The 72089-nt window shown below is 37.0% G+C and overlaps 3 protein-coding genes across 6 annotated transcripts; 1 reads left to right on the forward strand and 2 right to left on the reverse strand.

Moving 5' to 3' along the window:
• The first annotated feature begins 7200 nt into the window (after positions 1-7200).
• Positions 7201-11228, forward strand: LOC110915652 (probable L-type lectin-domain containing receptor kinase S.5). 2 transcript variants are annotated; one of them, XM_022160381.2, is made up of 3 exons: positions 7201-8585; positions 10137-11041; positions 11074-11228. In XM_022160381.2, exons 1-2 carry the CDS (start codon positions 7343-7345, stop codon positions 10955-10957), a joined length of 2064 nt encoding a protein of 687 aa, XP_022016073.1. In that variant the 5' UTR covers positions 7201-7342; the 3' UTR covers positions 10958-11041; positions 11074-11228. The 2 variants fall into 2 exon arrangements, with proteins under 2 accessions (XP_022016073.1, XP_035841008.1); XM_035985115.1 differs by having other exon boundaries at positions 10137-11028; positions 11061-11228.
• Positions 11229-20918: 9690 nt separating this feature from the next.
• LOC110915653 (auxin response factor 8) lies at positions 20919-28871 on the reverse strand. 3 transcript variants are annotated; one of them, XM_022160382.2, is made up of 15 exons: positions 28739-28871; positions 28488-28639; positions 28294-28406; positions 28098-28196; positions 27151-27207; positions 26898-27053; positions 25095-25179; positions 24641-24731; positions 24308-24472; positions 24100-24222; positions 23953-24028; positions 23726-23873; positions 22425-23245; positions 21710-21900; positions 20919-21326 (listed from the first exon to the last, which is right to left on the reverse strand). In XM_022160382.2, exons 2-15 carry the CDS (start codon positions 28528-28530, stop codon positions 21167-21169), a joined length of 2328 nt encoding a protein of 775 aa, XP_022016074.1. In that variant the 5' UTR covers positions 28531-28639; positions 28739-28871; the 3' UTR covers positions 20919-21166. The 3 variants fall into 3 exon arrangements, with proteins under 3 accessions (XP_022016074.1, XP_035841010.1, XP_035841009.1); XM_035985117.1 differs by lacking the exon at positions 28739-28871 and having other exon boundaries at positions 28294-28398; positions 28488-28730; XM_035985116.1 differs by lacking the exon at positions 28739-28871 and having other exon boundaries at positions 28488-28730.
• Positions 28872-32639: 3768 nt separating this feature from the next.
• Positions 32640-35875, reverse strand: LOC110920426. Its single transcript, XM_022164639.1, has 3 exons — positions 34274-35875; positions 33083-33547; positions 32640-32741 (listed from the first exon to the last, which is right to left on the reverse strand). Exons 1-3 carry the CDS (start codon positions 35873-35875, stop codon positions 32640-32642), a joined length of 2169 nt encoding a protein of 722 aa, XP_022020331.1.
• Positions 35876-72089: the final 36214 nt, after the last annotated feature.

Raw genomic sequence — 72089 nt, forward strand, 5'->3', positions numbered from 1 at the left:
TGATTTTTCAACTCGTTCGACGTATTGGAGTGCCACCCGATCGAATATGCTGTTCGACCAGGTGACATCCAGCTGAGGACTTACTACCGAAGTGTCTAACCGATCGGTTAAGCCGGCCGATCGAACGGCCCGTTCGATCGATCGACCTTAAAGGTAAGAACACTTCAATGTTCTCAAATACTACAACGAAAACTTCAAAAGGACAAGCCATCATACACAAACACATCCTACTCAAGGGAAGAAACAATCCACTCGAACAGTCCAACCGATCGAGCCTACCGGCCGATCGAACAGGCTGTCCGAACGGACTGTCTAACCGAACAAACAACCCGTTCGATCGAACCTACCATTCGATCGACCAGGATGTTCGACCCATCGTCACTCGTTTCCATTTTACACGTTACTCATCGTTATGCTATCGAACTATTCAGGCTAACCCTACTCTCAAGCGCTCCCATCAATCCATCAATCAGTCGTTGTGAGTATACTCGAACCCCTTTTGCTTTAGCACTTTTGGGTGTTACATACGTTACTTATCTAAATCACAATCGAACACACTACTCAACTATTTAAACGCTAACTGTTCTGCATGTATTACGTGACTAAATGAATGCTTGTTGTTATGTTTACACGTGGAATGCTGTCTACCTGCCTTAACGACGTAGTACTATAGTTTGGACTCAGCACCCGTTCACACGGGGGTTGTTAAGGACAATTACTTGCATGGATTACGGTGGTGATCATGTATTGCGAACTGTCTCGGACAGTCAACCCGCAGTCATTGGTATCGATAGGTCCATGTCGATAATTAACATGCTTTGTTTTCCTCTGTGTACGTGCTGGTTATGCGTAAACTATTTCGAACTGTATATGCTATTATCAAACTTGTATGCTCACCTTTACATTTTATGTATTGACTTTATTTTAACATATGTGACAGGCAATTAGGATGCTTATCTGCTAGGAAGGCGAGCTAGGAATAAGCGTCTAGAGCATAGTTGTCTGTAGATCTTGCAGATCGAGTCTCTAGAGGCATTTGAACAATATTTATATTTTATTTAAATCTGAGTTGTCGGAACAGTATATTTGACTAGATGCTTATCTATAATAACTTGTTTTATTATTTGGGATACGGTATGGGACGTATTATTTAAACTAAATAGTAATGATAGTTGTTGTGGAAACTTCTGGACAATTTGTTTCGCTCAGTGGCATGCCCCGATGATTCCGCCATCGGTTGGGGTGTCACAGCCTCGTGCAGTCAACCCACAGTCATTGGTATCGATAGATCCATGTCGATAATTAACATGCATCGTTTTCCTCTGTGTACGTGCTGGTTATGCGTAAACTATATCGAACTCTATTATGCTATTACCAAACTTGTATGCTCACCTTTACATTTTATGTATTGACTTTTACTTTAACGTATGTGACAGGTGTTTAAGATGCTTATCTACTAGGAAAGCGAGGCTAGAATAAAGCTCTAGAGCCCAACAAATAGTTGTCTGTAGTGGTCAAATTAAGGGTCTCTAGAAGCAGATAAACAATTGCTGTTTATTTAAATCTGAGTTGTCGGAACAGAATATTTGTCTGAATTTTGTCTGTAATAATTTAATTTACTGTTTGAGATACGGTATGGGACGTATTATTTAAATTGAATAGTAATGATAATTGTTATGGAAACTTCCGGACAATCTGTTTCGCTCAGTGCCATGCCCCGATGATTCCGCCATCGGTTGGGGTGTGACAAAAGAGTCAGATGTTTTCAAAACTGAAGCAAAGGGGAATGAGGAAATTTTAGATGAGTCTGCAACTGCTCCTCAAACGTCTGTTGTTGAGCCCACTGCTCTTGGTGATCACAGCACTACAACCACTGCTGTGAAACCCCCACCAACAAAACTTAAGAAGACCAAAAAAAATCCAAAAAGCCCACCGAAACCATGAAAACAGGTCCTCTGGAAGATGAGATCCCAGAGGTTAACCCCGTGACAACACAGATGTCACTACAAACCACTGTTGCTACTTCCTCACAACATGTGGAAAGATCTCAATCCATAAACCAAACTCCTCATGATTCCTCACAAAAGGAACATGTTGTATTCACAGGGACACCACAATATGATGTCATACCCTCATATGAGAGTATACTTAAAAGCCCTTCTCCCGTGGCAATGTCTCTTTCGACAGCAATCCCTTCATCTTCCATTCCACCAAAGTTTGTAACACTGCTTCAAGCTACTGACATTCAGAGTGATAGGAATCCCTCTCACGAACACTTTACTGAGAGTTTAACTTCAACAATAGCTATGTCTGAACCTTTTCAATTACCTAACCCAGAAATAGTTGAGGAGGCCACACCTCTTGAATTTCAGCAAATTCTTGATGGTTTTTCAAGTGGAGCAGCTACTACAAATGTCAAATCCACTGATTTACATTTGGACAGTAGTTTCATCAGTCAGACTCCCTTGAAGGCAACCACTGCTGTGTCTATCAAGGTATCCACTGGTGAGTTCAAGTTAACCACGGGTGAGATCACTAAGGTAACCACTGATGCAGAGGGAAGTCCCCAGAACCAAGAACAAGGGGCATCTGCTAATGAAAATTTGGAGATACCTCTCTTTCAAAAGCAGATACAACCACCTCTGGTGGGAATTCAGATGATCCTATTAAGTTAGGTGATGGATTAAAATACCAGGATTTGACGGACAGGATATCTAACTTGGAAACAACTGTTGCTGATATGAAAGATCAATTGAAGCAGTTGGTGGATGCTTTCAAAAGTCGACCTTCTCATCAGCAGTTATGCCAAGAGCTTTGGAATTCGGTACAACCCATTCTTGCAGCTCAAAGGGTACTGGCTAAGATTCAACTTAATTCCCATATGAAGCTAATTAGAGTCATGGTTGAAGCAAGATACAAAGACACACAGGCTGACATCAAGGGCATAAAAGAATGCATTACAAAGTTAACTGGTACTACCCCTACACCTGTGTTTGAAAAAGACGATGAAGATGATGCTGAAAAGAGGGAAAAGGATTCCATGAAAAACTTTGGCAAACCAACACCAAGGAATCAGCCAAAACAAAATCCAAAGCCTGCCAAGCAAACTTCTGCAAAATCTCTTGGAAAATTTGATACTGGTAAGAAAAAGGGAATTGATGCTTCCGTTAACAAACAGACAGATAAGGAGATTGAACGAAAACAGAAGAGGAAGCATACAAAAGAGGAAGATGAAGTACTTAACATTGGAACATCAAATAGTAGAAAATCACAGAAAGATAACGAATCACCACCAGAAAAACCAACCACTGCTGCGAAACTCAAAACCACAGCAGAACCTAAGAAGTCAGATTCTGATACACCTAAAACAAAACTCTCACCAGAAAAACCACCTGTCAAAAAGCAGAATACAAAATCCTCATCACCACTGCCAACCTCGACTGAAACAATTGTTGATGCAACAAATGTTTCAGCATATGTTAAGACAACAGCGGTTGAGACACCAGTTGTTTCAACAGTTGTTAGTCAATCCACTGATTCTACCCAATTTCAATTTCCATCACAATCAACCCTTACAGTCATGGCACCTTTTTCTTCCTTAACTCCTCCTTCTCCAAAATCTGTTTATACAAGAAAGAGAAAATTCATGGTGCATGAAGAAGAGAAGAAAGAAAAAGATATACCCGCACCAATTCCGTTATCAGCTACTCCGTTCATTCAAACTTCACCTAAACCATTCGTCCCACCTCCATCAACAAAGATCAAATCATTGGGAGTAACTTTCCCTCTGGAACTGCTTGTAGTTCAAGATGAAATGACTCAATTTTACACAGAGGATGATCCATCGAAAAGAACCTTCCCATCTCTTCAGGGATTTGAAACTCCAAAGAATATTTATGAATATCTGAAGCTAAAGGGCAAGCAAGCAGAAGATAAGGCAAATGAAGAGTGTAAAGGGCTAGGAGACATTAATTTATCAGCTCGCATGCAACATTGGCTTGGTGAAGTCAAGAAGTTAGAAGATTTTGCTAGAGACCTGAGTAAGAATATGTCAAATCTGTCACCAAATGCTGAGATAGAAAAGACATTAAGAAATGATTTCTTGAACATTATCATGGAAACGAAGCCCTACGAAGCCTACAGATCTGATTTGAAAGACTGGCCCCTTGAGGCTCTTAATGAGGAAGTTAATAGAATTGAAAAGATGAATAAAGATCCTCAAATGCCAAAATCTGCTCCCAACTGAAAACAATACAAAAAGGTTGAAGTGGATGAAGTGTTGAAGTATAAGAGAATGAAGGCGGAACTTGTAGCAGCTAAGGTTGGGACTGCTAGAAAAATTGGAAAATGGACTAAGCAGTCTATTGATCTAGCTTACAGTAGGTTAGAAGATTGAAGAAAGACAGATCCATCCCTTCCTAAAAAGCCAGTATACAAAGATGAAACGACTGTTATACGTCGGCAGACCGTTACATCTAAAAAGCTGTTCTCATCAGCAGATATATCCATTGCTGCCTTGAACCAAAGAAAAAGACAACAACTGATGGATAAGGAAGATGAAAATAGGTATGCTGAGTACAGAAAAGAGTCTATCAGAAATCAGTTATGATATGGATTAGATGATGCTTCGTTGCAATTACAAGGTCAAGTTGCTCAAACACTTCAGAAGTTGGCAAGCAGACCTCAATCGCCAAACTCCTCTCAAATAAAACTTCTCCCAAGAAACCAATCAGATCCAAAAATACTAATGTGGAAGTCTGACAAACAGACCCATGAATTGACTTTGATCAAGTCTGATGGTAGTGTTGAAAAGATATCAAGGGAGAATGCACTTGGTCTGAATCCAGTTGACCTCCAAGATCTTTTTAACCTTCAGCTTGATAGGGATGAAGATGATACTTATTCCTTGGATTTTGAGCTCCAATTCAAAGGGCAAATCCAGGAAATGTTGATGAGAGAATAAAGATTTGATGATTTCTAAAATCTGCTGATTCCTTGATTTAGTTTTGTTGAAAGTTGTTGAGGCAGATGATTGTGTTTTTGTAGTTAACGTTTCTTGAACTTTAAGTTGTATTCAAATTCTATGAAGTACGTATGTCTATAAACAGTTTATATTATCTTTTTGGGCAAACAGTTAAATTGTATGTAATTGATATATTAACCGATATTCTATGTTTATTTTTGTCTTTTACCTATAATAGATAAAACGTTTTGGTACAATATCTATGCACGTATCTATATGTTCTATTAATATGTGTTATGCAGGTTTGTCTAAGAAACGACTTGTGTTTGCAGCTCTCATTTTTAATGAGAGTACTAAATTCTTTGTTAATAACATTATTCTCTTAACATCTGTTTACTAACCTTTGTAATTTCTGTTGACTGACCTTTTTAATATAGGTTCACTAACATGCATATCTGTTTACTATCTATCCATATGGCAAGCTCTGTTGGAAATAATGGATAATATTTTTTAGGAAAGTCTGTTGGAAAGCAACAGAAGTTTTTAACAGTTAATAGATAACAGTAGTTTGCTATTAACATAATGGAATTGCTGTTGAATAAACCTATTGACCATTAGTGTATATCAATTTTATAAGTCTGCACTAATTATTTTTTTACTCTCTGTCAATATTGGCTATGCATTGTTTTCTAAGAAACGACCCGTGTTTGCACACGGGTGTTACCGCTAGTTTTCTATAATAGGATGATATTCGTATCTCATCTCATTATTTATATTTCTTTAAATAATATTTATATCAAAGTATTTATTATAACATTAACATACATAGTAGAATTTAATTACAATTCATTCGGCACAAGTTCGTAACTTACAATAGAATTTAATTACCTAGTGACAGGGTGACTTGGGTTCTCCAATAGAGACTCAAGTTCAATCCCCACTTGTGTCACTTTGGTGGATAAGACAATGATAGATAAAGCCTAACCTCCTTGCAGAGGTGTCAGGCTCTATCCTGAGCCCACCCAGGTTTTCGTCCCACTGTGTGTTAAACCAGAGAGTTCTGCTCTTGTGGTGGCACAACGCCTGTCAAGTGTCAGCCGACGGTATGGTTTCTTGGGGGAACGCTCAAGCCAAACTTTGAAGCTAGGGTGGGCCCGATTAAGACAACATAATCTGGTCGGAGTAAGGTAACAGACTCTTAAATTTGAGGAGTACGGTAACCTAATCCAAGAAAATCGCCGTTTAAAAAAAGAAAAAAGTTAATCACATCATCATAATGTAATTTCTTGTATTTATTGGGGGGAAAATACGACCTAGTTTTGAGCTCTTTTATGTTGGCTAGTATACTATAATCCTAGTAGAAATAAATTAACAATATGTATTGTTTTCCGAGACAAGTAAATAAATAATTCCCAAAAGAGATTGTTATTTTCCAATAAACAAACGTTGTTACAAATTAGAATCTGATGGGAGATTTTGTTATTTTATACAGGCTAATATTATTATATCAAATTTAAGATCGTATCTCTCTATTAAATAAGTTTCACTTTACCCTCCAGTTTGACCTTAACCAAACGTGATTTGACTTCAACTTTTAACAAGTCTCATTTCAAATAACCTGCTCATAAATTACTGACAGTTTTACTGCTTAACGTGTAGTGTTTATTGGAGAAAATTATTTTCCTAGAAGGAAGTACATTTAAAGAACATATTACTTTGAATATAATCCATTTCAACATATTACTTTGAATTTGATAAATAAAACAATTACGTACTAAGGGGAGGCGGGGTGGGAACAAAAGTTCCCGTGAGGTATTTCTTCCACGCGTGAATGTTACAAACATACCACCGTCACTCAAACACTTTAACACGTGAAACTTGGATTCCGTGATAAAATTAACGCGTTATGGCTATTTCATGATAATTGGTTGTGAGGGGGTGTAAGGGTTTATTATTGGGTGTTGTGAGTGATGACCATTATCACTAAAAAAGGTTGTGAATAATAGAATAATGGTTGCTGACATAACGAAACTTGATTGGATGTTGTGAGTAATGAAATTTTTGCAAGTGATAATCACCCCCTCCCACAAATAGTCACACTTTCTTTCTTTAACTAATTTTATACAGTTGAAAAGAATTTTAAAGAGAAGAACGCGTCCCTACCATTTTTAATTCATTTATATAATATTTTTTTTCTTTAATCAATAAGACGTAGGTTGTATCTATTATACAAAAATACAAAAAATATATATATCAAACACCACTAGCAATGGATCTTTCCTAGCACCAACCACCACCCCCATCACCTTCTTCCTCCTCAAAAACCTAAATTATTCCACCCACACACCATTTTCACCACCACCACCACCACTTGAGGAGATGGGACTAACCCTAACAACCACCACCGTGTTCTTCCTCAGCTTCTTTTTCTCCGCCGCCGCAAAGTTCCATACCTTCTACCGTCCCTACCACACCTTCAACAAATCCTTGGAGGATAAAGCCAACTCCGAGCTAGCCTTCCAAAATGACGCCAGGGTGAGCCAAGACGCCCTACAAGTCACCCCAGACACCGGCAACAACATGGCCGTATACGACCTCCACAACCAATCCGGCCGGATCATGTTCAAACGACGTTTCAAACTTTGGGATGGCGATTCCACCTCCAACTCCACCGTAGCCTCTTTCAACACCTCCTTTCTCGTCAACATGTTCCCCGTCAACGGCACTCCCGGTGAAGGCTTAGCCTTCTTAATCGCCCCGACCATCGACATCCCCGAAAACAGCTACGGCCAGTACCTCGGCCTCACGAACCAAACTCTAGACAGTCAAACAACAAACGGCGTCGTAGCTATCGAACTCGACACCGTAAAACAAGCCTTTGATATTGATAACAACCACATAGGTCTCAACATCAACTCCATCAGATCTGTCGTTTCCAAATCGCTAACACCCTTAAACATCACTCTCGCCCCTCCAACGGCGTCGTTTCATAACATTTGGATACAGTACAACGGAACTGAAAAGGTGATACGTGTTTATATAGCAGACCAGCCGGAAAAAACCTCACCCACACCTCCCATGCCGAAAACACCCATCATAGAACATGAGTTAGATCTTAGAAAAACCGTTAATAAAGACTCCTACATCGGGTTTGCTGCATCAACAGGGGATTCAGTCGAGTTAAACTGCGTGTTACAATGGAACATAACAGTTGAATACATCCCGGGGCCGAAAAGCCCGTTACCGACGATCTTGATCGCCGTTGGGGTTCCGTTGGTGTTGGGGCTGGTGGGGTTAGCGGGTTATTTGGGTTACCGGTTGTATAAGAAGCGGTTGGTGGACCGGTCGCAGTCGAATATATTGAGCCGGTTGAGGACGCTGCCTGGAATGCCGAAGGAGTTTAGGTTTCGGGAGCTGAAGAAGGCGACGAATAATTTTGATGAGAAGAGGAAGCTTGGACAGGGTGGATACGGTGTCGTTTACCGGGGGGTTTTGCCGGAGGAAAATGTTGAGGTGGCTGTCAAGTGGTTTTCGCGGGAGAGTTTGAAAGGGGAAGATGATTTTTTGGCCGAGCTTACGATTATTAATCGGTTACGGCATAAACATCTTGTTCGATTACTCGGTGAGTATTCGAGTTTTAAAATTCCAGTTATTGTTATAGCAAAAGTTATTGTTAGGGTCTGGAGACGGTGGAATGTGGAAAGAGAGAGAGCGTCACTTACTATGCACAAATCGGGTTTAAAGTTAAACAACCCTAAACGGGTTTTGATCAACAAAAAGTCCAAACTGGTTTTGGTTTTGGCGTTTTTTGACCTGATTATGGGGCCGTTTTGATCGTTTTTTACTCGTCCGGGTTTAAACCAGTTTCAAATGAGAGGATTACAAACCGGCCCCAAGCTAACGATTTCCTCTCCGTATTCGTTTCAAACGGGTTTGGATTGGATATGCACCTCTAGCACGACTCAAAAATTTTTCTTTTCAATTAAAACTTTCAAATTTAGTAAAATCTAGCGATGAATCTGGTGGTTAATGGTTAAATCTATTAATCCAGGGTTAATCAAACAAACATGAAAAAGTATACCCTTTCACAAAAGGGAATAAGTGGTGGGGTAGAAATTAGAAAAAAAAAAAAAAAAAATTAAGTTTTGTTCTTTTTAAGGAATTTTTTATTTTTTTTCTCATAGACCAAAAGTTTGTAACATGATCTGAAGTTGGTGATAATGATTCTGATGTCAATAAAGTTAAAAAGAAAACTTGGGGCCACTTGTTTTCACATTAGCAGCCTGTAGATCATGATGATGATGATTTATTTAGCTGTGTTTTCTTGGACACATTAACCTGTTTTGTGTTTTGTTTTTTTTTTGGTTTTCAATTCTATTTTAGTATTCAAAATATTTTTTTTTTGAATGGCTAGTATTCAAAATAAATAATGGCTTGTTTTAGCACGGATGGTCTAGCTCGATCGGCTTTGACTTAAATCTGTTCGGTTTAGGTGTGTTGGCTGGACAGTGTGGTTTAAATAGTTCAATCTCGATCGGCTTTGACTTAAATCTGCTCGGTTTAGATGTGTTCGACTGTTAAACCATCAGAACCTAACCGAATAAGCTTCTAATTTGTTAAACGATCGATTTGCTTTGGTTTAAACAGTTTTAAAGGTTTAATAACATTAAGCAACTATTTATTCAACTATATTGTTATCTTATTTATCAATTATCAATTAATATTTGTCACAATATACTGATGATGTTTATTGATTGTATCATCAAACATCTATTTTAAATATTTGTTGAGTATACAGTTATTTTCTATTTCAGTTTTTAAATGGAAAAAAAGTTGTTGAGATCTAGGAAATTACATAGAAACCTCGTTAGTGTGCAAAAAAATCTAGCATTAAATTCTCCAGCTTGAGTTTGACCTGAAATGGTCAAATATATTATATATCGTTATCATTATATCTGACTTTTAGTTATGACTTACGAAATGAGATATGATTTCATTTTCATGCTTGCAAGCTTTGAACATTAATTTGATAGACAGCTTGCACGTTTTATATATTTTCCTCGTGACAAATTAAATTTAATGTATAAATTCTGATTCATTTTTTATACATACAATTCTAATTTAAAACAATTGTTTATATTTTTTGAAAAATAACATTATTGAAACGCTGCAGGATGGTGTCACAAGAACGGAAAGCTCCTGTTGGTGTACGAGTATATGCGAAAAGGTAGTCTCGACATGCACCTATTCACCGTAACCGGCGAACCGCTGAGCTGGGCCCTTCGTCGCAAGATTCTAGCCGGTGTCGGCTCCGCCTTACACTACCTCCACTACGAGTACGACCAAAAAGTCGTTCACCGTGACATCAAGGCAAGCAACATAATGCTTGATTCCGATTTCAACGCCCGGCTCGGTGACTTTGGTCTCGCACGTGCCATCGACAACGAGAAAACAAGTTATGCAGAGGCCGAAGGCGTGCTTGGAACCGTTGGTTACATAGCCCCAGAATGCTTCCACACCGGAAAAGCGACTCAACATTCCGATATTTATGCGTTTGGCGCGTTACTAATCGAGGTCGTTTCTGGTCAACGCCCCGGGACAAAAGTCAACGGTTTCCAGTTTATGGTTGACTACGTATGGTCGTTGTATCGGGAAGGTCGTATATTAGAAGCGGTCGATAAACGCCTTGCGGATGATTATGACACAGAGGAAGCCACGCGGTTCTTGATGTTAGGGCTAGCTTGCTCGCACCCGATAGCCAACGAGAGGCCGAAAACACACACCATTGTGCAAATGCTAGCGGGGTCCGTGGCCGTACCACAGGTCCCACCTTTCAAACCGGCTTTTGTGTGGCCCGCAATGATGCCGATTGATGATCTTTCCCAAGCTACCTCAATCGACACAACCCCACTTTCGATTAGTCAATACGAGACCGATTGGAGTCCATTGAGTCGGGAAAATTACTCGGGCTACACGGATCGATCTATGGTTTAGTTTCTTTTGGCTCGACTATAACCTTTGGGAGGGTGCATTCTTTATGGTTCGTTTTTGTTGTCATTTTACAATTTTTTTTTTTTTTTTTTTTTTTTTTTTTTTTTTTTTTTTTTTTTGTCTCGTGATGATGCAGGAGAAAATTTTCTGCTTGTTATAATATTTGAATCATGTGTTTCATAGTTTATAACACTAAATTTGTTTGTTTGTAGACTGGGGACAAGTGATACTTTGTGTATAAATTTTATGGCCTAAAAGCTTTTCTTTTTTACAATGTAGACTGGGGACAAGTGATACTTGTGTATAAATTTTATGGGTAAAAGCTTTTCTTTTTTACAACAAAAAAAAATGATGTCGTTTGCTTATTGATTTTCTTTATATTTATTTGGCTATAATCGGATCTTTATCGTTGGATACACCATAGTTTCCAACTGTCCGATCACTTGTGAAAACAACATATATCTTATCGGGTAAGGCTTAGAAACTGTTATTGTACGAGACGGTTCAATCGAATTAACTAATTAACTATATAATACCATAAAAATACAATTTTACCTCAAAAAGTAGTTCAATATTAATGCTACATGATTCGATAATAAAATATCATTTTTTTCAACAAACTCTTATTAAACAAAAGTCTTTAATAGGTTTATGATATTAGAGTCTTGAATGGATCAAGTTCTCAATCACTTGATGAAATTCACCATCATCACTATTTTAAACTCAACATTTTAATATGGGATTAACCAGTAGACCGGTTGAACCGGTATTACCGGATATACCTGTGGTTTGAATACTATATCAGAACCCTATTTATACTGGGCTCAATCGTATCGAAACAATAAATGTCAGCAAGTTCAACCGGTATTACCAGCCGATTCGTGCCGATATTTAAAACATTGGTAAAAACACCGTATGTTCACATATAACGTGTTAGAAAATATACGGTTTCCACATGTGAAGATAGCCCTTGGTTGCCTAAATTCAATGTTTTTAAATCCGGTTTTATACCGTACCGGATTTGGCAAAGAAACAGTTTAACCGGGTGTATCGGGTAGTTCAACCGGGTGTACCGGATAGTTTAACTGGTTCTACCGGACGGTTTATAACAAATACAACTGGCCGGTTTGAACTTGTTTTTAAAAGATTAGGCTAAATTAAGAAAATGCTAACGCGTAAAAAACTTTATCAAGCATATCCGATGGTAATAAATTATTTCTTTACATATTCGGTTTGAAACGTTATGGCTCTTTTAATGCGCCGTTACAAATTAATGTGCCAAAACCCATAAGACCATTATTGATGGTTAATGCCTTCTGAGGGGATTTTTTTGCCATATCAGTATCATAACGCTCTTTCAAAACATGTTTAACAGTTAATGCTCTTTAATGCTCATTCAGTCATTACTTTCCAATTTTTTCTCCTCATTATGCCTCTCCCTCTCCATGCCCCTATAAAGCCCACGGGGATGGTGTTGAGGGAGTTATCAAGCCACTTCACATCCATATAATGCCTATTTGAAGAAACACCAAGTTAATCCGTAGGTTAACTTGTGGGATTTGTCTCGTCCAAATAAGGTTAATCTTCTTTCTTTCTCGATTGGATACTGCTTGATCCTACAAAACAACACAACACCGTGAAGCTCATTACAATGAGGAGGATTAGGGGGTTCTCCTTGTAACCACCATCCGGCGTGAGAATAAGAACTTGTTTTGAGGATAATAAGTGTGTGTATTAAGTGAGAGAGCAAGAAAGCGATCCTTAAATCTGGGGATCTAGAGCCGAAGAGAATGACAAAGAAAGTGAGCTGATGGGCCTTGGGCACGACGTCAACATCAAGGAATATCCCGTTTGTCTCTTTCAACACAGCCGTTAGTGTCTGCGTGCAAATGAGAAGACGGCGCACGCTGATTGGATCCACGTGGCCTGTCAGTTGTCCTTGTTGTCGGGCCTGTCATCAGCAAATTAATGGAGATCATGGAGCAGCGGTGCTCGATGATTGGTGACAAGTTTCTGTCCTTTTGTACTTTTTATCTCTTACACGATCTTTCATCGTACAGCTCTACTGGACACAGCTTGACGTGCACCCATTAGGCGCATGCTATGACGTTCGTGCTAGTTGTACTATGCCTTGTTGGAGAACCACACACAAGTACTTCTTTCCATAGTTGCATGCAATGATAACACATAAATACATGATGCAAGTATGCAGTTAGTGAAAGATAACAACCTTTATTTTAATGATTTTTGGATTACGGACCCTTTGTATTAAGGAAAATGACTAACTCAAGATGGTCAAAGAGAAAATCAAGTCCATCACATTAATCAATCAAAACCGTTTGAGTGATTGTCTCCCACATTATAGCCTTGCATATATTTGCAATTAAATGTATTCCTTAAAATTAGCTTTCTCTTCTTGTATTTATATGTCTTATTGTAATAGAAAAAGTATGGTTGATCAATTTCTTATATGGTATCAGAGCAGTTATCTCCACCGAGAAGCTCTTGATACTGCAACCATCATTTCTTTAGTCAACACTCCTAAACAAGTCTACCATTAGCAATGACTTCTCCTCCATTCCCACTTCAACATCCCGACCCTTCTCTTCTTCCGTAGATTTGAAAATCTCCTTTCTTCTTTCTATATTCCAGTAATATCTCTTACCATCACAATATTACTCCTCTCCACCACACACGACCATAACCATCAGAATAGAATACCTAACGCTACCTTCACTCTCATTGTCGTCGTAACTGTCTGTTCTCCTCAAACTCCACCACCCTCTGTCACCTACAATCCATTTTCCAACCATATGTTTCTAAAAAAAAGGTTAAAAGAAAACATCGACCTATATCACCATTACACATGGTTACATCTTCAAACACAACTTCTCTGTCAATATCAGTTAGGTTTTGCAAAACTTATAATCCTATCACTGCCGCAACCATCATTCTATCTTCTATCTATTATTGCATTCACCCTATAAAAAAAACTACAAAATATATCTTCTTTTGCTACATCTACTTCATCTCCGTTTACATCTTCAACTTCATCAACTTCTTCTCTTTCTTAAATACCACACTCATCCGCTGTTAACCAAGATTGGACTTATCCTACGGTCGTCCATCTTGTGGGAGCATATTAAGGAAAATGACTAACTCAAGATGGTCAAAGAGAAAATCAAGTCCATCACATTAATCAGTCAAAACCGTTTGAGTGATTGTCTCCCACATTATAGCCTTGCATATATTTGCAATTAAATGTATTCCTTAGAGTTAGCTTTCTCTTCTTGTATTTATATGTCTTATTGTAATAGAAAAAGTATGGTTGATCAATTTCTTATACTTTGAAGATCAAGAAGCACACTTTCAGGTTTTTCAAGAGCCGGTTCACAGAAAACATATTGGCAAGGCCTAAATTTATCAGTAACGGTTTCAACACCTTACTTCTGATGAATTAGAGTCTAAATCAACCTTTTTTCACAACTGGAGATAAAAAAAACGCGGTATGGGAGTGTGGAGTGGATAAGGCCACGAGGCCTGATGGTTTCAACTTTGCTTTTATAAAGAAATATTGGAGTATTCTGGAAGGGGATTCATCAACTTGAAGGCTGAATTCTATAACACTGGTGTGATTAACCGTGGATGTTCTTCGTCATTTATTTCACTTGTTCCTAAATATAAAGATCTGCTTTCTTTGGAGGAATTTCGTCCTATTAGCCTAATTGGATGCATTAACAAAGTGATCTCGAAAGTGCTTGCCAACTGTTTAAAGTTAGTAATTGGAAGAGTGGTGTTCGAAATGCAAACCACATTTTTCTCCGGTTTCAATATTGCCGAGGGGCCTCTAATAGTCAACGAGGTCCTTTCTTGGCTCAGAAGACAGAAAACTCACGCATTCTTGTTAAAGGTCGACATTGAGAAGGCTTTCGATAATTTAAGTTGGGATTTTCTTGACTCAATGTTATCGTAGATGAATGTTCCATCACTTTGGATGAAATGGACTCATGGCATATTGTGATCTGCGTGTGCATCTGTTCTAGTAAATGGTTCGCCAACTTGGGAATTTCAATGCTCGAAAGGGATGAGGCAAGGTGACCTGCTCTCACCTTTCCTCTTTGTTATAGCAATGGAGGCGGTCACGGTCATAATTAACAAAGCGGTCTCGATGGTGTTTGTACACAGGATTAATCTCTTTCATGATGGTCCTTGTATCTCGCATCTCCTATATGCGGATGATGCTTTGCTACTCGGGCAATAGTCAAAACCAGCTTTAGCAAACATCATGAGATTGTTTAGATGCTTCCACTTGGCATCTAGTTTGAAGATAAACTACAACAAATCTAGTTTATATGCCACGTGTGTCGGTCAACGTGAATTAGAAGACATGGCATGCTATCTTGGATGCAAACCAAGTTTGTTCCCCTTTCAATACCGTGGTCTAAATGTAGGTGGAGATATGAATAAATCTAATAACTGGAAACCAGTCACTGAAACTTTTCAGTCAAGATTAGCCCTATGGAAAGCCACCAAACTTTCCATGGGAGGGAAGGTAAATTTGATCAAAGCATTACTCGATAGTCTTCTGATCCACTATTTTTCTGTGTACAAGTCTCCAAAAAAGGTTTTAAAACACCTTGAATCCACCAGAAGAATGTTTTTGGGGGTGGTAATTTGGAAAATATGAAGATTAATTGGGTAGCATGGAAAAGGGTAGTATCTCCTAAAGCTTCTGGGGTCTTGGGTTGGGGTCTTTACAAAATACAAAGATGGTTCTTCTGTCAAAATGGTGGTGGATGGAAAGAATTGAAAAAGATAGCCTTTGGTTCCAAGTGATTTCTTCAATCAATCATAGCCGCATAATCTGACACTATCTCCTGTTTAAAGCTTCAGCCTATGGAAAGTTGTGAACAATAGTCAAGATTGGCAAGGAACTAGGGACCTTAATGTAAATATGCCTCAATTAATTAAATGCTCGGTTGGTGAGGGTAACGACATATGGTTTTGGATAGATACTTGAGCTTCCCATGTTCCGTTTAAAACGCTATTTCTGGCTCTCTTTGGGTTAAAAGTAGTTAAGGACTGTTAAGTACATGATTGTTATTTGGATAGGGATGGCTCTATCTCTTGGCATTGGCGTTGGATCCATGAGCCGGATAGACCGAAGGAGACAAAGGAACTTGGTGACATTATGAAGATTCTCTCTCAGGTCTGTATTTCATCATGCTGAAGTTATTTGTTTTGACAAGATTATTCGTGTGCCTCTTCCATCTAGCGAAATCTTAAAAGTTCATGGAGAGAAATCTTCTAAAGGACTGTAACTCATGACTTGCACCCAAGCCAAGAGATACCTACGAAAGAAATATGTAGCCTTCTTGGCACATATCGTAGAGGAGAAAGGAAAAAAGTAAGAGTATTCAAGACATTCCCATTGTTCAGGACTTTCCAGAGGTGTTTACTACATCTAAGAGCTCCCTTTGATCCAATAATAGTTAAACTGTTAAGCAATCACTGTGAGTATACTCGATCCCTTTTTGTTTTAAACTTTGGGATGCAACATGTATTCTATTAAACTATAAAACTTGATACTTTTGAATCTAAACTCTATCCTATGTGTATGTGAAACTTGTGATTCTTGATTCTTTGTGCTATGTGAACGTTTAATCCAGAGTGTGTAGTTCCGCCTTAACAATAGTAGCGCTATAGGATGATGCACCTCCCCATTATTCTCGGGGGTATTGTTAGGAGGATTCTAATTTTCCTTGAGTCTTGGGAAAACACCAAAGCATTGGGACACTTGGGCTATCACTTGGACTGCGAACACTAGCATGGCTAAAACTATTTTGTTATCATTTACATCATGGATATGAGTCTTTTGAATCTATTATGCTATATACTTAAACTTGTATACTCGCTGATACATTTTGTACTGGCTTTATTTTAATACATGTTGCAGGCTGATAGGATGCTGAATCATGGGAATCAAGCTAGGACTGATGCTTAGAAACTCACCTAGTTTAATCTAGAATTTTGAACAGTGTTTGTGATGTATTCGAGACTACTGTTTGTGCTTGATGTTTTAGACTATGTTATCATGAAACTTAATTAATTACTATTGGAATCATTAGTGTTATGGAAACTCATGAGCAATCTGAACGCTTAGTGCCGCACCCCGATGTTTCCGCCATCGGTTGGGGTGTGACATCAAACCTCAAGAAGTGTCTAGCTGAAGAAAATCTTCATGTGCCTCTTGAAGGCTTGCAAATAAACGAGACATTACACTTTGTGCAAAAGCCAGTAGAAATCATGGATCGAGAGACCCAGAAACTTCGACGCAATCGCATTCCCATAGTCAAGGTTAGAAGGAAAGGCAAACGCGGCGCCGAGTTCACTTGGGAACAAAAGTGATATGAAAGCTAAATATCCGCAACTATTTATTACGTCTACTACTTAATTTCAGGACGAAATTCCCTAAAGTAGGGGAGACTGTAACAACCCAAACTTTTGGTTGTTCCTATTTCACCGTTATTTCACTTTTAAACGCTTGTACTCCGAGATTAGATTAAGCCAATGGGTTAAACTATATTCTAAAACGCATTTTACATCGGTTATTTATCGCAGTTATCGCATTTAAACGCTTATTACTTAACGCTTCTCACAACGCAAACTCGAAACGCGGATTTATTTATATTAATTGTGTTATTTGTGTGTTTAATTGTTATGTGTGTTATATGTGCTTGTTATTCTCTTAAAACGCTCAAACGCCCGCTCTCGCAACTCGATTTATCGTATCAAAATGCAACACAACGTAACACTTAATATCTCACTAAAATACCTTAAGTACCCGAACTAACTAACAAAACCAAACGCATTAAATTAGCATCCAACACGCGAAACAAGGATCTTGTACTCAAGACTGGCCCCTTCGAACGAAGCCAGCAGCTTCGTACGAAGGAACTGCCTTCGTACGAAGGCAGCTAGCTTCGAACCAAGGTGCCAACCTTCCTCTATAAATACTCACCTCACTTCTCCATTTCATTCATCGCTGCCATTTCATCTAAAACGATGCCGAATTGCTGTCCAACTGATTTCAAGTAAGATTTACAGATTTTACGTGATTACACAACGTTTTCCACTACGATTTTCCACAAGATTCACTTCGATTTCATCAAAACTCTATTTTCACCCAAACTTCCTCTTTTACACCTAAACTTCTTCTTTTTACACAAATCTTCATCTTTTTCATCAAATCTTCTTGTTTTACAACGGATCTACACTTAACCGAGTGTATTGGGCCTAGCTACGGCTTCCCAAGTGAGAAATATGTAGATTTCACACTCACCAAGTGTTAGATCTAAGTAAAAACCCTTTTAAACTCGATTTTTACACAAAACCGGACCAAAACCGACACATGTTTTGTTCGCTGGATAGTGGAACGAGGTGGTGTCGAAACCGTCATGAAAAGGACTCGAAAACACATCCGATTTAGACGAAAACACAGTTCCGGACGCTCAAACACGCTAAACAGAAGCTTGTGCGAAGCCAGACTGGCTTGTATGAAGCCATGGCTTCGTACGAAGGCAACCTTCTTACATACCAGTCCAGTTTTTCTCACACGCGACTTGAACCAAGACCTCTCCGACTCTAAGTTTTATCAGTAGCTTAAGGCTGGAGGGATGCACACTCGATTTCCCGAAGAAAAACGCGAAGAACACTCAATTTTGGAGAACGAAAGCATCACTTGTGCAAAGACTCCCTTCGTACGAAGGCACGCCTTCGTACGAAGGCACTGGCTTCGTACAAAGCCCTGTTTCCCACTCAACACTTCGATTTCGACCGTTTCAGCACTTTGGAAGACTTACGCATTCTGTCCCCGTACGCAGGCTGATCCAGCGCTCCCTTCAATCCATTCCAGGTCGTGTTTACTTGCTAGACACGCACAGTGAGTATACTCGAACCCTTTTTCGCTTAACGCACTTTTGGGTGTTACATACGTTCTCTATCAAAATACACAACACTTAAACGCTTTATAAACGCTAAGCGCACTCGCATGATATACGTGATTAGTTGAATACTTGTTGCTATGTTACACAGTGATGACTTGCCCTACCGCCCTTAGCAAGATAGTACTATAGTTTGGACTCAGCACCTGATTAGTCAGGGGTTGTTAAGGATCACATACTTTACTTCACGTGCTCACTACGGTGAACATGTGCCGCGCATACTCTACTCCCATTCATGTGGTTAGCTTGTATCAGTGTGATAGTTACTTGATTCACCATTTTACGTGTTACATGTTGGTTATGCGTAAACACTTTTACTACTATACTTATGCAAACTTGTGTACTCACATTTACATTATTGTATTGACTTTATTTTAACGTATATGACAGGCTGATGGTTTGTTTACTGCAAATGGATAGGAAGTCTAGAAACCCACAATAAAAATCTAAGTTGTCGGATTGGATTTTGTTTGAGAGATTTGAACTCTGTGATGACTTCTGATGAAATATTTGTTTAATAGTATGGGATATTGAACTTGTTAAATATTGTCATTAAAATTAGTAGTTATGGATTCTGTTGAGCAATCTGGTTCGCTTAGTGCCGCACTCCGATGATTCCGTCATTGGTTGAGGTTTGAAAAATATGAATAATAAAGTTAATAACTGGAAACCAGTCATTGAAACTTTTCAGTCAAGATTAGCCCTATGGAAAGCCACCAAACTTTCCATGGGAGGGAGGGTACCTTTGATCAAAGCACTACTCGATAGTCTTCCTATCCACTATTTTCTTTGTACGAGGCTTCAAAAAAGGTTTTAAAACACCTTGAATCCAAAATACAAAATACAAACATGGCTCTTCTGTCAAAATGGCGGTGGAAGGCAAGAATTGAAAAAGATGGCCTTTGGTTCCAAGTGATTTCTTCAACCAATCATAGCCGCATAATCTGGCACCATCTCCCCTTTAAAGCTTCAGCCTATGGAACGTGGTGAACAATAGTTAAGATTGGCAAGGAACTAGAGGACCTAATGTAAATCTGGCTCAGTTAATTAAAGGCTCGGTTGGTGAGGGTAACGACATACGGTTCTGGATAGATACTTGGGCTGCCCATGTCCCGTTTAAAACACTATTTCCGGCTCTCTTTGGGTTGGAAGTAGTTAAGGACTGTTAAGTACATGATTGTTATTTGGATAGGGATGGCTCTATCTCTTGGCATTGGCGTTGGATGCATGAGCCGATTAGACCGGAGGAGACAAAGGAACTCAGTGACATTGTGGAGATTCTCTCTTAGGTTCGTATTTCATGTTGCAAAGATCGTTGGATGTGGGCTGCGGATAAAGATGGTTATTTTTCTGTTAAATCGGTTAAGCATGCTCTCAATCATCTCCAGCTGATAAGTGGCTACCTATGAAGGTGAATCTCTTTGGATGGCGGACTGGGGGGGGGGGGGGATACAGTTGAAACAGTGGAGCATCTCTTAACGTCTTCTTATGTGGCTGCGAGAATTTGGCAATGGGTTGTCTCCTGGTGTAATATTCCAAACATCATTGCATTCTCCGTCAAGGACTTATTCGAATACCACAACCATATAAAAGTGACGAAAGAAAAAGATAAAGCGGTGCAAACAGGTTATCTTAACAGCATGTTGGCGAATATGGGGAGCAAGAAACAATCTTATTTTTTCGGCTAAGCCGTGTGTACTGGAGAAAACCATTGAAAAAATCCAGTCCACTTCATTCCTTTGGGTGAAAAACCGCGCAAAAAAGATGGAGCTTGAATGGGATAATTGGGTTAAATTCAAAATCTAATAGTGTACTTGAAATATTCCTGGTGTATTAGGTACTATGTTGTGGCATGTATTTTTTGGTTATGGCTTTGGTATCTTGCTAGGCCTGCAAAAAAAATTGGTGAAATGAAATTGATTATGCTGTTCAACAAAAAAAAAAAAAAAAAAAGTGAAAGATAACAAAGAGGAAAACAATACATAAAGCACACAATAATGAATCAAAATTACAGTTCCACCATAGTCAACAATTCTTAGTCAACACTGGTTCCATACATATATTCTAAATTTTGAATAGTCACTTGTACTACTTGATTATTACCACAAGTATTCATCAACATAGCTAATCAAATAACTAACTGGGGTCGTCACACAAAACGAGACCAAAAGGAGTGAAAGTTGACCCGATAAAGAGTTGACTTTGTTGGTCAGAAGTCAAACGACCCCATTGATGGAGGAAGTCCAGAAAGGTCTCGTTGGACTTTCTCACCCGAGTTTTGGCCGAAGGATTCAACCTCGTGCTTCCCGAGTTGTTGCACATCCTCGGGAGAAAGTATCTTGATATACCAGACGCTATTTACAAACGCCCTGCACCAACCATAAACGATTTAAATGAAGTATCTAGATACCTGTAGGCCTGTAAATGAACCGAACGAACATGAACATATAATCGAACACATTTTTTTGTTTAATATTTATATAAATATAACTACTTATGTATTTAAATTGAAACAGAACATAAACGAACGAACAAAAAGCAAATGTAAATAAACGAATATAAATGAACAAACATAAACTAACGTTCACGAGCATAAATAAACGAACAAAACGTGTGTTCATGTTCGTTTGTTTATTAAATAAACGAACATCCCACAGAACAAGTTCACGAACACATCATGAACGTTCGGTTCGTTTACAGGCCTAGATACCTGTCTATCGATACTGAAATGGTGTATTTAAGTCAAACTTACTCCCAAGGGTCGTCTCCAAGGAGAAGAACGTCATTCTCCCTGTCGACGAATACAAGCTGCCAGCCTGATCTTTGCGGGTCTTCAAGCAGACCCTCGATCCCAAACATCTGACCCAGTTCGCGTCTCAGCTCGTGGTAGCTGTTGAACCGGCTGATGTCTAACGACCTCCCAACACACCCTGATTTGTATACCTGCAACCAAACATAAACACTCTCATGCCAACTTTTAACCCTAGGTTGACTTTGGCATAACACAAAGTAGGGGTGAGCAGAAAACCGATACCGAAAAAAACCGAACAGTCAAAAAAATAACCGAAAAAAAGCGAACTGAAATTTACGGTTCGGTTACGGTTTTGCATTTTATAAAAACCGAACCGAACCAAATAACCTAAAAAATCATTTTTTTAATGTTTGTTATATAACTTTGGAGAAACATAAAAATAGATTAGAAAGTTAGGTTTATGTGAAAAATATCAGTTACAGAAGGTTAAATATATAAAAAATGAATGTAAACATCTAATAAAGATTCGTAAATCTTGGATTGTATTTTTTTATTTTTGAATCTTACGTAATTTGTTCCAAAAACCAAACCATTGCTATAACCGAAAAAACCGAACCGAACGGTTTTAAAAAGCCGAAAACCGAACATTTCGGTTTTACCATAAAACCAAACCGAATTGAACCATGCACGCCCCTAACACAATGATTGTACGTACCTTCACAAATGTTCGGTTATGGTTAGGCTGCAACAGCTCGGAAGACTCTTGCATGTAGCCACCAAACGAAGAAGGTATAGTGGACAGATCGGTCTCGATTGATGGAAGAAGAAGCCCAGATGAGTCGACATTGATACCGCTAAATATGCCGTGATTTTGGGCTTCCAAACTTGACGATTCTTGGTCAACTGATGGCGAAGTTGAAGCTGTGTTGACTTGTGATTGACCAAACTTCGCTACCCATGATTGCTGATTTGATTGATGCTCTGGAACCGCTAGTTGAGCGGTTCTCGAGAAACTCGACAGGTTGCTAGTCCCTTCTGAGCATAACGCGGAACCCAACATGTTCTGCATAGTAGGGGCAATATTGGAAGAAAACTTTGGGCTCGACTCCATGAAATCTGTCTTCGGAAACGATTGTTGTTGGCCTTGCATCGGGTAAGTCTCGGGGTATACACTTTGGTGTTGACCATGTTGTTGACTTTCTTGGTGCATTGACCGCGGGAAATTGTCCAGCGTTTGGGTTTGACTTTGACCATGAACAAACAGCTGTGGAGTTGACTGTGTGCCCGAATGGTGAAGCTGTTGAAGGGGTTGCTGAAACTGCAACAATTGTTGTTTCAAAGCGTCTGCAGTTCCGACACTCTGCATACCGGCTGCTAGATACTGCTGATTAAGATTACTTTGGAGAAATGACGGATCTACCCTTTGCTGCATCCATGGAAGCATGCTACTTGATTGAAAATTTAGAGAATGGAGCGCTTGCTCTGCCGTTTCACCTCTCAACCATGCCATTCCGTTAACCGTATCATCTCTGCTGTCTGCAACCATAAACCAAAAATCATAAAAACAAAAAAAAATGAAAATTTAAATTTTGAAAAAGAAGAGTAAAGTACACGGATGGTCCCTGTGGTTACCAAAATTTTGAATTTGGTCCCTAGCTTTCCAAACGTACATGGATGGTCCATGTGGTTAACCAAAATTTTGGATTTGGTCCTTAGCGTTCCAAAAGTACATGGATGGTCCTTGTGGTTTGCACGCTGTAACACATTTAGTCCCCAACCAACAAATCTAAAGGTTTTAGCATGTCCAAGTTAGGGACTAAACGCGTTACAAAGTGCAAACCACAGGGACCATCCATGTACTTTTGGAAAAAAAATGGGGGACTAAATGTGTTACAAAGTGCAAACCACAGGGACCATACGTGTGCTTTTGAAAAGCTAGGGACTAATTCCAAAATTTTGGTAAACCACAGGGACCATCAGCGTACTTTACTCGAAAAGAGTTTTTTATCACGATACCTTGATAAGATGAAGCTCCCGGATACCACGGTCGTTTTAACCGAATGGGAAACAAAGATGGGTACATAGGAAACGTTGTCAAAGGTTCAATTTCCCATAATGATACTCGCGGTTGTCTCTCACCTGCAGTCGACTCATCCCAACCAACCTACAAATATAAAAAAAATAATCATAAATATGAGATACATATATACACATTTATACGTAAGTGAATTACGATGGTTTACCTTAACAGAACGCCAATGAGAATTAGGCCAACGGGCAGGATCTAAATCGCCAATGCCAGTAATTGTGCCCATGTATCTAAATATAAAGATATACGATCATTGAACACTAATTCAAAATTTTAATCACTTATAACCAGCCATAAATACCTGCGTACGCTTGACTCTTCAGTTTCAAACAGCATACGGAAACGCATCCCGACTGAAACCCGTGTGTGATACACAGCTTTGACGTATTTTGAAAGGGGGATGACAAACTCAGATGGACTAGCCCTGAATGCAGTTAAATTTGTAAAAAAAAAAAAAAAAAAAGTGAAAAAATATAACATTACGAATTTCTATATATTTTAGTAGCTACCTTGGATTATAGAATATTGTGAAACAACTATTAGTAGCGGCTGCATGAGCCGCAGCGGCAAGAAGGCCGATATGCATACTATCACTTGATAAAACAGATGATGGCATCACGGTTTGTGGACGATTCGCACGCCGGATTCCCAAAAGGAGCTGATTTTTCTCGTTCCTAATTATGATTACAAACAATATTAACTACAAAAACAATCTAAATCTTTGAATATAATGTTTTAAGAAGTTGCATGATATATGCAAACTATAAGTAAACGGGTCAAAAGTGCCACCACTAGAACTAGCAAATTACATGTGAATTTGCAATATTTAGTTGAAAAATTACCAAATAAATAGAACGGAATCTCCTGCAACGAGTCTTTTAGCACTAACAAACACGCTCCACCCGGTAGTAAGAAGATGGCGTTTGGGCTGCCCTGCATGTGAAGGAGAAAACATGTAACATCACCTCAAGAATATCAAATCTTTATATATTCGGTAATATTTTTTTATTATAAAATTCAACTTTCATTAAACGTTAGGAAAATTACATAAGAATGACAGGTAATGGGCAACAAGCTGCGCCGCAACCCCCTTTTGAATATCAAATCCAATTCTACCGAAAATAAAAAATATTGCTCGTATACATAATTTTACATATTATACAATTACTAAAGAGAGCTACCAAGAAAACAACAAAGTTCCATTTTTTAACTAATTCGTGTTCGCATATCCGCTTTCAAAACACATATCCAAACACCCCCTTAGTAATTTAACAAACTAAGGAGGTATGATCTTACCTCGAAAAATATGCCTAAACTTCCATTCAACATCGTGAAGATCCCTTGCAATAAGTTCTTGTGCAGGTGGCTGCTGAGAGAAATCCTGAAAAGATCAAACATAAAAGATAATGTTTGATTAGTGATGTAAGAATCGGTAGGCGCTAGTCGGTTGGTGAGGTACCGACTAGCGGTCATGGTTGTAAAAATCCCGACTAGTCTTCGATTAGTCGCCGATTAATCACTAATCGGAGGAGGTTCACCGATTAATCGCTAGGCGGTTAATGGCGGTCCTATTCTGGCCAAATTTTGTCTAGACGTCGGCCAAATTTCAACCAAACCTTATAAATTCCTTCCAATTACTTAAAAATGGGTTAACGAGGAGTTAAAACATGTCTACTTTAGAAAACTACATATAAAAATATGTGTGTGTGTATAACTAAAATTTACACAAAAAATCTCGATCCGATTAATCGCTGGTCGGTACCACACTGCCCGACTAGCGCCTAGCGATTCTTACAACACTGCTAGCGGTTAATCAGGATTAATTAAATTGGGATTTTTATATGTAATTTTTAGTTTCATATACACACACATTTTTATATGTAAGTTTTTGAAGTAGGCATGTTTTAACCCCTCGTGACCCATTTCATAAGCAATTGGAGGTAGCTTATAAAGGTTTGGTCGAAATTTGGCTAGAACTGGCCAGAAATTGGCCGGAAGAGGACCAACGTTGACCACAAGCGATTAATCAGCCATTACTCGGTGAACCTCCAATTAGTGATTAATCGGCGACTAATCAAAGCCTAGGCGGAATTTTTACAACAACCCGTCTAAGTAGAGGTGGCAATTTCAACCCATTTACTTACAAATGGGTAGATAGATTGAGCTTCGGTCCGAACAGGTCGAAATGATTATTAGCTAAAAGTAGAACGGCCCAAACGGGTTAGAGTTTGCCAGAAGTTAATTATTAATGTAAACTACTAGATTATTTTATTCAAAATTTGATATATTAGTCTTTTTAATCATAACTAAAGCCTTCATTATTTTCATTTACTTAAAAATAGGCTATGCAGTTAAAGCGGTCCAAAATCGAATAGCGGTCAAGGTCCGCTATATGATATATAGGTTATAGCGGTGGTATAGTGGTGATATAGCGGTAATTTTTTTACCATGCATAATTTATGTATTTTTATATATATATAAATATATCTTTGAAAAATATTAATAGTAATATCAAAATTCATAGTAATATCATTCCATTATCAAAAACCTGTTGCAAATCAAATACTAATAGTAACTTTGAAGTATTTAATTTAAGAATTAACACAATCAAACACCGTTACTGCTATAACCGCTATAGGCCACCGTTATAGCATCGCTATAGTACCGCTATAGCTATAGCGGTATTTAGCGCCGCTAATAGCGGAACCGCTACAGTCCACCGCTATTTGGACCGCTACACACCCTGAGGTCCGCTAACCGCTATAGCACCGCTATTGACTGCTTAGAAAATAGGTTAATTTGGGTTGAGTTTTAGTTCAAATAGGTCGAACAACTAGAAAAAATATAAATTAGCTAAAAGTGGAACGGGTCAAACGGGTTAACTTCGCCAAAAGTTTATTTATAATGTATGCTACCTAAATCGTATAATTCAAAGATTGAATTATCGTTGTTTTTTCTAATCACAACTAAAACCTTCGTTATTCTAATTTACTTACAAATGGGTCGATTTGGGTTGAGTTTAAATTCATACAGGCCGCACAAACCGGAAATGTCTTGCAGAGTTTAAAAGTGGAACGGGTCAAATGGTTAAAGTTTTACCAGTGGAGGAAAAACTTTCTCCGCAGCACGTCGAGGAACAGAGAAGCCGCCGTGCGTACTTGTGTCACTTGCGGTTAATGTCTTGCAGAAGTAGTTTGTTGGTTGTCTACTTGGAATACCCAACTCGACCGGAAGAAATGTATCCTTCTGCTCTTGCTGATAAGTTATTACACAAAAATAAACTTTAAGATTTTGAAATCCTCCTAATATACTACTAAACAAATCCATATTCCAACTTTGACTAAATGATTACCGGGGTCAATGGCTGTAATGTCATTTGTGCATACACTTCATCCGTTTCAACATCTGCCTGAAATAGCAAATATATATTAGAGGGTGTTTGGGGTTGAGTTTTGAAGGAGATTTTTAGATTATTGAGTTTTGAAATCGTAAATAATCAGTTTTGAGTGTTCGGGTGAAAAAATTAAAAAATTGATTATTTTCGTTTAGAAAGTTACAAAACGCAGTTTTCCAAAAGCAGCTCCCCCCCCCCCCCCTTACTGCAACAAAACGCAGTTTTCCAAAAATTGATTATTTGCGTTTAGAAAAGGATTTTCACTTGTTTATTTTTTTAAATATATATATTTGGCAAACACTCAAATAGTTGATTATCTGATTATTGTGATATCAAGCAACATAATCGAATCCAAACACCATCTTTCAACATCACGTTTTGTTACAGTTAATTATCTGATTCTGATTATTCAAAACGCATAGGGGGTGTTTGGGGTTGAGTTTTGAAAATAGATTATGCGTTTTAAATAATTAGAATCAGATAATTAGCTGTAACAAAACGTGCTGCAGAAAGATAGTGTTTGGATTTGATTATGTTGTTTGATATCACAATAATCAGATAATCAACATTGTTTGGATTTGATTATGTTGTTTGATATCACAATAATCAGATAATCAACTATTTGAGTGTTTGGCAAGTATATATATTTTAAAAAAATAAATAAGTGAAAACGTAAAAAATCAGTTTTTGGATTATCACGTTTTCCTGCAGCAAGGGGTGACCTACTTATGGATTATCACGTTTTGAACTCTACAAAACGTAAAAAATCACTTTTTATTAATTTTTTACCAAACACTCAGAATAGATTTTTTGCGATTTCAAAACACAATAATCAAATAATCAGGTTGAAAACGCAATCCCAAACACCCCCTTATAGTTACACACTCGATTAAAAAAAAACGTACATGCATTGTGACATTATGAAGTTGGCAAATCAATTGTGGAGGCAAACTCGGATAATTCGGAATGTGGGCATCAATTTCTTTATTCGTAGTCGCCGCAACCTGGTTCGTTCACATTTTTCAAACCATCAAAAACAAACTACAACATACATACATACCCAAAGGTTGTGATCAAAATAAAATAGCAAAAAGGACCTACCTGCTCGCTATGACCCTGTGGGAAATAGATCACACGACCACCTACAGTCGGAAGCGACACAAGAGGGCCTGCGCAAGCATGCCATAGCTCCGAATTCAAGCATTTCTTTTCTCCTTTCACAAACAAACAACAATCAATCAAGAACAATACGAAGTAAACAACATACAGTAATCAACTTAAAGTCAAAAACATACCTTCTTGAAGCTGCTGACCAGACCCAGAAGTTGAAAGCTTCATATTTTATTACAGAAAAACTGAACTTACCAAAACCTCAAGAAAGCCCTAACCCAGTTCAGAAAACCACTCCATGAAGTGAATGAAACTATAACTGTGGAGTAGAAGAGAGCTGTGAAGAAGAAAAAGAAAGGGGAAAGTGACGCATGGGGGAGATATATAAGGGATCGGAGCGAGCGGAGGAAGAAGAGCAGGGGGATCGGAGCCGTACCTGGAGATGAAGACCGTTGATTTGATTATAGAGATGACAGAAGGGCATGTGCCACCATCCTTCAGTGGTCGTTGTCAGAGTACGGACCTTCGGATTATAATATTATTATTACTATTATTCCTATTTTCCACACTTTGAAATATAATCATGCACTTTTAAATCACGCGACTACTCTTCTCACTTCTCACACCCCTATTTTTCCATTTTCATATTCTCAGGGTGTCCGGGGCGCTTTGCGGGGAGGGGTGCGGGATGTCAAGTCTCCGAGCAGGAATACCACCCTCATCAAATCGGGAAAGCTAAGCGGTGAGTGGAAGCGGTTTGTACTCACCGATTGAGAGAGAGGAGAGAGAAAGGAGGTGATTGGTTGTTAATGTGGGTCCACCCTTTTTCCACCAATCATATTTTTTTTCTTTTTTTTATAAAAAAATAATTGTGTGAGTGGAGTGATGCCAACGTTTGATTGCAAAATAGGAACTTAAGATGGGAGTTGACGTGGCGCGTGCTGATTGGGTGTGTGTAAGAGAGGTCACTCCCCTAAGAGAGGAGTGCCCCTCTCACCCTTAGGTGTATACGGATTATATAACTTTATAGAGTCCCGTATAAAATGTTGTTTCTGTGAAATAGATGTACTTAAATGTTTTTTTTTTATGTTTTACATGTATACAGGTCGTATAAATTATGCAAGCCGTATACAATTCTATACAAGCAATGTAATGTTATACGTAATGAGTTTTTTTTTTTGTGGGGTTTTATCACGATGGAATGGGCCTCATTAGGGACAGATGATCCTCTGGATACGGAAAGGGTTCGTGGTTATGCTTAGCTTTGTCAACCCTTAGATTCAAAAAACGTGACCTCTTTCTGTATGCCCCGATCAGTTGGAACTCGCAACCGGTTTTCCTGCTCCTGTTACGTCTGATCGTGGCTGTTGACTTGTGCTGGCCGCACAATCGCACGTAAGCCATATTTTTAACGGCTGGCCGCTTGGGGGTTTCTCGTATATCGTGCGTTTGGTGACTATGGCGTACCCATTTTGACGTTCGACTTATCTACACTACTCCACCAATTCATCCATGCTATCGAATTTCTAACGAAACACTTATATGGTTGTTCGATCGGACGGCTATCCGATCGGACGGTTGTCCGTTCAGACTTCCAAGATTGATAGCTCATCGATGTTGCAAAAATTCTGAGTTTGAAATTTAATGGTGACGTCTCGGTGCAGACTGAGGCAACAGTTACTTGTCATTTCACAGACATTCTGATCGGTCGGGAATCACCCCAGTCCAACCCGTTTGTCTGTTGGTGACGGTTTTAAGCCGGAATCCATCCCGTGATCGTCTTAATCAGTGAGCAACCCGTTCCTAAACCAACTATAGACCACCGATCGAGTCTACAGTCCGTTCCGGCACGTTTATCACCGAATTAAATCAGAAATTGAAGAAAGAAATGAAGAAACTCAAGTTTTAGTATGAAAACCCTTAGATTTAGTTTAGATTTAAGGTAAATACGTATGAAATACCTTAGATCCGGGCTAAATCTTGCTTAGAATGACATCACATGACAGTTGTACAAACCACCATGATGACATCACCCTCAAGAACTCAGATCTAAAAGATTTCACGGTGAAAAGTGTGATTTCAAGTGAGAATTACGTAGAGAATGATGTGTAGAGTAAGAAAGTACAAGAATCTAGCTTGAAACGTACCGAAATTGATGAGAAAATGAAGAAAAGCCGTGTGCGTGTGTTCTTGGTTGAGCAGAGCTGTCACATCACTTAGAATGGTGATGTGACAGCTTATTTATAGGTGAAGGAGGAGAAGAGAAGGGGTGGTTCGGCTTGGGTGGTCATCCGATCGGATGACCACTCTGGCCAATCCATCCTTCCGCGTTCCCAATTCTGATTTGTTTTACGCGTTAGGTTAGGCGTTGCGTTATGTAGGGTAATAGAATAACTAGATTAGAGCATATACATCAAGAGTTTTGATTAATAGATTCCGCCAGTGACAAGGCTCCAGTCTCTCGTTCAACCAAGAATCAAGTTTCACGAGTCTAAGGAGTCAAGCACCAAATAGATTTAGGCATTCCAAACATAGCTTTAGACATTCCAAGCATATAGTTATAGGCATTCCCAAGATATAGACATTCCATACGTAGATTTAGGCATTCCATTATAGGTTTAGACTTTTCAAGCACATAGAGTTAGACATTCCAAGTATATAGAAAATCCGAATAGGCATTTTAATCATATAGAATTAGACAATCCCACACATAGACATTTCTCGTTTAGGCATTCCAACATTAGGCATTCCAGATAGGCATTTAATCATATAGAATTAGACATTTCCAACATAGAATTAGGCATTCTAGATAGACATTCAAGCATTGATTTAGACATTCAATCATATAGAATTAGGCATTCCCAACATAGTCTTAGACATTTCAAGAAATACACAATCCACATAGACTAGGGGCTAATTAGAGACCAAAGTTAGATTTCAGGGATTAGTTATGACAAGTTCCTAAAGTTCAGGGACGCTAGGCGTTACAGTCTCCCCTCCTTTAGGAGATTTCGTCCCCGAAATCTTAGAAGACTGTTCAAAGAGATGCGGGTACTTGGCCTTCATATCACTTTTCAACTCCCTAGTGAATTCAACACCACGCTTTCCTTCCCATCGAACCTTGACAATGGGAATTTTGCTGCGCCTCAGACGCTTGACAGCTTGATCCATGATCTCGACTGGTTTCTCCACAAATTGAACAGCTTCATTTATTTGCAAGTCTTCCAGAGGAACTTGCAGTTCCTCATCGGCTAGACATTTCCGTAGGTTGGATACGTGGAAAACTGGATACACGTTGTTTAGTTCCTGAGGCAAATCGAGTTTGTACGCTACCTTGCCAATCCTCTCAAGTATCACGAAAGGACCCACATAGCGAGGAGCGAGCTTTCCCTTTTTTACCAAAATGAACTACTCCCTTCTAGGGAGATACCTTGAGAAGAACTCGGTCTCCAGCAGCAAATTCCAGAGGCTTGCGCCTTATATCAGCATAGCTCTTTTGTCTGCTTCTAGCCTTGATCAAGTTATCACGGATCTGAAGAATCTTATCCGTTGCCTCTTGAATAATCTCAGGGCCAGTGAACTGTTTTTCCCCAACCTCATGCCAGCTGAGAGGAGATCGGCATTTTCGTCCATACAAAGCTTCGAAAGGAGCCATTTGAAAACTGGAATGATAGCTATTGTTGTACGAGAATTCTATCAATGGTAGATGCACATCCCAGTTACCACCAAAGTCGATGACACAAGAACGGAGCATGTCCTCTAGGGTTTGAATAGTACGCTCGGTCTGTCCATCCGTCTGAGGATGAAAGGCCGTGCTAAAATTCAAGTGCGAACCCATAGCGGACTGGAAAGTTTGCCAAAGACGAGAAGTAAAGCGACCATCACGGTCAGAGATTACGTCTAAAGGTACGCCATGGCGACTTATAATCTCATCGGTATAGATCCTAGCAAGTTTCTCCACTTTATAATCTTCACGGATAGGAAGAAAGTGGGCTAATTTAGTTAGACGGTCAATGATCACCCAAATACTGTCATGACCGGCAGGCGTACGGGTAATTTAGTAATAAAGTCCATAGCAAGACTGTCCCATTTCCAAACTGGGATTTTAGGTTGCTCTAAAAGTCCGGAAGGACGCTGATGTTCAGCTTTCACCTTCAGACAGGTGAGGCATTTAGAAACATACACAGCAATGTCCTTCTTCATGTCGGGCCACCAATAAGTCATACGCAGATCCTGGTACATCTTATCGGCTCCTGGATGGATAGAGTAACGAGATTTGTGAGCCTCATTCATAATGAGCTCACGAAGATTATCGCGATCTGGCACCCAGATGCGATTTAGATAGTACTGGAGACCATCAGATTTGGTTTCGAGTTGATTAACGTTAGCGCCATGAACTTCAACGGATAGACTTTCTTCATTAGAAGACGAATACTGAGCTTCGCGAATACAAGCATGCAAATCACTAGATATACGGATAGCCTGGACATGAGTCTTATGACTAAGAGCGTCGGCCACTACGTTCGCCTTACCAGGATGGTAGCGAATTTCGCAGTCGTAGTCGTTAAGCAATTCCACCCTAATGCCTCTATCTCATGTTCAGTTCTTTCTGGTCAAAGATATGCTGAAGGCTCCTATGGTCAGTGAAGACCACACACTTAGTACCATACAGGTAGTGTCGCCAGATCTTTAACGCAAAAACAATTGCACCAAGCTCCAGATCGTGAGTAGTATAGTTTTTCTCATGCACCTTGAGTTGTCGAGAGGCATAAGCGATAACCTTGTCCCGTTGCATGAGCATACAGCCCAAACTACGGTTCGAGGCGTCACAGTACACCACAAAATCGTCATTTCCATCAGGTAGGGTTAAAACGAGAGCATTACACAAAAGGTTCTTAAGAGTCTGAAAGGACTCTTCTTGTTCGGGACTCCATATAAAAGGTTTCTCCTTCTGGGTTAGAGTAGTAAGAGGAACAGCGATTTTAGAGAAATCCGCGATGAACCGGCGGTAATAACCCGCCAGTCCTAGAAAAGAACGAATCTCAGACACGTATCTAGGCGTACTCCAATTCTTCACTGCCTCAATTTTCGAAGAGTCAACATGAATACCCTGACTACTAACAATATGACCTAGAAACTGCACTTCATCAATCCAGAATTCACATTTAGAAAACTTAGCATATAGACGTTCACCACGCAAAAGTTCAAGCATAAGACGTAGATGGCGAGCATGATCAGCTTTAGACTTAGAATAAATAAAAATATCATCAATAAAGACTATAACGAAACGATCCAAATAAGGTTTGCAAACACGGTTCATAAGGTCCATGAACACGGCGGGTGCGTTAGTCAAACCAAAAGGCATGACCACGAACTCGTAGTACCCATATCGAGTACGAAACGCAGTTTTAGGAATATCATCTTCGAGAACACGTAGTTGATGATATCCAGAACGTAGGTCAATCTTAGAGAAACAGGACGCGCCTTGTAGTTGGTCAAACAAATCATCAATGCGGGGCAACGGGTAACGATTCTTCACGGTAAGCTTATTAAGTTCACGGTAGTCGATACACATACGAAACGAACCATCCTTCTTCTTGACAAACAAAACGGGAGCACCCCACGGGGAGGTACTTGGACGAATAAAACCTTTATCGAGCAGTTCCTGTAGCTGACTGGATAACTCTTGCATCTCGGAAGGTGTAAGACGGTAAGGAGCCCTGGCGACAGGAGTCGCACCAGGTACGAGATCAATACGAAAATCGACAGATCTGGGAGGAGGAAGACCAGGTAGATCCTCGGGAAAAACATCAGGGAAGTCACACACAACTGGAACATCGTTTATGTTCTTCCCCTTGCCCTTTTGTTCCACCACGTGGGCCAAGAAGGCAGGGTTCTGTTTACATAAACTCCGGCTCGCTTGTGTGCATGACATTAGCCTTAGTCCTTTCGAAGGTCGGTCCCCATAGACATGTAAAAGATCACCAGACGGAAGAGGGAGACGGACGAGCTTTTCGTGACACACGATTTCGGCATGGTTCTTACGTAACCAATCCATACCGATAATGACATCAAAACTACCCAAACGCATTTGGATAAGGTCAATGGTGAATACGTGATCGTTAAGTATCAAGGAACAATCACGCACGATAGAGTTCACAAGAATCGACTTACCATTGGCGACCTCAACAGAGAACGACTTTGGTAACTTGGAGCGTGTACAATTTATCAAAGACTCGAATTCCACGGACACAAAACTCTTATCGGCACCAGTATCAAATAGGATCGAAGCATAGAGATTATTAACGAGAAACAAACCATTCACCACGTCGTTGTTGTGAGCCTGGTTAGCATTGAGATTGAACGCTCGTCCACGAGCGGCTGCTTGTTGCTCTTGGTTTAGCTGGGGACAACGGTTACGGAGATGAGTAGTATCCCCACATTGAAAGCATTCACGAACGACATTGATCGGCCCTGGGTTCTGCAGAGGAGGAGCTGGAAGTGCTGCTTGTGCTGGTGGAGTAGGAGCTTGCTGAGCTTGAGGAGCAGGATTAGCTTGACGACAGTAAGGAGCCGTATGACCATAACGGTTACAACTGGTGCATAATCCGCATGCAGAGGTAGCAGGATGATGAAAGTTGCATTTCGCACACTTGGGATAAGACCCAGTGTATTGCTTCTTTGCTTCGGGAACAGCAGGGTTAGCAGCAGCAGGAGTAGGAGCAGGTTTTGCTGCAGGGTTAGCCGCAGGTGTAATAGCATTACATCCCGAGCCCCGAGCTTTCCGTTTCTTGTTCTTGCTGCCACTCGGCTGCTGAGTGACTTGATTTGCAGATTTTGAAGGAGCAGGGATAGCAAACTGCTTGTCACGCACACGATTGTTGAGACTAGCTGCGAGACGGTAGACTTCTTCAATAGATCCTAGCTGAGCTGCTTCGATGGAATCACGCATAGCAGGAGGCAAACCATTGATATACTTGGTTATCATCCGCTTAGGTGTCGAAACCAAGTGAGGAACGATAAAACTTAGCTGCTTGAACCGGGTAGTATACGCCATGTTGTCATCACCAACTTGCTTTAAGTGCCAGAATTCTTCTTCGAGCTTGAGCTGCTCATGGGGAGGACAGAACTCGAGCATCATGAGTTCTCGCCCCTCGGCCCACGGGAGAGCATAGGCTGCTTCATTAGTACGGATGTTTCTTTCATTGAACCACCATTCCAAAGCCCTACCCTGAAACACTCCAGTTGCACTCCTGGTTTTCAAATGTTCGGGGCATTCATTGTTGATGAAAGTGACCTCTATGCTATCAAACCACTCGAGCATAGCTGTCACCCCATCACTGCTCGTAAACGATTTGGGGTTGCAGAAGACGAAGTGTTTGTAGTTGAACTTGGTAGTTGTCGGCTTCTCTACCTTAGAGTCCACAGAGGATGGGGGAGTGGTAGATCCTTGAAGCTCAGAAACAATCTTTGGCACGACCCGAGCGATCTGGTCGGCCATGAATGACATCATCTTTTTCTGGGACTTCTCCCTTGATTTCCTTAGGTTGTCAGAGAGTCTTCGAGCAGACATCTACGAGTTCCAACATAAGGATCGTATAAGTCTAGGTACGAAGTCCCATAATAAAGATTCACTCACAATTGCTTAAAGGATTAAGATACGAGATAGACTAAATCACCACCAAAACGCACGACCTTCACATGGCACGTTGTACGAAGTTTGGTCAACATGTCAGAAACGCTTATATATAGGAAGTACCAGCGGCGTATCCACCACGCTTTGGGCACATCGCCTCTCCTCGTACTCGGTGTCATGCCACGCGTCGCAACACTCAACATAACCATCATCATCATCATCATCATATGTTCACATAGATTAATGGATTACCGTAGATTACTCATAGTTTACTTAGTTTAATCACATAGAATACTCAAAGTAGATCAGCGTAGAATGCCCAAGTAGATTAACATAGATCATTCCATACATTGGCATAGTTAGATTATCATAGCTTACTCAAGTAGACAGTTCAACATAGACTAACCAACAGACCAAGGTAGTTTAACATAGATTAGCTCAAAATAGTTTAATGCGCTAGATTATCATAGATTAACACAATAGATCAACCATATATCATGCTAGAATTTTCATAGATTACATAGTCTGCTAATAGATGGTATAAGCTTTCCATAGATTACATAGACATTCCGTAGATCACATAGCTTTCCATAGATTACATAGGCATTCCATAGACTTTCCATAGATTACATAGACATTCCGCACTGGTCTGCAAACACTAAATCTCGCATGGCACTTGGTGCGGAAGTTGGTAATATGCCAGAAGCACTTATATATAGGAAGTACCAGCGGCGTATCCACCATGCTTCGGACACACCACTTATGTCCCATACTTCCATGTCATCTTAGTGTTTCACACCATATCAACATATCATACCATAGACGATCAAGTTTACCACGTAGACTACACATAGAATAAAACTTCGTAAATTTAGTTTGATCTGAGATTAGAATTAACGTTTTAGGTTGCGGACAACGTGCAAGCTTGCGTAAAAGCATTTATAAATAAACGAAGAATTAAACTCAAAACCTTATAGTCAAAACCACTTTCATAAAATTGAGATAACATAAAAACGAGATAGGCTTTTAAAACATAGGATTGTTCCGGGTAGAGGAACGACGACTAACCAAAGTGATTCAAACCCCTTTCGAATTGAGGTAACGCGTCTTGACTTACTTAGACAAATACGTCATCGATGTTAGGCCTACGATATTCGTCCTTTTGGTCATTCCGCGTACTCAATTGATTGGCAGTTATGAGACTTTGGCGAGACATAAAATCATCAAGGAGTGGGACTAGTTATCAAAGTCTGAGTTTCACCTCTAACTTGACAGCATTGTACCCCAAAGGTTGTCGGCTCTTATCCGCAAACAAGACCTACTAAAATAATATGGAGATTTTCCATCAAGGTTCGGATGTCACTCCTATCCTGTGGGCAAATCTCGTGCTGAAATAAACACTGTGTAACAGTGTCTTCATAGTATAAAGTGTACATTGTATTAGCCTTAGGAAAGGCAGGTAAGTTTAATAGGAACATGTGCTGCTAGGAAGCAGATACGATAGAATGCATAAGTCTTAAACAATAAATAAGAGTCAAGTTCCTAGAACTATAGACTAGGGCAAGTATTCCTACTCATCCTAATTCCCTATAGTTATGGCTCTGATACCAATCTGTCACACCCCAACCGATGGCGGAAACATCAGGGTGCGAGCACTAGGCGTTCAGATTGCTCATGAGATTTCCATAACACTATTGCGACGATAGAGATTAATAGATTTCATGCATAAATTTTGTTTAAAAAAAATCCAACATCAACATCAAGTGCAAAACATAACAAAGATTGTTCAAATTATTCAATAAGTTTTCTAAGTTCACTAGGTGACGTTTCTAGGCATTCCCCTAGCTTGATTTCCATGATCCACCGCTACCTATCAACCTGCAACATGTATTAAAATATCAATACAAAAGTATTGGCGAGTATACATGTTTGATAATAGAATAATAGATTAAAACAACTCATATCCACAGTGTAAGCAATAAAAATAGTTTCAGCCGTGCTAGTGTCGCAGTCCACGCAGTGATAGCCCAAGTATCCCGATGCTTTAGTGTTTACCCAAGACTCAAGGTAAACTAGAATCCTCCTAACAATACCCCCGAAGAATAATGGGAGAGGTGCACCCCCTATAGCGCTACTATTGTTAAGGCGGAACTAAACACCCTGGATTAAACGTCACATAGCACAAATAGAATACTAGAATGCACAAGTTTTCACATACACAAAGGATAGAGTATAGATTTCCAAAAGCATTTAGTTTAATAGAATACATGTTACACCCCAAAATATAAAGTAAAAAGGGGATCGAGTATACTCACAGTGATTGCTTAACAGTCGCAACTATTATTGGATCAAAGGGAGCTCTTTTAGGATTAGCCTGATTAGATTGCAGTAAGGTAAGAGTCGAGCAGCATAACGGAATTGAATAAAGGAGTTAACAGGGTCACTGGATTAGACGGCTGTCCGATCGGATGGCCAGTCGACCGGATGGCCTTGTGTGTGTAAGGTGACAAAGGCTGCCCAATCGGATGGCTATCCGATCGGGTTGCCATCCGTTCGGGTAAGACATTCATGAAGATCATAAAGACTTACGTGGTTGTCCGATCGGACTGCCATTCGGGTGAGTTCACATGACTTGATATTCCAACCGGATGGTTGTTCGATCGGACGGCTGTCCGTTCAGACTTCCAAGATTGATAGCTCACCGATTCTGAGTTTGAAATTTAATGGTGACGTCTCGGTGCAGACTGAGGCAACAGTTACTTGTCATTTCACAGACATTCTGATCGGTCGGGAATCACCCCAGTCCGACCTGTTTGTCTGTTGTGACGGTTTTAAGCCGGAATCCATCCCGTGATCGTCTTAATCAGTGAGCAACCCGTTCCTAAACCAACTCTAGACCACCGATCGAGTCTACAGTCCGTTCCGGCACGTTTATCACCGAAGTAAATCAGAAATTGAAGAAAGAAATGAAGAAACTCAAGTTTTAGTATGAAAACCCTTAGATTTAGCTTAGATTTAATGTAAATACGTATGAAATACCTTAGATCCGGGCTAAATCTTGCTTAGAATGACATCACATGACAGTTGTACAAACCACCATGATGACATCACCCTCAAGAACTCAGACCTAAAAGATTTCACGGTGAAAAGTGTGATTTCAAGTGAGAATTACGTAGAGAATGATGTGTAGAGTAAGAAAGTACAAGAATCTAGCTTGAAACGTACCGAAATTGATGAGAAAATGAAGAAAAGCCGTGTGCGCGTGTTCTTGGTCGAGCAGAGCTATCACATCACTTAGAATGGTGATGTGACAGCTTATTTATAGGTGAAGGAGGAGAAGAGAAAGGGTGGTTCAGCTTGGGTGGTCATCCGATCGGATGGCCACTCTGGCCAATCCATCCTTCCGCGTTCCCAATTCTGATTCATTTTACACGTTAGGTAAGGCGTTGCATTATGTAGGGCAATAGAATAACTAGATTAGAGCATATACATCAAGAGTTCTCAAGATTAATAGATTCCGCCAGTGACAAGGCTCCAGTCTCTCGTTGAACTAAGAATCAAGTTTCACGAGTCTAAGGAGTAAAGCACCAAATAGATTTAGGCATTCCAAACATAGCTTTAGGCATTCTAAGCATATAGTTATAGGCATTCCCAAGATGTAGACATTCCATACGTAGATTTAGGCATTCCATTATAGGTTTAGACTTTTCAAGCACATAGATTTAGACATTCTAAGTATATAGACAATCCGAATAGGCATTTTAATCATATAGAATTAGACAATCCCACACATAGACATTCCTTGTTTAGGCATTCCAACATTAGGCATTCTAGATAGGCATTTAATCATATAGAATTAGACATTTCCAACATAGAATTAGGCATTCCAGATAGACATTCAAGCATTGATTTAGACATTCAACCATATAGAATTAGGCATTCCCAATATAGTCTTAGACATTTCAAGAAATAGACAATCCACATAGACTAGGGGCTAATTAGAGACCAAAGTTAGATTTCAGGGACTAGTCATCACAAGTTCCTAAAGTTCAGGGACGCTGGGTGTTACAGTGACCCACTCGATCCCATTGCACTTTCCTTTTTGGGAAAACCTATAAATACCTTCAGTTGTCACATCACTTGATGTGACAGCTCCTTTGCTCGACCAGCTCGCTCCAGCCTCTATTTCTCTCGATTTCTCGCGATTCTTGTAAGTTTTCAACCTAAATCTTGTACTTGCTTGATCTACACACACTCCTTCATAATTCTCTCTTTTGAATCTTAACTTTTAACCGTAAAATCACTGGTTTTAAGATGTTATAGGATGATGTCATCATGGTGTTCTTATGCTTCATGTTTTGGCTTCAATCCACCAAGAACAACTTATATCTGGACGATTTCCACATGAATGAACAAAGATCTTGCTTAGATCTGAACATATTCATGGTGAAAAGGATTGAAAGATGGTTTTCCAACTTTCTTTCAACTCTTTTACACTCAATGCACTCAAAACCGAAAGAATCAGAGCTTGTTCTGACCTTCTACTCCTTCTTAGTGATGTGTCGGTTCAGGATCTGTGTTCTATCAACGAGACAACTGACCTCGGGTTAAACACGAACCACCATCTCGATCGGTCGACCGACCAGATTAGGGTGATTCCTGTCCGATCGGATCACCTGAGTATTGATGAAGTTCTGTTGTTTGGCACGTGGTCATACCTTCTCGAGAAAACCGCCAAGTATCAAAGACGATCAGGCCGCCAGGACGGATTACCGTCCGATCTGATCTCCGATCGGCTTGCACTTGGTTCAACACTTAACTATTGTTTCAACTTTTCAAAGGACTGAACGTTGAACGGATTGCCATCCGATCGGATAGCCATCCGATCGAACGACCACCCGACTATGTGATGTTTGGAACTTCAACCCTTAACAATTTTCAACATGTTCAATGCACTACTAGTTCTAACGGATTGTCACCCGATCGGTAGACCATCCGATCGAGTGACAACACTGCTGTGAACTTGTTCTCTGAGAAATACCTCGCCGAACGGATCGTCACCCGATCGAACCGCCATTCGATCAATCGACCTAAAGGGTAGATATACTTCTCTGTTTCGAAAATGCTACAACGAAAACTTCAAAGTACAAACCATCATACACAAACACATCCTCACCAACGAGATGACAATCAATCAAGTGGCCATCCGATCGGATGACCATCCGAACGGATTGTCATCTGATCGACTGGCCATCCGATCGGATTGCCATCTGATCGGATTACCATCCGACACTTACCACTTTGCACTGTTTTATGCGCCGCTTATCGTTTATGCTATCGTTAACTATTCAGGCTAATCTCTCTCAGCGCTCCCTTCAATCCAAGAGCGTGTTTACTTGATAAACACAATCTGTGAGTATACTCGATCCCTTTTTGCTTGATGCACTTTTGGGTGTTCCATACGTTATCTATATTCAAATCACAATCGACACACAACGGAAACACTATTTATACGCTAACCGTGATTGCATGCTACGTGTTATTCGATGAATGCTTGTATGTTATGTTAACACAATGATTGTTGCCTGACACCTTAGCAACGATAGTACTATAGTTTGGACTCAGCACCTGTCGTGGACATGGGTTGTTAAGGGTTTTACTTCACGTGTCCCAGTGGAGATATGTGTTGCGCATTCTACAACTCACAGTCACGTCTGTGCATATTTCTCTGCCGATAACCTACTTGCCTTCACTTTATACATGTTACATGCTGGTTATGCGTAAACTACTTCGAACTCTATTATATCTATTAAACTTGTATGCTCACCTTTACACTATGTGTACTGACCTTCATTTTAACGTATGTGACAGGTGCTTAGGATGTTTTGCTGCTATGTGGGAATCAAGTTAGGATGGAGTCTTAGAAACAAACAAGTTAATGAAATCTGAGTTGTCGGAGCAGCTTTTATTTGTCTTTGAGATATGTGGTCTGTAATAATTATTTTGCTGAATATGTTGTGGTATGGGACATGACTTATAAATATTTGGTAATATTAGTTGTTATGGATTTCTCCTGGACAATCTGTTTCGCTCAGTGCCATGCCCCGATGTTTCCGCCATCGGTTGGGGTGTGACAAAAATGAACTGACAAAAGTTGCTGGCACAACCTTTGTCAGTTCATTTTATTGTGTACGAGTCGTATAACCTTATACGGCCCGTATACGCCATGTGAGAATAAGATTTTACCATGTGTGATTATTAGTTCCCTTAAATTCTTACCAGAGTTAAAAATATGTGCATGCGATGCGGCGGGCAGCAACTTTCCGCGCAATGCGACGATTTCTCACGGTTTTGTTACTGTACCGAGCATTAAAAACATACTATATTACGAATACAACTTAATTTTCAGCGAACATTTTGCCTCCATGTAAAGAAAACATAAAAACAAATACCGTACCCTACCTATGTTCAAAGGGTATCGGTTTTGTTCCTAACGGAAAAGAAAAGGTTATTGTACCGTGTAAAAAATACTATATTGCAAACACAACTTAATTTTTAATGAACTTTTTACCTATGTTAAGAAAACATAAAAACGAATATGGTACCGCTACCGATATTCAAAGTGTATGGGTTTTGTTTCTCCCGATAAAGAAAAAAATTCAAATATATTTAATATGTTCGAGTAAAATTACACAAAAAAACAAAATAATTATAGAATTAAAATATTATATTAACAAAATAACAAATAAAATATTTTATAATAATTATATTATAAAGAAAAATCAAAAGTAAAAAAGGAAAATAAAGATAAGATATTTATTTATACAATTAAAAGTAAAAGAAACTAAACTTATTTGATTTAAAAATGCATTTATTAAAAGTAAAAAGAGAAAATAATAATAAAATATATTTCTTTTACTGTACAACTTCTTTAAATTTAGAGTAAACTGTAATTTTATCCCCTGTGGTTAGAGGCGACTGACACCCTTACCCACTATTTTCAAAAAAAATGTATTAGCCTCTGACGTTTTCTAATTGCATCAATGTACCCCTTTGAGGAGTAAAACTGTAACCTTGCCAAAAGGGCATTTTCGTAAACTTACCCATATTTATATAGTAAACTTCAATTTTACCCCATATACGTTACCTACGCTGACACGTTTACACCTTGTTTCATTAATTTATCTTATCCGGTAATGTTCCGACCACTCCGATGATATTCCAACCAACGATATCAATCATGTATAATCATCTCAATCCACTAGACCATCACCACATTCACATTTACCTTTGCAAAATGTGAAATGTTTGTTTTTCACATTTTAAAATTCACCATAGCACATAGTCTAATATTAGCCAAAAAAAGATCATAAATAAATGTTGTAGTAACTAATTTTCTCTGTCATGTATTTTCACCTAAGGGTGTGCATGGGTCGGTTTGGGTCGGTTTTGGTCTAAAACCATAACCATAACCGCCATGTCGGTTAATGGATAACCATAACCATAACCGATCAGTTATGGCGGTTATGGTTAATCAGTTTTGATGGTTATAGCGGGTCGGTTGTGGGTGGTTAACCGTGTATTTAGGCTAGCTTAAAATATGTTAGTTTTTTAACATGAAAAAATTGATATTTTATATTTGTATATGTTAGTATATTACATAGTATTAAAAATAAATATAATCTATAATATTAACACTGAATATTCAAATAAAGTGATGTGATATTTTTCATAAATTCAAATAAACATTCAACCAAAACCGCAAAATGATATAAAATAACCCGTAAATACTAAAAATCTTTAATCAAAAACAAAAAATATTAAAAAAAAGTGGTGAAAAGTCTTAAATCCTACAAAGATTTATTACATGTCGGTTCGGTCCGGTTATGGTGGGTATGGAAACATTGATAACCATAACCGACCCGCTACATTCGGTTTAAAAAAAACCATTAACCGACCCACCGGTTTTTTATTTGGTTCGGTTTTCTCGGTTCGGTTTTATCGGTTAATTCGGTTATGGTTCGGTTAATCCGGTTTTTTGCACACCCCTATTTTCACCTATGTGACTAACTATTTTGGATTAGAGGGGCATGTATAGATATAAAAACTATAAAAGTAGATTCAATGCTCAGGCTTTAAAACATTTTTTTGAGAGATGTTGCATCCAAGCTCGTTTGTAAACATTCGAGCCAATGTCCTCGGTCTGCTTTTAGGGTGAGCGTTCTTGTAGAACGACAGGCTCAAACAAGCACAGGACAGGCCCTGGTTAGTCCTTTTATTTTTTATGACATTGTTTTCTATAAATATATGGTGTGAATGTGTGATGTGTTAGATTAGGGTTAGACTACCCGTTGTCGCTCACTTGACAACCTGGATTCATCATCTAATATTGTGATATATGGCACTGCTTAGACGCCTACTCATTAACTTGCTCACCCGCGTCTCCCCTCACTGAAGCCTGTTGTGGTTAACCTCTACTCGCCCAAGCTACCACACCCCCAAAACACCTGCTTACCCAGGCTATCACACTCAAGCTGGCCACTCGTGCTGGCGCTGGCTTGACCATGTTGCGGTGTTCACGAGCGAGTGGCAGCATACATGGCTCACGTGGGTCACCCACCCTTTCCATAACATGTAGTCTTGCAAAGAAATTAATTCGGGTGAGGGAGTGACTATGGGTTAGGTCTTTTTGTTTTCTTTATATATATTTTATTAAATAAGGTGTATTTATCCTAAATAATACGATATCAAAATAACTAGTTTATTAAAATAAATGGTTTGGTTATTAAAGTAAATTAGGTTAGTTTACGTCGCGTGTTGCGGCGAATCAGAGGAGATGATAATGAAAAACAAACGTTATTTCAAAATGAAGCATGTTATTTAGAAAGTTAAATAATCAGATTCGGTTCAGTTTATCATTGTGCTGTTTAAAAAAAAACCACAACTACATATTTAAGTTTTTAGAAAAAAAAATAAACATAAGTTATTAAAGGAATATCAAATTAATTGATAAAGGGTTTAAAAAAATTAAAAAAAAAGTTAAATGATAATGGAAATATGGTTAAGAAAAGAAAAAGAAATAAAAAAATATGTTAAAACTTAAAAGCAAATATAATAATAAGTTGTTACAATATTAAATAATAAAATATTAAAAAGTATACATTATCATAAAAATAAAATCACTATTCATGGTCCTTCATTAATATATGAGTTAAATGTCATTTTAGTCCATTTGGTTTGGACCATTTTGTCAGTTTAGTCCAAATGTTTTATTTTTCACTTGTGGGTCCAAAAAGGTTTCACACTTGCCATTTTAGTCCACTGGATTAACTTTATATATTATTTATGTTAACGAGAAAGACAATTCGGTTATTTTATACGGCTGAATTGCCCTTCTAGTTCATAGAATTACATATAAAATGACCGAATTACGCTTTTCGTTAACAAAAAAATAGATGAAGTTAACCCATAAGGCTAAAATGGCAACGATGAAACCCTTTTGGACCCACGGGTGAAAAATAAAACTTTTGGACTAAACTGAAAAAAAGGCCCAAACCACATGGACTAAAATGACATTTAACCCTCAAATTTTGATCATGCTAAAATCAATAATATTTTGCTGTATGAGATGCACAACATTGTTAATCCTCGGTTACGAAAGATAACTGACAATGTTGTCCACCTCATACAACTAAACTTTATTGACAACAAACATCAATAATGTTTTTTGTATGTTTTTGGTGTTATAAATTGGATGAAAGTTTAGGATAAGTCAATAAGATTTTACTCAATGAAATGGACAATATCCTTATTTAAGAATTTTGTCTATTTCAATGAGCGAAATCTTACAGACAGGCAAACTGAATTTCAAAAAAAAAAAAACGTTTTGGGGTAGAAGATATTTGATGTTTGGGTTTTTTGGCGGTTCTAAGGAGAATGGGTTATATCAAATATGGTGTTTGGGTTTTTGTGTGTGTTTTTAATTGAAGGTCTGAGATGTTGTATATATAGGATTTTTTGGCGGTTTTTTTTAGGCGGGATTTTACTATAATTAAGTATGGTGTTTTATATTTAATGGCGTTTTACTTAGAATAGTCTGTGATTTTTGTTTTGGCGTTTTATTTCATGAGATGGCGTTTTGTGTGGAGTAGTCAAAAGACCTTTTTACCCTTAATGAAGCGGGTTCACGTAATAAAATTGATGTTATTTACGAAAACGCCACCGCACCAATCTAGTCCATAGGTCGTTTTGATCGGACGATCGTTAAGCGTTCTCACACTTTTCATCGTTTTCTCTAAATCCCGACCCTATATATATATATATAGGGTAGGGATATGGTAAAAAGTGTTTAAAATGTGAGAAGGGTAAGAAGTGTTTTAAACCATTGGATATTTGATCTAATGGTTGAGATCAATAGAGTATAAAAATGTAAATTGTGTTTTAATTAGAGGGACCTTATGTAAAATTGAAGGGCAATAGTGTCTTTTTCAATGTTTCAAATATGGTAACCGTTCACAACCAAAAATACCTACATTCACTCCTTTTTCCTTAAATATCGGAATTAATGACCAAGATATAAATCGGAAGCCTCTTTGTTTTATATAAGATTCAATGCGTGGTGTTTTACGTTTAGAATAACTGTAATCAGATTCATGACGTGGTGTTTTATCTGGAGACATTGTTCATGGCGTGGTGTTTTATCTGGAGACATTGTTCATGGCGTGGTGTTTTATCTGGAGACACTGTTCATGGCGTGGTGTTTTAAACATCTGGAGACATTGTTCATGGCGTGGTGTTTTATCTGGAGACAGTGTTCATGGCGTGGTGTTTTATCTAGAGACACTGTTCATGGCGTGGTGTTTTATCTGGAGACACTGTTCATGGCGTGGTGTTTTAAACATCTGGAGACATTGTTCATGGCATGGTGTTTTATCTGGAGACATTGTTCATGGTGTGGTGTTTTATCTGTAGACATTGTTCATGGCGTGGTGTTTTAAACATCTGGAGACATTGTTCATGGTGTGGTGTTTTGTCTCCAGATGTTTAAAACACCACGCCATGAATAATGTCTCCAGATAAAACACCACGCCATAATTCAAGTCATGGTGTTTTATCTGGAATCCAAAAAACATTAAAACACCAGAATTGCAGTGATCAAAATCCTTACGTTCATCAATTAAATAATGGCGTCGATTTTATAATGAGAATTACGATCAGTATATAGGAGATCATGTATAAACCAAAAAGATATGTATCTCCTAAATTAACTCCAAAACTGTTACACACAATTAATTGATAAGAAAGGTAAATTACTAATGTACCCTTTTGAATTAATTAAGATAAAGGACACTTGTCATCCCCAAATTATTTCTCACACTTCTTACAAAAGTAGGACTTTGTACAGGATCCTTTACCTATATATATATATATATATATATATATATATATATATATATATATATATATATATATATATATATAAACGGGATCGGGAGAAAACGCTCAAAAGTGTGAGAACGGTAAGAACGATTCCTGACCCAACACGTGTCACGCCGCTTAGAAAAGGGCGGAGGGGCTTTTTTTGTCCTTTCATCTTCTGATTTTCCAATTCCGCTTTTCCCAATGTTGTTTTAATTTTTGGTTTTTAAGATTTTTGGCGTTAACCAAATTTAATAATTAATGGCGTTTTAATGGTTTCATTGTATCAACATTTTGGCGTTTTTGGCGTTTATGGCGTTTATCAACATTGGAACCCAGGGGGCAAGAAATCTATTTGAATGGCGTTTTCCAAAGGGTTTTAAACAAGATGGCCTACTGTTCTATTATTTTTTATAAACATTTTGGCGTTTGTGGTATCTTGGCGTTTTACTATTGTTAAATTATATTTCAACCACAAGAAAAAAAAATACAAGGGAAGGAAATAAATTAAAAATCCTAATCAGATCTCTTTTCCCAATCTTCACTGTCATCAGTCTCTCTCTTCTTTAATAGTACAAGAACTGTCACCAAATATATGGCGTTTTATGTAAAACTTAACAAACCCATCGGTTTGATTTTTTTTGCCTGCTCGTCTGTTGAACTGGCTTTTTTGTGGATGTTTGGGGACATAGATCTATGGCGTGTGAGTGGGTTTTTCGCTTTTTCTTTATCTGGATCTTCATCTTTATAGTGAACCCACTCTTCAGTGTCATTGACCTCTTCTCCATCCAAACCTTCTTCAAGAACAAAAAATACAAAATGCCATATGACTGGCATCAATATCTTTTTCTTGAAATTTTGTCCATCTTATGCAGCAAAATCTTTCTGAGTTACTCCCCTCTGATAACAATTCATTCAGTTTATTTGTTGGCATTTTACAGTGGGTGGTATTTAGTAGTATTGGCGTTTGTTTTTTTGGTTTGATCAAAATGGAAGTCGTTGAGATGTATCATTTTATAGGATGTCTTTTTGGCGCCTAAATTAGGCGGTGCATTATTATAATAAAGTATTTGTCTTTTCAGTTATTGTTTTGTAATTAATGTTTTTGATAAGCTTTATCTCTGAAGTCTGTAACACGTCCCATCTTTCAAGTTTGGCGTTTTAGATTCTTCAGTATTACTGATTTTGTATTTACTGTTTCTAGTTACATTTTCAAGTTTGCTTTTTATTTTTTATTATTTTTTTTTGGTTTTTTATAATAATTTTTCAAAGTAATTTTATTATAGTTTGGGAGTTTTTTGGTGGCGTTTAACTGGATGACATCGTTTAAACAAGCATTTTGGCTCTTTTGGCGTTTTTATTCTATATGGCGTTTTTATTATATAACAATTAACTGAAAAGGAAAATGAAAAAAAATACATAAACAATTGATCTTCCAAGTCTTCTCTGTCTCCAGTCTCTTTCTTCTCTTCTTGAATCATGTTAACTGGCTGGTTCGACTTTCGTATGATTCATTTTGTTTTTTTGTTTTTCAAGTAGGTTTTTGTGTTGCTGTTTGGAAACACACAGTCTGACATCAGCATCTTTTTCTTGAAGCTTGTCCATCTCATGCAGCAAAATTTTATTGAGTTTATATCCTTCAGCCAACAATCTTGAATTTTTACAATCAACGATTTTTGATTTTTTAACTTTTTTGCCGTTTTACCGATAAAAAGAACGCCACGAAATAAGATCACCTTAAACCTCAAATTTTGATCATGCTAAAATCAATTATGTTTTGCTGTATGAGATGGACAACATTGTTAATCCTCGGTTAAGAAAGATAACTGACAATGTTGTCCACCTCATACAGCTAAACTTAATTGGCAACAAATCTCAATAATGTTTTTGTATGTTTTGGCATTATAAATTGGATGGAAGTTTAGGATAAGTCAATAAGATTTTACTCAATGAAATGGACAATATTCTCACTTAAGGATTTTGTCTATTTCATTGAGCGAAATCGTACTGACAGCCAAACTGAATTTCAAAAAGAAAAAAAAACGTTTTGGGGTAGAAGATATTTGATGTTTGGGTTTTTTGGCGTTTCTAAGGCGAATGGGTTATATGAAATATGGCGTTTGGGTTTTTGTGTGTGTTTTTAATTGAAGGTCTGATATGTTGTATATATAGGATTTTTTGGCGGTTTTTTTAGGCGGGATTTTACTATAATTAAGTTTGGCGTTTTACTTAGAATGGTCTGTGATTTTTGTTTTTGGCGTTTTTTTTTCATGATTTGGCGTTTTGTGTGGAGTAGTCAAAAGACCCTTTTACCCTTAATGAAGCGCGTCCACGTAATAAAATTGATGTTATTTACGAAAACGCCACCACGCCAATCTAGTCCATAGATTGTTTTGATCGGACGATCGTTAAGCGTTCTCACCGTTCTCACACTTTCTATCGTTTTCTCTAAATCCCGGCCCTATATATATATATATATATATATATATAGAGAGAGAGAGAGAGAGAGAGAGAAATGTTAACATACAAAAAGCCTTATCATACATCACATAGGAGACAATGGTAACCGTTGGATCAGGGGTATAATCACGCATGAGACCACATAATCACGCATGGGACTATAATCACGCACGTTCTATGATAATAACGCACGTTATATTTTTTGTCATGTATGTTAATGTAGGTTAAGCCCTGAAGTACATTATACTTTATATATATATATATATATATATATATATATATATATATATATATATATATATATATATATATATATATACTAGGGTGATTCTCGCGCGCGTCACTGCAGGTCTTTGGTCATTATCGGTCTGGTTCATCACGGTACCAGTACGATACTACACTCGACATAGCAATACACGTGTTTTACATCGATTGAAAACTATAAAAAGAATACATGTACCGATATCGGTGTTGTTCGGCCGGTATCAGTTCATCATGGTACCGCCACGTCGAAAAGACTATAAAAAGGAAGCCGGTATTGCTATCGATGTTGTTTGGTCGGTATATGTTCAATTTGTGATGATATATATGACCCGTTCGATTAGAACTTTTATCGGATCATAAATAATAATAAGCACATGAGGACATTATATTTGAAATTCTATAAAATGCGGATACAAAAACTATACAAATGTTATACGATACTGATATCAATGTTGTTCAGACAATATCCATAATATTAAAGAAAAGAAAATCATTTCCATATTATAAATTTGCAACATTTTGTTGCATTGTGATGTTGTACCCCAAGCACGGGGAGTTTTTCAAAAAAAAGTTTGATTTTCACTTTTAACCCAAAGATTTTAATATTTTGTATTTTAACCCCTTTTAGTTTTTATTTTTAATACAAAGCTTTTTATCTTTTGTAATTTAAAACAACACTTTTTTATTTACAACTTTGGTCCCCCATACATTTTATCTGTCACAAGTTTTTTGTTTTATGTTTCGTTTTAAATTTTGCGAGTTAACACGTCATAACGTGCATGTGAGGTTCAACGTTTTTTGCTCTATTTTTTCACATTTGATAGGCCGTCACAACGTGTCCATTTTCCCCGTTTGACAAGTTCGCCGCAACGGGCGGATCCTAAATCGACTTAGTTATTCTTTTCTACGTTTTACGTTTCTGTCTAATTTATTCGCAATAACACACTGTAACAGGTGTGCGTGGTTCAACGATTTTAAGTCTGCTTATCGTTCGGTGTAATTTTTTCCATTTTATCTATTTTATTTTTACGAGTTTTTCCGATGTTGAGGGTCGCTGCCGATGTAGCATTAGTGCTACTTGGCACGGTTTTACGAACGTTTTTAACCTATTAATTTTTTACTAATTTTTGTTTCGGTTTACCCCTATACTTCTTTTACTTAAAAACTAATTTTTATGTGCATATTTTTTGTACGTGTAGGTATAAATACGATTTGCTCTATGTTTCGACGTAATTTTTTTTAAATGGGTCAGGTCAAATATAATATGTTTTCGTTTAAAGAAACAAGTTTTTACGTGCATATATTTATGTAAGTTTCGGTATAAAGTCGAGTTGTTCTACGTTTCGACGTAAAATTTTTTGGGAAATGGTTTAGGTCAAATATAATATATTTTCGTGCTTATTTTATGTATGTTTCATAAATTTTGTTTAGGACCTAGTGGAGTCAAATTATGGTTTCTTTTTTTTCTTTTTTCAAAAGCTCTAATTAATCCCTTTTGATTACACGTGTCAGTTTTTCCTTCGTACCCGTTACGTTTTCTATGTATGAGTCGGGTCACATATAGTATGTCATGATTATATGTCACGGCCCCCGACCCGGTTTGACCCGTTTCAGGAGCCGCGGGACAGAAATCCCGTGATATTTAATTATGTGATTTTAGCAGCGGGATTTTATCATCAGGATCGTTTTAAAGCTAAAAACTTTTCCCGATTATTTTATTTCACAATTCGGGATAAAACCCCGATAATTTACAATAATAAGGTTTTACTGAGAAATCATTATTTTTACAAAACATATTTCTTTATTTTATAATGAGCCACTACTTTAAGCCTGCACTGCTTCCCAGCACTTTTTCTGAATTACAATAGATCACCTGAAACATATTTAAAAAAGGTTTTGTCAGCGGGGAAATACTGAGTGAATCATTCAGTTTACTGAAAACGACACATTGATTATAATTTACAGTATTAAGAGTTTTTACATATGTTTCAGATATCTACCAACTACCCACAGTATTTGTCACTCGACCGGATCTGTGACTGTGGTCATATCACCATTGGCTGCCCCAATGAATGACGTATATCACTTAATTTTAGGTTCGCCCACCTAATGTGATTAAAACAGTAGTAATGTGCACAATACCCCACATACTGGCTGTAATTTGGTGATTACATAAACTTAATCACTGTAATTATAATTCTGAAAATAATTTGGAGTATTCTAAAACATTTGATAAAAAGAGAATGACTCACAAACTGTGAGAAAAGAGAATGACTCACATTGCAGATTTAACACGGACAGAATATGGATTATCCTTGTTAACCTAATTTAATAATAATGCACACAAAACCGGGTTAGTGATCAATACAGCAGTTACGATAACTCACGAGATCAAATTCTCACAACGAACGACAAAGTGCGATACTTAAACATCCATCGATTTAACGACGAACGACAAAGTATCACCCTGATGTGGGCGGCACTTAAACATTCATTGGATATATTGATCAGTCGGAAAAGGAATCGTAATAGCGATCGAGTTATTACCCTGTTTTGCGGCAGCACTTCGTGATCAGTGTGTGTTTAATTTGTAATACTACTGTGATAACTTGACGTACAGACAGAGTTGGGACGTCGTTTTTGTTTCAGAAAGCAAGTTCCAATGTCTGCTATTTATAGTGATTTTTGAGACATGCTTACGGACCGTATGGCATTTCCCTTTACGGTCCGTAAAGGGTGCAGTCTAATTACATAGGCTAGCTGGGTTCGGGACTAGCTTGCATGACTCAACAGTTTTCTTAATTTCAATTGTGACAACGAATTTGATGGATAATTATCCACTAGGGTTTACTCCCCCCCCCCCTGAGTTTTAGGGGCCCTGATCCTGATTCTGATTGTTCTGAAAATTTTAGGGTTAGTGCATAATTACTTGGGTGTCTCAATTAGGGTTTCCTTATTGACTAATTATTATTCTAATTATGGATTTTAATGAGAATTGTTACATTCTCCCCACCTTTAGAAAAATCTCGCCCTCGAGATTTACTGAAATAGATGAGGGTATTTCCGCTTCATTTCTGTCTCCAGTTCCCAAGTATACTCTGGTCCTCTCTTTGAATTCCATTTGACTTTCACCAGTACTAGTCGCTTGTGTTTGAGAAACTTGACTTTTCGATCTTCTATTTGTAAAGGTTTTTCTATGAATTTCAGCTTTTCATTTACCTCCACATCTTGGAGAGGTACTACCAGGGATTTCGTCTGATAGACATTTCTTGAGATTGGATACATGAAATACATCATGTACCCCAGCTAGTTCTTCTGGTAGTTGTAAGCGATAAGCTACTGGTCCTATTCGTTGGATCACTGGGAATGGCCCAACATATCTTGGACTTAGTTTTCCTTTCTTACCGAATCGTACTACTCCTTTCCAAGGAGATACTTTCAATAGTACTTTGTCTCCTATCTGGAATTCTAGTGGTTTGCGGCGATTGTCTGCATAGCTTTTCTGACGATCTCTGGCTGTTTTCAACCTTTCCTTAATTTGAGTTATCTTGTCTGTGGTTTCTTGCACGATTTCTGGTCCTGATAATTGAGTTTCTCCTATTTCTGCCCAACATACGGGAGTTATGCACTTGCGTCCATACAGTGCTTCGAATGGAGCGGCTTCGATGCTTGAATGATAACTATTATTATAGGAGAACTCAATTAATGGTAAATGGTTATCCCAATTACCACCAAAGTCAATTACACATGCTCGGAGCATGTCTTCTAGAGTTTGGATCGTCCTTTCACTTTGTCCGTCTGTTTGTGGATGATATGCGGTACTTAGATTGAGTCGGGTTCCCATTGCTTCTTGGAAGCTTGTCCAGAAACGGGAAGTGAAACGACTATCTCTATCCGATATAATGGAGAGTGGGACTCCATGTAAGGATACTATTTCATCTACGTACAACTTGGCTAACCTTTCCATGCTAAAGGTTTCCTTCATAGGTAGAAAATGAGCAGATTTGGTTAATCGGTCCACAATTACCCAAATTGCATCATTACCTTTTCTGGTTTTGGGTAACTTAGTAACAAAGTCCACTGTTATGAGTTCCCATTTCCATACAGGCATTTCTAACTGTTGTAGTAGTCCTGAAGGTTTCTGATGTACGGCTTTAACTTGTGAACAAGTTAGACACTTAGATACGTATCGGCTATATCCTTTTTCATTCCTATCCACCAGAAATTCTTTCTTAAATCTTGGTACATCTTATTGTTTCCTGGGTGAATAGTATACCTAGATTTATGAGCTTCGTCTAAAATCTTTGACCTTAAATTTCCGTGTTTAGGTACCCAAATTCTTCTTTTGTGGAATTTCCAAATTCCATCATTTCCTTGTTCCAATTCTTTTAGGTAACCTTTCATTCCTTCGGCATCGTCCTTGATTGCCGTTTCCTGAATTTCCTTCAATTGTTCCATTAAATCTACTTGTAGATTTATTCTAAGAGCACGGACTCGTCTTTGCTTCTCATGATACTTACGACTTAAAGCATCTGCGACTACGTTTGCCTTTCCTTCGTGATATTGAATATCACAGTCGTAATCACTTAGGATTTCCATCCATCTCCTTTGCCTCATATTTAACTCTTTTTGCCCAAATATATACCTTAAACTTTTATGATCTGTATAAACAGTAAACTTACTTCCATACAGATAATGTCTCCATATCTTAAGGGCAAAAACTATAGATCCTAATTCCAAGTCATGAGTCGTATAGTTTTCCTCGTGCTTTTTCAATTGTCTGGAAGCATACGCAATTACCTTCTTGCGTTGCATTAACACGCATCCAAATCCTAATTTTGAAGCATCACAATATACTTCAAAATCTTCTGTTCCTTCTGGTAAGGCTAAAATTGGTGCATTGGTTAATTTCTGCTTTAAAATTCTGAAGGCTTCTTCTTGTTTAGGTCCCCATTCAAACTTAATGGCTTTACAGGTTAACTTAGTTAATGGTACAACTATCTTGGAAAAATCCTTAATAAACCGTCTATAATATCCGGCTAAACCTATACAACTTCTAATTTCCATTGCAGTTTGCGGAACCTTTCAATTGGTAATTGCTTCTATTTTAGCAGGATCTACGTGAATACCTTCATGATTCACCATGTGTCCTAAGAATTGCACTTCTTGTAGCCAAAATTCACACTTCGAAAATTTAGCGTACAACTTTTCTTTTCTTAACAAAGTTAAGAGCGCATGCAAGTGCTGACAATGTCCGTCCTGACTTTTTGAATAAATAAGTATATCGTCTATGAAAACAATTACAAATTTATCCAAATATGGTTTACAGATCCTGTTCATCATGTCCATGAATGCTGCAGGTGCATTAGTTAACCCAAAGGGCATGACTGTAAACTCATAGTGTCCATACCTAGTTCTAAAAGCAGTTTTAGGTATGTCTTCTTCTTGAACCTTTAATTGATGATATCCGGAGCGCAAATCTATCTTAGAAAAGTACTTAGCGCCTTGCAATTGATCAAAAAGATCATCAATCCTAGGTAATGGGTATCGATTCTTAATTGTAACCTTATTTAACTCTCTATAATCGATACACATTCTCATCGATCCATCTTTCTTTTTCACAAACAACACTGGTGCACCCCAAGGGGATGAACTAGGTTGTATAAATCCTTTGCTTAGTAATTCATCTAATTGCTTCTTCAATTCTAGCATTTCGGTAGGAGCTAATCGATAGGGTGCCTTGGCTATCGGTATAGTTCCTGGAATTAGATGAATTCTAAATTCTACTTCCCTATCTGGTGGTAACCCAGGTAAATCTTCCGGGAATATATCTGGGTATTCTGAGACTACAGGAATTTCCTTAAGTTCTTTACCTTTAGTATTAATGATTACTGAAATCATATATACTATTCCTTGTTTTCGTTCATAATTAGCAACTTTCATTACTGATATGAACTTTAATGGCTTTCGAGGTTTATCTCCTGTAATCATGATTACTTCTCCAGTAGGTGCTTGAATTTCTATAGAGTTTTTATCACAAATGATTTGAGCATGGTTGGCTATTAACCAATCCATTCCTAACACAACATCAAATTCAGCTAATTTCATAGGTAATAGGTTTGCAGCAAATTTATGACCTGAAAGTTCTATTTCTACTTCTTGCAAAACCTGATTGATTTTAACTGAATTCCCATCTGCGGTTTCGACTGTAAAAATCTGCCTAATGGTAGTTAAGGGTAACTTAAGAGCTTGGCAGAATGAAGTATTTATAAAACTTTGGTTTGCACCAGAGTCAAACAATACTTTTGCATAAACGTCGTGAACTAAAAACGTACCGGCTATCACATCCGGGATGAGCTCTGCTTCTTGAGTGGTTAGCTGGAATGCTCTGGCATTCTTCTTAGTAGCTCCTTCGGTCGCCTTGGGTTTGTTGTCTACTGGTTTGACTAACTTAGGACATTCTGTTTTGAAATGTCCGGCTTCTCCACAATTGTAACAAATTATGGATTTCTTCCTGCAGTTTTCTTCACGATGTCCTATCGTTTTGCAAAAATTGCAAAGTTTGTTACATTTTCCAAAATGTTTCTTTTTGCAAATTTTGCAGAATGGATGAGTTGAAGATTGCCCTGCTCCTCTTTTCTTGAAGTTACTACTATTACCCACCCTAAATCCTTGGGTAATTTTCTGAGCTAATTCCTTCTTCCTGTCTTCATCTCTTGTGTGTATCAGTTCATCGGTTAGGGTGTTAGCTAATTCTACTGCATCGTCAATTGTGCGAGGTCTCGCAGCTTTAACGATATTGCGAATTTCGCTAATTAATCCCCAAATATAGCGAGAAATGAGTACTGGTTCTGGCGAAGCCAGTGTTGGTACCACTCTAGCATATTCAAAGAATGTCGAAGTATAACCACGACAATCCACACTTAACATCCGATGAGTTAGGAACTTATTTGCCATTTGTTCCTTTTCATACTCAGGACAGAATTTTCTTTCTACGAGATTCTTAAATTCTTCCCAAGTCATAGCATAAGCCCTATTTCTTCCTTTAGCTTGTAACACAGTGTTCCACCATTCAAGTGCCCCTTCTTTAAAAAGATTTGATGCGTACACGACCTGATCATCTTTAGCACACTTACTTATTGCAATTACTGCTTTGGTTTTCTCTAACCAACGCAGTGATGCAGTTACCCCTTCATTGCCTGCAAATTCAGTGGGTTTACAAGCAAGGAATTCTTTGAAAGTGCAACCAGGTGTTGCAGCTTTCAGTTTCTTAGGGAGCGGCGTGTGCTGGGATTCATTGTTATGATTATTGCCCCCATTTATACTATTACTGAAGTTATCTTCAGAAGTACGTTTACTAGGAACGATATGTTGCGGTTCGATTGGACTTTTTACAGCAGCAACGAATGCTGGAATAGCATTGGCTATCCCTTGAGCAACAATATTTTCAATATCTTGTCTAGTCATATATTGATCTCCTGGATGTTGCTCCGACTGATTAACCTCATTTACCGGTTCATTACCAATATTTGCTATCTGATAATATATATATAATTTTTATTAGTATCTGATAAATAGCAATTATACACAAATAATCAGACAATTTACAATACACGTATAGTCAAAACTATCGATTTCTCGATTTCATTTTATATCGGTTATAGTATGCATCAATACACACCAATATTTTACAAAGTTTTATTCGTAGTTATGTTACAGACTGATTTCACTATTTACACAACTATAGTTTTACTACCCTCCTATCTCTTGCCACTTGTCGTTCTAAAAACGCATTTCCCTTTCATCATATTTCCAGGCAATTTGTCCCCTATCTCCCTGATTCTATTTCCTGCATCCATCAACTCTTCACCAAAATGACGAAGTTCCGCCATATTTTCGTTACTCATTGGTGGATTAGGTAGGGGTTCTGGATCGAATTATGGAAAAAAGGAATAAGGGTCGTTGACAATATTTTGAAATTGCCAATCATTTGTCCACCATTCGTCCATTTCTACAGGTTGAGAGTGGACTATTGGTTCTGGGATTGCTGGTTCAAAGTTCATAGGGAGTGGATTTTCAGCAGGATAGGTAAAAATATTAGTATTGACAGGTTGAATAGTCTCACAACTTGCCAATAGAAAATCTATTTCATCCTGAAAAGTTATTTCCTGGTTTTGGTTTGAGCTCTCTCCAATTTCTATCTGAGTTGGTCTAGAACCTTGTCCTACTTCCATTTCTATATCTTTAGAATATTCCTCAAACTGTTTTTTCCATTTGCCTAGAATCTTTCTTGACTTTAGTTTCTATCTCTTGCTGTTTAGAACTCTCCTTGATTGCAATTTCTTTTCCTTTTTCTAAAGGGTTGTTTATTTTAGGAAGTTTCGGAACTGGCTTTTTCCTACGGATACGACTTCCCCAGACATAATTCTTTCTTTTCTTTCGTTTTGGCTTTGTCAAAGGTGGAGCATTGAATTCTACAGGTTGTTCCACATCAGCAAAGTATCCAGTAAAATCTTGGGAAACTTCTATATTCACCGGGTACAGATTGAGGTTCTGAAAAGCTTCAGATATCTCACTCATACTGTGTAGCATATATGCAAAATGCACAAAAATGCTAAGTTAAAACTTTGGAACAAAGTTTAACAAATAAACATCAAAGTTTTATTGCACACTATTTGTACAAAATAACAGGAAAGAACATACTCGGATTTATTTATTTATTTACCGGGAAGTACTATTACTTGACTTAGGGTATTTTAAAGATTTGCATGTTCTGCTACAGTGGCTAGCATATACAAATTTGCCCATTTCTCATCTAGCTTGTCTTCCCAAGGTGATTTATTGATTAATTCCTGGGTTTCCTTTTTAATCCTCTTTTCTTGGATTTACTCTTTACTTTTCTTAATAATCATACTCCTTTTTCTAGGAGAAAGCGGATTCTCATATTGTGCTTTTCGCACAAATATTCCTTCTTCAGGAATTGTAGGGAGTTTAGAAGATGAACTTCCCTCTTCATAGACTGACCTATCTAATTTAAGATAGATATCTTGCAGCTTTTGCTTACCCATACTGTAACTAACAAATAATCAGTTTAATAAAACACATAATCACATAATAGTAATCAGGAAAAATTAAGTATCTCTAAATACTTAATTAGCTTAACTCAGTGGCTCTGATACCACCTCATTTCTGTCACGGCCCCCGACCCGGTTTGACCCGTTTCAAAAGCCGCGGGACAGAAATCCCGTGATATTTAATTATGTGATTTTAGCAGCGGAATTTTATCATCAGGATCGTTTTAAAGCTAAAAACTTTTCCCGATTATTTTATTTCACAATTCGGGATAAAACCCCGATAATTTACAATAATAAGGTTTTACTGAGAAATCTTTATTTTTACAAAACATATTTCTTTATTTTACAATGAGCCACTACTTTAAGCCTGCACTGCTTCCCAGCACTTTTTCTGAATTACAATAGATCACCTGAAACATGTTTGAAAAAGGTTTTGTCAGCGGGGAAATACTGAGTGAATCATTTAATTTACTGAAAACGACACATTGATTATAATTTACAGTATTAAGAGTTTTTACATATGTTTCAGATATCGACCAACTACCCACAGTATTTGTCACTCGACCGGATCTGTGACTGTGGTCATATCACCATTGGCTGCCCCAATGAATGACGTATATCACTTAATTTTAGGTTCGCCCACCTAATGTGATTAAAACAGTAGTAATGTGCACAATACCCCACATACTGGCTGTAATTTGGTGATTACATAAACTTAATCACTGTAATTATAATTCTGAAAATAATTTGGAGTATTGTAAAACATTTGATAAAAAGAGAAAGACTCACAAACTGTGAGAAAAGAGAATGACTCACATTGCAGATTTAACACGGACAGAATATGGATTATCCTTGTTAACCTAATTTAATAATAATGCACACAAAACCGGGTTAGTGATCAATACAGCAGTTACGATAACTCACGAGATCAAATTCTCACAACGAACGACAAAGTGCGATACTTAAACATCCATCGATTTAACGACGAACGACAAAGTATCACCCTGATGTGGGCGGCACTTAAACATTCATTGGATATATTGATCAGTCGGAAAACGAATCGTAATAGCGATCGAGTTATTAACCTGTTTTGCGGCAGCACTTCGTGATCAGTGTGTGTTTAATTTGTAATACTACTGTGATAACTTGACGTACAGACAGAGTTGGGACGTCGTTTTTGTTTCAGAAAGCAAGTGCCAATGTCTGCTATTTATAGTGATTTTTGAGACATGCTTACGGACCGTATGGCATTTCCCTTTACGGTCCTTAAAGGGTGCAGTCTAATTACATAGGCTAGCTGGGTTCGGGACTAGCTTGCATGACTCAACAGTTTTCTTAATTTCAGTTGTGACAACGAATTTGATGGATAATTATCCACTAGGGTTTACCCCCCCCCCCCCCCCGAGTTTTAGGGGCCCTGATCCTGATTCTGATTGTTCTGAAAATTTTAGGGTTAGTGCAGAATTACTTGGGTGTCTCAATTAGGGTTTCCTTATTGACTAATTATTATTCTAATTATGGATTTTAATGAGAATTGTTACATTATACGATATGAATTTGATTTACTTTACGTTTTAATTCAATTGCAATGCTTATACAGGTTACATTGAGTTCAATTGGATACGTTGAAAAGCGTGTTTTCATATTAATGCTAGTTAAAAGTTAAAAATTAAAGAAAAATATTATTAAGGTTAAAAGTAAATATGATATGATAGAAAAACTATATATTATATAAATATGAAGAAAAAAAAAAGCTATATATTATTATAAAATTCAAATTAGTATTCACATCTACTTTCCAATTATATAAATTAAATAAATTAAATATATATAATGTTGAGGTGATATGTTGAGAACGTGAACTTACCCCAACTAATACTTGTTTAAAACCATCATACATATAAACCGATTTGGAGCTACCCATAGGTTTCTAACCAGTTTATATTCCTCTTATTTGAAACCGGATCGAACCAGCAAAAACCAATGAAAACCGCAGGAAAACGGTCAAAAACCAAGTTAACAAATTTGTCAAAACCTCAACCGCTTGAAAGAGGATCTCGTTTTGACTTTTTTTGTCAACCTGAACCGATTTAGGGTTCCAATCTGATTTGTCCACCTCTACCACCAGAGAGCAAACGAGTGTCTTTGGAAGATAAATGAATTTCGAATGTGTCAACCTACTACCAGATTGATGTTTTGTTAATGAACCTGAACTGTTTTATGGTTTCAAACCGATTTTAGCACCCCCTACGACTAGAGAACGGACGAGTGTTTATGAAATATTAACGGATTTCAGATGTGTCAACTTACTATCGGTTTTGATGTTTTGTTCATGAACCTGAAGTGGTTTAAAGTTTTAAACCGATTTTTGCACCTCTACTACTAGAAAACGAACGAGTGTTAATGAAATATTAACGGATTTCGAATGTGTCAATTTACTCTGTCATTTTTTGGTGTTTCTAGTATTTATCATTTTGGATGCTCTAAAAAATTAAGGGTATACGATGTTATGTGTTGTTTTGATACGATTATAAGATATATCAAAATTACCATAAAAGTTTATGTTTTCTAGTTTCTTAAAAGGTAGGTTCTGATTATAAATTGGGTTTATTTTACTGGGGATGATGGGCAGTTAATTTGGTTAAGTGTCAATTAAAGATGTAGATCAATTCAATTATGAAATTTAAACACGTTTTAGAAAAAGAAAAAGTGAGGAACAAGTAATAAGAAGAGACATATTATACATATCAATTTAAACTTCTCATGAACAGTACTCAACTATTATTATAATATTATTTATACTGAGTACTATTATTATAATATTATTTATACTTTTGATTATTTGATTATTTTATTAGATTTCTATGATTATTATTATACATACTTAAATCACTATTTTTAATATATATATAGGAACAGGATTAGGAGAGAACGCCTCAAACTGTGAGAACGGTGAGAACGATTCTCAGCCACAAGATCTTAGTAGTTTGTGGCTGAGATTGATGCAGTTAAATTTTTGTAAATAATAGGGGTCTAGGAACTACCAAGAGGGGTAAAATAGGAAGATCCAAACAAAGGTGCACATGCTAATCACATACCATTTTCTCCTATCATATTTAAACGACATTAACTTTTTTATACGTGATTATTTTTCGAAAAAAATTACACTATAAAACTCATTTTTTTTTATCTTTCCAACGAGTATAGTTTTGATATACTTTTCAAAAAAAATTAAATGGGTTTTATGGCGTTTTAGACTAGGTATTTTCATGCCGTTTTTCTGAACTAGGTATTTTTATGGCGTTTTCAACTGAGTTTTTTCATAGCGTTTTTCTGAACAGGGTGTTTTATGGCGTTTTTACAGTACAAATTTTGATTTTTCTGAGCTCAAAAAATATTAATTTAGGCGGTTAGACAAAAAAATGTTTTTTTTAGCTGTTGTAGATTATAGCTCAAAAAAATATTTTTTTTTGGCGTGGCGTTTTAACTGGGAGCTTATGGCATTTTTTGAGTTATATGGCTAAAAAAATAACTTTTTTGAGCTGTTGTAAATTACAACTCAAAAAAAAAGTTTTTTTATGGTGTTTTCACTAGGAGCTATATGGCTCAAAAAATGGTTTTTTTTGAACTGTTGTAAATTATAGCTCAAAAAAAGCTTTTCTTGTGCGTGCATAACAATAGCTTTTTTGAGTGTTTTATAGCGTTTTAACTAGGTATTTTCATGGCGTTTTTTCTGAATTGAGTGTTTTTATGTCGTTATATTTGAACACCCAGTTCATGTGAGTGGGTTTTTGACAATATTACCCCTTAGTGTAATTTAACATCAATACTACATGTCACCACCAAAATTGTTCTCGTCATTCTCACAGTTTTCACTGTTCTCTCTAAATCATGACATATATATGTATATATATATATATATATATATATATATATATATATATATATTACGAAGGACCATAAATAGTAATTATACATTTAAAATAATATATATAAGTTTTTAATATTTTATTATTTTAATATAGTATAGTTTATTATTATATTTATTTTAACATATTTTCATTGTTTCCTTTTATTATTATATTTACTTTAAACATACTTTCATTTTATCCTTTTCTAAAACCATATTTCCTTTCTTATTTAATTTTTATTTTTAAACATTCTTTTTTTTTAAATCATCTTTTCTTTATCAATTATTTTGATATTTCTTTGATAACTTACGTTCATAATTGTTTTCTAAATACTTAAGTACGTATCAGTAAAACACGTGTTGCTTTTTATATGGAGTGCATGTATCGTATCAGTATTATAATATAACGAACCTAACCGATACCAATTCAATGCTCGCAATAATCAGGAGAGAACGCCTCAAAGTGTGAGAACGGTGAGAACGATTCTCAGCCATAAGATCTTAGTGGTTTGTGGCCGAGATTGATGCGGTGACATTTTTGTAAATGATAGAGGCCTTGGAACTACCAGGGGGTAAAATAGGAAGATCCAAACAAATGTGCACATGCTAATCACATGCCATTTTCCCTCATCATATTTAAACGACAATAACTTTTTTATACGTGATTATTTTTCGAAAGAAATTACACTATAAAACTCAGTGTCTTTTTATCTTTCCAACGAGTATAGTATTGATATATTTTTCAAAAAAAAAAAATTAAATGGGTTTTATGGCGTTTTTCTGAACTGGATGTTTTATGGCGTTTTAGACTAGGTATTTTCATGCCGTTTTTCTGAACTAGATGTTTTTATGGTGTTTTAACTAGGTATTTTCATGGCGTTTTTTTCTGAACTGGGTGTTTTATGGCGTTTTCAACTTAGTTTTTTCATGGCGTTTTTTTGAACTGGGTGTTTTATCGCGTTTTTACAGTAAAAATTATGATTTTTCTGAGCTCAAAAAATATTAATTTAGGCGGTTAGACACAAAAAAATAAAATTGTTTTTTTGAGCTATATGGCTCAAAAAATGGTTTTTTTAGCTATATGCTAAAAAATGGTTTTGTTGAGCTATTGTAAATTATAGCTCAAAAATTAGTTTTTTTTTGGCATGGCGTTGTTTTAACTGGGAGCTTATGCTCAAAAAAATGATTTTTTTTGAGTTATTGTAAATTATAACTCAAAAAAATAGTTTTTTTTTTTGTTATGGTGTTTTAACTGGGAGCTATATGGCTCAAAAATTGGTTTTTTAGCTGTTGTAAATTATAGCTCAAAAAAAGCTTTTTTTGTGCGTGCATAACAATAGCTTTTTTGAGTGTTTTATGGCATTTTAATTGGTTATTTTCATAGCGTTTTTCTGAATTGTGTGTTTTTATGTCGTTTTATTTGAACACCGAGTTCATGTGAGTGTGTTCTTTTGACAACATTACCCCTTAGTGTAATTTAACATCAATGCCACATGTTATCACCAAAATTGTTCTCACTATTCTCATATTTTTCACCGTTCTCTCTAAATCCTGACCTTATATATATATATATATATATATATGGAGAGGATCATGAGAAGGGGATGGTTCAAATGAAAACCACTTTTATTGTGAAAACTCGAAAACTAACTAAAAAAAAACCTAAAAAACACACAAATTTTTTTTTTTCAATTTTTTTTATAAAAATCGCTAGTTTTTATATATAAAAAAAACTTTTTTTCAAAAAAAAAAAAAAATTTGTGTAGTGCACATGTGTAATAATACACATGTGTAGTACACATACATATGTGCAGTATTACACATGTGCACTACACAAATTTTTTTTTTAAAATTTTTTTTATATTAAAAAACCTGCGAAATTTTGATTGCAAAAAAAAAAAAAAAATTTGTATGTTTTTTTGGCTTTTTTTAATTAGTTTTCGAGTTTTCACAATAACTAGTGGTTTTCATTTGAACCTTCCCCATCATGAGAAAACTACATATAAATGAGAAAACTAGAAAACTAACTAAAAAAGCTAAAAAACATACCAAATTTTTTTTTTTTACAGTTTTTAATAAAAAATTCGCTAGTTTTTATGCCTAGAAAAAAATTTAAAAATTTTTTTTTTGTTGTGTTGCACATGTGCAATATATGTGATTATATGTGTACTACACATGTACTACACATGTGCTCTATATCCGTAATAGTGCACATGTGCAATACAACCAAAAACTTTTTTTTTTAATTTTTTTTTTTTGAAATTTTTTCCATGCATAAAAAGCTGCGATTTTTTATAAAAATTTAAAAAAAAATTTGGCATGTTTTTTTTGGCTTTTTTAGTTAGTTTTTTGGTTTTCTCATTTAAACTAGTTTTCTCATGATCCATCCCCTATATATATAATACGAAGGACCATAAATAGTAATTATACATTTAAAATAATATATAAGTTTTTAATATACCATAGTTTATTATTATATTTATTTTAATATATATTCATTGTTTGCTTTTATTATTATATTTACTTTAAACATACTTTCATTTTTTCCTTTTCTAAAACCATATTTCCTTTCTCGTTTAATTTTTGTTTTTAAACATTCTTATTTTTTTCTTTTTTTTTAAATCATCTTTTCTTTATCAATTATTTTGATATTTCTTTGATAACTTACGTTTGTAATTGTTTTCTAAAAACTTAAGTACGTATCAGTAAAACACGTGTTGCTTTTTATATGGAGTGCATGTATCGTATCAATATTATAATATAACGAACTGAACCGATATCAATCCAATGCTCGCAATAATGTACCGTCGCAACGCGCGGTCAAATAACCTAGTTATATATTATTATTTATAAAAAGTCTTTTCTAATATAATATATTGTTAAAGAAGGTATAAAGTTGTTTGTTTGGTTTTATTAGTGGGATAAATATATACACATATGATAAAAAGAACCATAAAAACATATATATATATGTGTGTGTGTGGGGGGGGGGTTCTAGAGTGAACATTAGTATATTTGTGAACTGAGTGAACAAATTCTAGCAATTGAAATACACACGTGTATGGCCAGGATCACATCATCAAATTGTAAAATACACTAGTGTATTTGAACATCAAATCCTGGCCATTGATCTACACACGTGTATGGCTAGGATTAGTTCACTCAGTTCGCAAGCTACACTCATGTTCACTCTTGAACCTAATCCTATATATATATAGAAATGGGATCAGGAGAAAACGACCAAAAGTGTGAGAACGGTGAGAACGCGTCCTGGCCCAACACGTGGCACGGGACATGATCAGGGTCCGAGGGGTTTTTTTTTGTCTTTTTAGTATTCTTCTCCTTTCCCGATTTTCCCGTTTGAGATGCTGCTTCATTCTTGGCGTGCAAGATAATTTTGGCGTTCTCTAGAATCATTAATTACTTGGGATTTTACTGTTTTTCTCAGATTTCTTCTCGTTGAATTAATTCCTTTTTGCGTCACATAGTTATTTTTTTTGGCGTTGTGGCTTTTTCCATGTCATTTTTTTGGCGTTCTAGGTCTTTTTGTTAATAATTGATTACCATAGATTAATATTTTATAAAATTACAATAATACGAAATCAAAATAAATTAATAGTCTTCCGTGGGTGGGATTACATCAGAGATGTACCCATCGCTTTGTTCATAGCTTTCTTCAGATTTATCATCATCAAATTTTAGATTGGCGTATAACGCCATTAGCTTGTCTCTTCTTGCTGCAGCCTATTCTTGAATGTCACTGCATCCTTGGATTTTGGATCGTTCGAAGGTGCTAAATCACAGAGTTGTTCAATGATAGATAGCAACCCTGTCTTCAATATTTCCTCCATTGGCAATGAATATTGCACCCCGTTTTTATAAGTCACTTCAAGCGTTCCTTCTTCCTCATCCATCACCCAACTGCTAAGTTTTGGTAGAGGAGTATCGTCAATATCATCATCATCTTCTGCCGAAAATTTTCTCTTCAGTCTTTTTATTACAGTTCGGGTTCTTTCACAATCGTTGGCCATTGGAACCTTAAGAGTCAGGATATCCCTCTGAACCCCTTCATTCATACCAAGCATGGCTTTGATTGTCCTTACCTTCACTCTTCTCCTATCAGAGAACTTTATGATGAATCGTTTCTCTTTCCTTTCAAACCTCCATGCAATAACCTTAGCCATTACATTTTTTGGCGTTTTGGACAATATGTGGCGTTTTTAGTCAATGTTTTTGTCGTGGTTGAGCTTGTGTTCTCATGGTCTTCTTTTATATTGATTTTTTTCCCGCGCATGACAGGTAATTATGGCGTTTTGAAAAAGATAAATAAATTGAATTCCCCAAGTATTTGGCTTTCAATATAATAAATGTTAGTAATTATGTTTTCCGTCATTTAATTTTACTGTTTTTGCAGTTACCGTGTTTTGTTTTCAGACTCAACTGTTTTTATGGTGTAATACGTCTAATCTTGACGACTGTAATTATAGCGTTTTGTTTTCCAATGGCGTTTAAATAACGATGGGACCTTTTGTTTTATTTTCTTTGCACATTGTTTTACGCTTTTTTTATAATAGTACTTGTTCAAAGTAATTTTATTATAGTTCGGTAGTTTTTTGGGGGCGTTTTTATGGCATGATGACTTTTTAGAAGCATTTGCTTGTTTTGGCGTTTTATTATATTTTTCATTATAGTATTAATGTACTTTTGTTGTTTATTAGCTGAAATTACAAAACAAACAACAGACAAAGAAAATTAAAAAAAAAAAAAACAAATAGAAGCAATTTATGATCTAAATCTTCAGTGTCATCACTCTCTTTTTTTCTTTTGAAACTACAAGAACTGTCACAAATAAATGGCGTTTTGGGTTTGGCGTGGTTTATTTTTTTTTTTTGTTCATGTGTTGAAGTGTCCTTGTGGATGTTGGAGACATAGATCGACCCTGTGTGGGTGGATGCTATCTGCCCGTCGTCTTCATTATAATCATCGAGGCCAAAGTAGCATTTACACTGGGATAGGTCTCTTTTAATCATCCAAACCTTCTTCAAGAACAAAGATGACAGAATGACATATGGGTGTCATCAGTCCCTCTTTTTTGAATTTTGTCCATCTCATGCAGCAAAATCTTACTACACTCACGTAACAAATCATTCAGTGAAACTTCATGCAGAACATTACTGAGTATCAAAGAAAAGATGTTTGCCATCGTTGTATTTTTTGGCATTTTACATTGAGTTGTATTTTTTTAGGAACCACTGTGGTTTTTGTGTGTTTTTTTGGTGTGATAAACGGAAGGTGGTGAGACGTTTCTATTTATAGGATTTTTTTGGCGCGTAGTTTAGGCGGGATATTATTTTTATAACAAAAAATGTAATTAATATTTATCCGGATGTAAGGTTTGGCATTATATATTATGGCGTTTCACATTTTGTGGCGTTTTTGTAGCCTGAGAGCTTAAATAAAAACACAGAAAAAGTACGCAGTGATAAAATTGGCGTTTGTATTTATTTGACGTTTTATATTTCAACGACGTTTTATGTAAAAAATAATGTTTTACCTTTTTTACCCTTAATGAAGCGCGTCCACGTAATAAAATTGATGTTATTTACGAAAACGCCACCGCGCCAATCTAGTCCATAGATTGTTTTGATCGGACGATCCATAAGCGTTCTCACCGTTCTCACACTTTCTACCGTTTTCTCTAAATCCTGACCCTATATATATATATATATATATATATATATATATAGGTTAATATACACAAAATATACAAAGATGGTTATATACATAAACAAAATATGATGTGTGTATATATATGAGCGGGATTAAACACGAAAAAAGTGTATTATATGTGCGAAGTAACAAGGAACCTGATTAAAAAGAAATCAATGCCTAAGATAAAAATAATGACAATTTATAATTAGTTGAAAAATTAAAACACATATGGAAAATCAATAGTTGTAACTTTTATTTACTTCATTATTTTATTACATTTAGTTTGAGTATAGTATTATTATATTTAAAATAGACTTATTTTAAAAATTTTCTTGTGCTAACACTTTCAGGGACTCAACATTCTCGATGAGGTTTGTCCTGTCATTCCAATCAAGCATGTGGTCCAAGGTGTTCCTTTCACCCTTGAGACTCATTATCCTTAATGAGGTTTACCCCACCATGAGACGTTGTTGAAAATCCGTTGTTTAATCGTATTAATATTTGTGTTTCTATATGAATTTGAGTTTCGAACGGCCTACTTTGATGTGATTTGTGTTTTGCAGGACTAACGGAGTTTAAAGGGCACTTTGGGTACTTTACGGAGCATCGGGATGCGAGTTGGACCACCCAGACACGCGAAATGAACAAACCGGATAACAAATCCAGTCTCGCATCACTGACGCCTTAGTAACGCGTCAATGACGTGTTTTGCGTCGATGAAATTTCCCCGTAGATAGTGATGCAGGCCGTCGGGTAACTACTCGCGTCGCCGACGCAGTAGGTTCCCGTCGCCAACGCGGCGTGTAAAACCCTGACGCCGAATTTCGCCTTTTTACATGTTTGACCGAGTTTAGAGGGGGATTATCAATAAGTTACGAATTTTGAAAAGCTATTACTAGTTCTTGGAGCCTAATTCTTGATCTCTCTCAACCTAGAACCAATTCCAATCACCATCTTCAACACATCCAATCATAAACACTGATCCATCATCATCAATCTATTATCATTCACCACCATCACAATCATCTAAACCCTAACCCTAATCCTAATCCTCCATCCATCAAGATCAAGTTTCAACTCTCCATGTATAGCTTCGGTGTGCATCTCACCCGGTGTGCTTAATTCATCAATTATGAGCGGCTAATTCTCACGGGTTTCCCCCGGTGTAGATTTTTTTTAAATTCTAGGGTTTCAAACATTTGTGTTTATCTTTGATTTGTGACTAGCTGAGTTTAGTATTTGAAACTTGTGATAATTGACTTGCATTTGTATTACATTCGTGAATTGTCCAGTGAATGTTAAATTTGACTTTGTGAAATGTTTATGTGAAATTATGCCTTGTCATAGGTTAGAATTTACATGTTCTTGGTAACATAGTGCATTGCGGTTCGTTCTTGTGACGTTGATAGTTCTCGGCACCTAAGCCACGTGACACTAAGTTCGTTAATAAGCAAATTCAACTAAATCAACTTTAAAACGTGTAGGAACCCTAGGTCTTTCAATTATCGAACCAGATGTGAACCTTATTTTCCATTATTGTTTACAACCAAGAATTCAAAGTTTTGCAATAGTTCAAGTAATATGTTTTCATAATCATTAGTAAAATTGTCGGTCCAATCCGACACCTTTTTCGAACAAACCAAACAAAGAAATTATTATCATAGCAAGCTTCATAAATTGTTCCAACTTGATAATTGATCGAATCCTAACATAAACCACAGACTCTTCGTGGTTCAACACTTGACTACCACTAGCTATTAGTTTAAGGTAATTTGGGATTATGAATATTATCTTTGACCGAAACGCGACACTCTGATCACACCATCTGAACGACACAAGAATGAATTTGATACCATTTATAACATCAGGTCTTTCATACCAACAATCTAATATGTTTTGTCCACGAAGTGCTACTAATAAAAGTTTCATTTACATACAAGTTATGCATGCTTTTGAATGTTATATATTAATTATGACTCCACTTTTATTTAAGCTTATTATTTTAATCTTACACTTTCAATGTTTTCTTTTAATTTCTTGCCAATCACACATTGACATCAGGCACACTCATAAGCTTTTCTTTGTTGTTTTTTATAACTTTTAAAATACAATGTCTTATAAAATTTTAAATATATCGTTGTGACGTGTTTATTTTTATCTACTTTATAATTTAAGTTTCATTTAAAACTAATCGAGTTATACATAATAATGTGTGATAACATACAAGTTAGCAAATCACAAATGAATTTTTAGAATGCTATTTATTCCTTTCTTTTTTACAAGTTCACTTTTACTTTTTATGAGAGTGTTTTTTATTCTTATTTCTCGGCAATAGTCCGAACGTTGTGGCCGGGTTGTTATAAGTATCACATGAGTCTATGTAAATATTTTATATAAAGTTTCAAGAATGTTAGATTTTTTCGTTGTTTCGCGAGCCGCAATGAGCACTGGTATAATAACAATAATTGTGCGTATCTGGGCCTCTTAGTGTTTTAATGTTCATTTGTTACAAGATGTTAATCCTATGGTAGGATTCTTTAATGCAACCATAACAAAACTTAAAACACTGCTGCAACTAATGCAACCATGACAAAATTTAAAACACTATTGCAACGTGTGCATTACTAGCTATTGTTGTTGAAAGCTTTGAAGAATATATTTAACTGTAAACTTTTATTATTCTTTTCTTTAAATGACTAAGAAGAAATAATAATATCTAATGAAAAGTCTTAAAATGTGGCAATATATACGACTTTTCTTTTTCTAGAAATGATCAATTCTATTCTGATTATCTGTTTGAACAAAATAAATCAAAATATAGACATGTTCATATTTGAATTTAGTTGTCCATTCATGTTTCCCTTTGGATTTAACAACTATTTTCATGTTTGATTTTGATTTATAATTAAAAAATACTATGTTTTATGCAACTTTAACTCCTATACCGAAGATAACTATATAAAAGAATAGAGAAAAGCATAAAAATGATTATTTTTAGCTATAATATACCTTTATAGTTATGCAAGATAAAAAATCATATAATGTAGTCAATACGTACATGACACAAGTGTCTTGTATCTACATTAATTCTTGTAATTGTATTATTTTCTACTTGTATAAAACAAAAATACAGATGTGGCCAATACGTACGTGACACAAGCGTTGTGTATCTACTTTTACTGGTGTATTATATTTTATTCCCATTAAAGCATGCTTTGTGGGAGAAGTGAAACTTCATTGTAAAAGTGTTCATGGTTTCAATAATAATTCGTGTTCTCCATTCAATAATAACATCCCTTTAAATAGGGTGAGG

Source organism: Helianthus annuus, chromosome 16 (assembly GCF_002127325.2).
Source record: "Helianthus annuus cultivar XRQ/B chromosome 16, HanXRQr2.0-SUNRISE, whole genome shotgun sequence".
NCBI lineage: Eukaryota > Viridiplantae > Streptophyta > Magnoliopsida > Asterales > Asteraceae > Helianthus > Helianthus annuus.

Excerpts from the sequence above, each read along its gene's own strand:
- LOC110915652 (XM_022160381.2), top strand. The coding sequence starts at position 7,343 with ATGGGACTAACCCTAACAACCACCACCGTGTTCTTCCTCAGCTTCTTT. Across the intron at positions 8,586-10,136 it reads ACATCTTGTTCGATTACTCG|GATGGTGTCACAAGAACGGA; the intron begins GTGAGTATTCGA and ends GAAACGCTGCAG.
- LOC110920426 (XM_022164639.1), bottom strand. The coding sequence starts at position 35,875 with ATGTCTGCTCGAAGACTCTCTGACAACCTAAGGAAATCAAGGGAGAAG. Across the intron at positions 33,548-34,273 it reads CGTCTGGTGATCTTTTACAT|TCTAAAGCTGATCATGCTCG; the intron begins GTCTATGGGGAC and ends ATTTATTCTAAG. Across the intron at positions 32,742-33,082 it reads TGCTCATGCAACGGGACAAG|CTCAGTATTCGTCTTCTAAT; the intron begins GTTATCGCTTAT and ends GTATTCGCGAAG.
- LOC110915653 (XM_022160382.2), bottom strand. The coding sequence starts at position 28,530 with ATGAAGCTTTCAACTTCTGGGTCTGGTCAGCAGCTTCAAGAAG. Across the intron at positions 28,407-28,487 it reads TGGTCAGCAGCTTCAAGAAG|GAGAAAAGAAATGCTTGAAT; the intron begins GTATGTTTTTGA and ends TGTTTGTGAAAG. Across the intron at positions 25,180-26,897 it reads AGAAAGTTTTTCCTCCACTG|GATTTCTCTCAGCAGCCACC; the intron begins GTAAAACTTTAA and ends TGATCTTTTCAG.